The sequence below is a fragment of the Lactuca sativa genome, chromosome 3, assembly GCF_002870075.4.
Source record: "Lactuca sativa cultivar Salinas chromosome 3, Lsat_Salinas_v11, whole genome shotgun sequence".
In the NCBI taxonomy this organism is placed as follows: Eukaryota; Viridiplantae; Streptophyta; class Magnoliopsida; order Asterales; family Asteraceae; genus Lactuca; species Lactuca sativa.
This window is the reverse complement of record NC_056625.2, coordinates 21,615,041-21,685,931: the sequence shown is the minus strand read 5'-3', so window position 1 is coordinate 21,685,931 and position 70,891 is coordinate 21,615,041. Positions and strand designations below refer to the sequence as shown.

At 33.2% G+C, this 70,891-nt stretch overlaps 8 protein-coding genes and 2 long non-coding RNA genes across 15 annotated transcripts in view; 8 read left to right on the top strand and 2 right to left on the bottom strand.

Annotated features, from left to right (window-relative positions):
* Nucleotides 1-45, top strand: part of LOC111907380 (serine/threonine-protein kinase SAPK3) — a 3,367-nt gene extending 3,322 nt beyond the window's left edge. Inside the window, exon 9 of the mRNA XM_023903155.3 lies at nt 1-45. This exon is cut by the window's left edge and continues 405 nt beyond it. The gene's annotated coding sequence lies outside the window, so the exon portion shown is untranslated.
* A 2,977-nt stretch (nt 46-3,022) lies between these two features.
* On the bottom strand, nt 3,023-4,942 carry LOC111907381 (40S ribosomal protein S3a). Its single transcript, XM_023903156.2, has 7 exons — nt 4,794-4,942; nt 4,655-4,702; nt 4,450-4,555; nt 3,968-4,105; nt 3,686-3,871; nt 3,408-3,608; nt 3,023-3,315 (listed from the first exon to the last, which is right to left on the bottom strand). Exons 1-7 carry the CDS (start codon nt 4,802-4,804, stop codon nt 3,223-3,225), a joined length of 783 nt encoding a protein of 260 aa, XP_023758924.1. The 5' UTR covers nt 4,805-4,942; the 3' UTR covers nt 3,023-3,222.
* Nucleotides 4,943-16,618: 11,676 nt separating this feature from the next.
* LOC111907382 (uncharacterized) lies at nt 16,619-19,112 on the top strand. The gene is made up of 3 exons (XR_002855549.3): nt 16,619-17,442; nt 17,810-18,212; nt 18,299-19,112. It is a non-coding gene; the product is annotated as an uncharacterized LOC111907382 (long non-coding RNA).
* Nucleotides 19,113-19,298: 186 nt separating this feature from the next.
* LOC111907383 (uncharacterized) lies at nt 19,299-24,306 on the top strand. Of its 3 annotated transcripts, none has more exons than XR_002855552.3 (4): nt 19,299-19,581; nt 21,912-22,891; nt 23,800-23,819; nt 23,924-24,306. It is a non-coding gene; the product is annotated as an uncharacterized LOC111907383 (long non-coding RNA). The 3 variants fall into 3 exon arrangements; XR_002855551.3 differs by having other exon boundaries at nt 23,800-23,823; XR_002855550.3 differs by lacking the exon at nt 23,800-23,819.
* A 3,176-nt stretch (nt 24,307-27,482) lies between these two features.
* LOC111907386 (uncharacterized) lies at nt 27,483-30,156 on the top strand. Its single transcript, XM_023903161.3, has 5 exons — nt 27,483-28,208; nt 28,651-28,749; nt 29,153-29,197; nt 29,364-29,501; nt 29,747-30,156. The coding sequence occupies exons 1-5, from the start codon at nt 27,831-27,833 to the stop codon at nt 30,086-30,088; spliced, it is 1,002 nt and encodes a 333-aa protein (XP_023758929.1). The 5' UTR covers nt 27,483-27,830; the 3' UTR covers nt 30,089-30,156.
* A 1,332-nt stretch (nt 30,157-31,488) lies between these two features.
* LOC111907385 (DNA repair endonuclease UVH1) lies at nt 31,489-35,941 on the top strand. 3 transcript variants are annotated; one of them, XM_023903158.3, is made up of 10 exons: nt 31,517-32,121; nt 32,344-32,648; nt 32,823-33,043; nt 33,241-33,320; nt 33,541-33,705; nt 33,888-34,635; nt 34,829-34,914; nt 34,997-35,257; nt 35,325-35,548; nt 35,611-35,941. In XM_023903158.3, the coding sequence occupies exons 1-10, from the start codon at nt 31,552-31,554 to the stop codon at nt 35,819-35,821; spliced, it is 2,871 nt and encodes a 956-aa protein (XP_023758926.1). In that variant the 5' UTR covers nt 31,517-31,551; the 3' UTR covers nt 35,822-35,941. The 3 variants fall into 3 exon arrangements, 2 of the variants coding, with proteins under 2 accessions (XP_023758926.1, XP_023758925.1); XM_023903157.3 differs by having other exon boundaries at nt 31,520-32,121; nt 33,888-34,610; nt 34,804-34,914; XR_002855555.3 differs by lacking the exons at nt 34,997-35,257; nt 35,325-35,548; nt 35,611-35,941 and having other exon boundaries at nt 31,489-32,121; nt 33,888-34,735; nt 34,804-34,914.
* Nucleotides 35,942-39,013: 3,072 nt separating this feature from the next.
* On the top strand, nt 39,014-41,912 carry LOC111907387 ((S)-ureidoglycine aminohydrolase). 2 transcript variants are annotated; one of them, XM_023903163.3, is made up of 13 exons: nt 39,014-39,254; nt 39,338-39,466; nt 39,661-39,748; nt 39,827-39,903; nt 39,998-40,037; nt 40,121-40,187; nt 40,415-40,500; nt 40,585-40,666; nt 40,742-40,798; nt 40,904-40,942; nt 41,032-41,102; nt 41,451-41,504; nt 41,601-41,912. In XM_023903163.3, exons 1-13 carry the CDS (start codon nt 39,197-39,199, stop codon nt 41,668-41,670), a joined length of 918 nt encoding a protein of 305 aa, XP_023758931.1. In that variant the 5' UTR covers nt 39,014-39,196; the 3' UTR covers nt 41,671-41,912. The 2 variants fall into 2 exon arrangements, with proteins under 2 accessions (XP_023758931.1, XP_023758930.1); XM_023903162.3 differs by having other exon boundaries at nt 39,332-39,466.
* A 17,721-nt stretch (nt 41,913-59,633) lies between these two features.
* Nucleotides 59,634-61,160, top strand: LOC111912119 (uncharacterized). The gene is made up of 5 exons (XM_052769649.1): nt 59,634-60,250; nt 60,335-60,476; nt 60,568-60,711; nt 60,792-60,978; nt 61,135-61,160. Exons 1-5 carry the CDS (start codon nt 59,667-59,669, stop codon nt 61,158-61,160), a joined length of 1,083 nt encoding a protein of 360 aa, XP_052625609.1. The 5' UTR covers nt 59,634-59,666.
* A 1,054-nt stretch (nt 61,161-62,214) lies between these two features.
* Nucleotides 62,215-63,325, top strand: LOC111912116 (uncharacterized). The gene is made up of 2 exons (XM_023907854.3): nt 62,215-62,388; nt 62,505-63,325. The coding sequence occupies exons 1-2, from the start codon at nt 62,236-62,238 to the stop codon at nt 62,916-62,918; spliced, it is 567 nt and encodes a 188-aa protein (XP_023763622.2). The 5' UTR covers nt 62,215-62,235; the 3' UTR covers nt 62,919-63,325.
* Nucleotides 63,326-69,958: 6,633 nt separating this feature from the next.
* LOC128132992 (uncharacterized) lies at nt 69,959-70,825 on the bottom strand. Its single transcript, XM_052770014.1, has 2 exons — nt 70,361-70,825; nt 69,959-70,285 (listed from the first exon to the last, which is right to left on the bottom strand). The coding sequence occupies exons 1-2, from the start codon at nt 70,574-70,576 to the stop codon at nt 70,076-70,078; spliced, it is 426 nt and encodes a 141-aa protein (XP_052625974.1). The 5' UTR covers nt 70,577-70,825; the 3' UTR covers nt 69,959-70,075.
* Between the last annotated feature and the right edge of the window lie 66 nt (nt 70,826-70,891).

Genomic DNA, 70,891 nt, shown 5'->3' with positions numbered 1-70,891 from the left:
TGAGTTTCAAGAAAGAATCCGAATTGCACTTGTTTTTTGGTCTAATTTTTTGTTTGATTCCTGTTCAAAATTGTGTTTACTTCATAGTTTTTCGAACAAGAGTACACGTGAGAATGAGAAAGAAATTGAAGGACAATTTTTAAATAGTTAGGTATTATGAAGTCTTTTTTTCTTTTTCTGAATGTAAATTAATTCTTTTATTTTTGCATTACGTTAAACAAGATATAATTGATTCGGATGATCTGATTTTGTTTTTGTCAATTTAATTAAGTAATTAAAAAGCTAAGCAACATTTACCTAGGAAGGATTCATTGTTTAATGTTAATATGTCATAGGAGGTTGATAATATTAACCATTATGTATATGTATGTATTACGCAATATTCCTTTTTATATAATGATAGTCATCATTCATCAACCACCTATATATCAAATCGTAGGGTGGTTAATCGTGACTAAAGTTGGCAAGTGGAGAACGAATATAATGAGTTGATCAATAACACTATCATTAGGTTATTACTTATTATTTGACCTGGCAAAACAAATTTGCAAAACATAATTTTAACCAATTTTTAAATGGCTCACATGCAAAAGAGAAGTGTGTAAACTAAGGAGTGCAAACAAGTCGAGTCTCACACTAAACTAGCTTGGGATTGGCTTGTTTAAATTATTTTGGGCGCGAGCTTGAGCGTTATGGACCAGCTCGAGATCAGCTTGTTTAGCATAATACAGGCTCGGGCTCCGTTTGGGCTTCGTTCGTATATTGTACTTAATTCCCTAAATTAGCGTTTTTTAAATATTTATTTATTTTAACATACAAAAAAATATCAAAATTTTATATTATATTATATATATATATATATATATATATATATGTAGGCTCGTTTAGTAACACAGGATCGAGTTCGAGCTCATTTAATAAACAAGCATAATCTTAAGGTCGAGCATAACTCGGGCTCGTTTAAAATTGATTTCGAGTCAAACTTTTGATGAGTTGACTCTGAGTAGCTTACAAGTAGTTTGACTCGTTTGCACCCTAGTATAGTTAATCGATGTCCTTAAATTGTAGCTTAAGATAAAGCAACTACTCAAATTTTCGGATTTTATTATTTTTTAACTCCTTTGAAGTGCAATTACAATAGTTTGAACTGCAATTACAATTGTTTGCTATTTTGATAAAAGTGGATTGTCCACTTTATATAGGAGTCATAGGACTATATGACTAGGATATTCAGGTTTTAGATTGCTTATTTGAAGTGTTTTCTGATTTATTATGGCTTAACACTAGTAATTAGCATTTTAAATGTTTGTTTATGAGAATATTAAAAACACTTAATAAATTAATTAATGAGTTTTTGATAAATTATTTTTTTCTAACGTATTGACTTAAACAAAGAAATTTTGTTAAGTTACTTCCTCGTTATATTATATAAGAATAATTTACTAAACATTAAAAAATAATTTATCAGATTATTACGTTTTAATACCAAATAAAAACAAACTCATAATATTTTTTTTAATTATAGTTTTGACACCCGATAAGCATAAGCTAAAAAACATTTAAAAAAACACAAGTTGTTTAAATTAAACAAATCTCAAAAACCCACTCAATACTTTTGATGGTTTTGTGTCTAAAGTTGTCATGATAAGATCTTACATGTGATTGTTTTTATTTTATAATCTCAAAAAATCCTACCACAAACATAACAAAATTAAAACACCGGGCTATAAGTTTAGAATCAAAACTATAAATCTAGCTATATAATATAAGATGACAAATGATACATCAATATCATTTCATAACATAAAGTAAACTCAATCTAAATATTCAATCAAAATTAGTTAAAAAGAAAAACTCATTGAAAAGATATAAATATCAAATATAATGGTTTTTTATGACATTAGTAATCAATTTAAAATGTTTTTCTAGATTAAATAACATTTTAATAAAAAAAGATAAAGAGTTAAATATAATTCTATTAATGATATTTTGTATTATAAATAATATGGTATTGTTAACGATCATTTTTACAATCTTATATTGATTTTGTCCATAAACCGATCTTATAATCGACGTTTTATATGATATGATCACAAGGTTGTATGATCATATGATCATGATCACAATTTTATCATCGGTTTTAATTAAAATTGAATTAAAATTTTGAATTTCAATTTGGTTTTGGCTGTGAAATCAAAACCGAATTGTACTAAAAAACAAAACAAGTTTTCAAAATTAAATATATTTTTTCTATGTAGAAAGTGAATATATTGAGGAAAAATACATAAACTTAGATATTAAACCCAAATAATTATGTATTTTTGTATGAAAATCAACTTCTTACATCAACATCATGTATTCTAAAACATAATGTATCCTAAAAATTCTCTAATTTCTTTAATCTCATAAAAGAGAGAACAATTAATCAGATTCAAAAATCAATGAAGAAATATTTGCATGATCGAAGAAATTAGAGATTTTTTTAGGATGAGTGATGCTTTAGGTTACATGATTTTGATGAAAAAGTTGATTATCATACAAAACAGCAAAGTTAATGGGTTTAATACCTAAATTTGTGTACTTACTACTTATCAACAATATAAACACTTTTCGCTTTCATTATTTATACTTACAATAAATAAATTATTACTTGTTTGAATATTTAGTGAGTTTTTAAATATCTAACAAGTAAACAAACAAAATAAATAAGAATTTTTTTTTGAAATATAATAACAATTACTCAAAATATGTTCATGCTACCGAATCACCATTTGGTTCAGATCAAATTTCAATTTTGTTCAAACTATTATAATTTCAAATCCATATTTTTAAAATCGAAAATCAATTTGTTTACTCAATCATTTCATGTTGAACACATCAATTCAAAAGAACATCTCTAGCTACAACAAAACTACCTTAGACATACCTTAACAAAATGCATTTAAAACTATATATTTATATGATCATTCAAGTTTCCAAGAGATATACGTAAAACGCTTGGTTTACTCACAAAAAAGCTCTATGGAAAGAAAGAAGTTGAATCAGCATATATAACAGCTTTAAAAGATGCAATAATCCTCTTCCAAAGACATCACTACAAAAATTCAACATCTCAATCTAAATCAAAAACTCAATCAATAATCAAAAACAAAACCAAGATTTCATGTCTGTGAATTAAAACAACTTAAAAGAGAACAATAAAGAAACTATATAACTCCTCATTCAAGCACCAATTACTTCAGTTGCTTCTGGCTCTGCTTCCTCTGCAGGCCTTTCCACTTTAACACCTACATCTTCTGCATAATCACCATGAACCTACACATGAAAAGAATAGTTGCAATTTTATAATTCGTTTTTACTTTTTAATAATGCAACTGTAATTCATGAGGTTGAAGAAAACAGCATACCTCCATCAACTTTCCAAGATCAAACTTTGGTGCTTTCAAGATCTTGACTTTGCGAATGAATACATTCTGTAAAGGGTAGATGCTGGATGTAGCCTTCTCAATCTCTCTTCCAATTGACTCAGGAATGAACTTTTGCACAAGCTCTTTTAGGTCGCAAGATTGTGCCTGATTTACCATTATCTCCCTCATTTTGCGACGAATCTAACACAACCCAATAGAGAAAAGTGTCATTCATCATATAAAAAATAGTCAAAAGTGACAATAGGATAGATTTTCACCTGTTTAATCTGACTAGATTGTGCATAGCATGTCCTTTTCACTTGGTTAGCACGTTTCTTGGTGAAGCCAATGCAGAACATCCTTAGAGTGTAGCTGTCTGTGGTTTTCACATCCACATGGGCTTCAATTAAAGATTGCCACTTTTTCACAAGTGATCTCAATTTGTCTGTTGTGAAGTCCATGCCCTAAAAAGAAATGTAAAGTTATAAAATGAATGTGAATGATTGGATTGTATATAGTTAAAAAATGGAAATAGATATTCGTTGTGTTGTATTGTGTACCCAGAAGTTTGTCAAAACATTCTTTCCTTGAACATCTTCAGCTCTCAAACGGATCTTTCTGTGGGCGTGATCCTCATCGTTTTGGAGATCAGCCAAAGATATATCAAAGACACGGTGTTTCAGACCATCTGAAGCAATCTGATAAAAAAAGAACATTACTTTCAGTTCTTAATACCTAAACGCATATAGCAGACTTAAGAGAGTATACATAAATCTTGGAAATCTTCAAGAACATGAGACTGTATTAGAGTACATAATAATCGTGATTTCGGCTAAAAAAACTCTAGGCAAAAATAACTTCTCAAGCAAATAAACACCGATCAAACTAATCTGATAATGAAGCAAAAAACGAACTGAATTCATATGAATCATGTTTTTAATATCAAACTTGAACTTAAAGATATCAATTTACCAGTAACTTTGAATGATAACAAAAATCAAATGTGAAGTAATAAAAGGGGATGATAACAAAAAAAAAATACCTTTGTACCCTGGGTACGTGAGACGAGGGTTTTGCCAACACTTCTAGTGTTGAACACCGATGGCGCTTTGATATCATACCAATCCTTCTTTGAGAAAGGATCGGCTCTGTTAAATATGCATATTTAAAATATTAGAATCCTGAAGTTATTTACGAAAACAATGGAAAGATGGCCATTAGAAAGTAGAAAAGAAATATAAACTAACGCTTTCTTCTTGCCACCCTTCTTCCCCTTGGAAATACGCTTGTTCTTTCTGCAAAATATTAAAATTTGAGCAAAAGCATTAGCATATGAGCCATCGTAGAATGCGTACATAAAGAAAATGCAAGGAGATGCGATATTACCCAACCGCCATTCTTGGATAGTGAGTGCCGAGCGAATGAAGAGAACGAAGGGGAAGATTTAAGGCTGCGCAGCAGATGAACGCAAACCCTACTGCTTTAATCCTCGCAAAACCCTAAATTTTGGTGAGAGTAATATGTTTTATTTTTTCCCCTTGCGTTTTAAATTTCGTCTTTGAAGGATAGATGTTTTATGTTTACCTTCGGAATATGCACTTACCCCCTTTTACTTTTGTAATTATTTTTAGAGCAGCTTATAAAATTTATTCTTTGTTGTGTTGTACCAAAAATATGCAGGTTCAAGTAGTTTTATTTTTTCTTATCCTAAAGTTTTTTTTTTCTTTTTGATAGTGCTAATTAGGTGTTCACATATATATGCACTTGAAAAATACGAAAATCTAATTCGAATTCTCAGATATTCGGTTTTGGATTTGACACTGATAATATTTTTCTGAATTTCCAGATATTTCAATGTCTAATATCTAAATAAACTAATTTTTTTAATCATTTTTAAATATTTTTTATTTCAAAATATAATAGATTGTAGAGTTAAAGGGACTTTGATGTAGTCAAATAAAAAAGAAAATAATATTGGTTTATGATATATAATGTCTACATAAAGAGAGAGAGGAAGATGATTTTTCTTTAAAGTTTGGATTTTTCGAATACGGATTTTCATATAAGTATCTATTATTCAAAATTTTTGAATATTCAAATATTTTAAACACCCCTAGTGTTAATTGCTTGTAAAAAAATGTCGAAATTAATATTTTTTTTTTCAAAACACAAATTTACGTATTATATTATATCAAGAGATAATTAACCATACAATTTTTTTCCAAATTGATTAATATGAGGTTGTAAGGTCCCAAAATACTAGTAAATATTTCTCATTTTCAAACACCAAAACAATACAATCATTTGTTTCCAAAACCAATCAATGTATAAAGTATTCTCAAACATCATAATGAATCAAATAAATAGTGTGAAATGAACTTCAGGAGATGTTGTGCGATCATGTCGAGCACTTCCCTCTGGAACCAGAAGTACCCGAAACATTTAAACCATAGAACCGTAAGCAAAAAACTTAGTGAGTTCCCCAAAATACCACATAACCATACCCCCCCCCCCCCAACATACATGTAAAAGTCATACAGACAGCTAACATCCTACATAGTATAATGAGAAGACTCACATGACAAACACATTTAATAGATAACATGCTCACACCGTAAAAAACTGGATGATACACACCTCCTAATGGATCATACAAGTTAAACTCTTAGTCTACCTTAGAAAACTAGCAATTTGATTAAAAGTCAACCCAGGTCAAAGAGTAAACAGTCAAAGTCCACTCTAGCTGACTTTTACATTGTACCCAACCAATGGCCACGTCGTGCTCATTCAACTAAATCTCGATCAATCCCTGCTTTCCACGTCGTGGCAATGTCACACCTTACCCGTCCGCTGGTGGAAAATGTCGAGTAGTGACGGTACTAGATTTCCCAAATCATAGAGTGTCAATCATAACTATCTATTTAAATGAAAGCATGTATATCTTCAAGCTGATAACTTTTTTCTTGACTTGATCTTTACTCCATCCTAGGAACACATGCGATTTTTTGCAAACATCAACTTGATGTTAGTGAGTTCACATGTTTTGAGATAAAGGTATAATAAACTATTTTGAAAACTTTTTAGTAGGGGTGTTCGTTTGGATGGATCGGTTTGATCCGATCCAATAAAGTGAATCCGAATAGATTTCGGTTTTCAAAACATTGATCCGAATAGTCCAAACTAAATTTAAATCCGATCCGATCCAACCAAATTACAATTCGGTTGGATGGGTTTTACAATTCGGTTTTCAAGAGGCAATGCATGTTGAAAAATGTATAACTTGAATATTAGCAAAATCTATAAAGAAACTACTTTTTATGATAAATTATAATTTATGAACAAATACTAATAATATATATTATAGTTAATATTTCATTGACAAAAACATTTTGATAAGAAGTAACTCTAATGTATTATATTCGATAAAAATTTATAATAACTAAATATAATAATTTATAAATAGTTAAAGATATATATGAAAAATAGATAATAAGTTGTTATTCGGTTTTTTTGGACTATTTGGTCCTTAGTTTATAAACTAAAACCAATCCAAAATCCAAATTAATAATTCGGTTTTGCTGAAAACCAATCCAAAAATCCGAATATCCGAACCAAATAGTCCGATCCAAATTATCCAATTGGACAATTCGGTTTATCCAAATAGTGAACAGCCCTGCTTTTTAGAAATCTTTATGATTCTTGATCTCCTAGCTTCCTATGTTTTATTATATCACCTCCTACATTATTACCTTTTTAGGACCTTCTGCTAATCGTATCTTATTATCTTCTTATGATATTTATTAATCCTAATTTACTATCTTTGCAAGATATCTAACGATTATATCTTATTATCTTTTTATGATATTTTATTAATCCTCATTTACTATCTTTGCAGAATATCAAACAATCCTATATTGTTATCTTTTTAGGATATTTTATTAATCATAATTCACTATATTTGCAGGATATCTAACCATTCTATTTTATTATCTTTTTATAATAATTTATTAACCATAATTTACTAACTTTGCAGGATATCTAACGATCTTATCTTATTATCTTTTTAGGATATTTTATTAATCTTAATTTACTATCTTTGAAGGATATCTAACGATCTTATCTTATCATCTTTTAGGATATCTAACGATCCTAACATATTTTATCTACCACTCTAAGGTGTCCCTAATAGCAGTCGAATCTCTAAGGTGTTTGTAATCTATTACCATGAGACCCCATAATCGACATTGTTTGACTAATAATTGCCCCGCTACGACGCTTCATCGGACGCCGAATAGTGATATATAAGAAAGTTATCATGTCGGGATTATAGCTAGCAATCGCAGGTGGGGGTGTCAATCCCCATATATATATATATATATATATATATATATATATATATATATATATATATATATATATATATATATATATATATATATATATATATATAATTTTCTAACTCTCGCAAGATTAACGATTATAGGTATCGGGAAAGCCAAATTTAATCACGGCTATTAGATGAATATTAACAACCCACTAACGCGTTAACCTTAGGTGTTTTATCTTTTATATTTCATATAATTATCCTAATATAAACACTTCTAATTTCATATTTGATAATTATATCTTTTGATCTCATAATTTTTTTTGTTGTGTGTGTGTGTGTGTGTGTGTATATATATATATATATATATATATATATATATATATATATATATATATATACACCCTAATTATAGTTAATTTGATAACTGGATATTTAGGCAAAGTAACAATTAGGTACAGTGCATATCCATATACTTGACCAACATAACTTCTACATACTATGTTATCCCATGGATTTGGTCATTATAACAGCTACGTATTATCTCTTCTTAGACTATCGGACATCATAACTATTTGGTATAATATCATAGCTTAAATTTAGGCATAGTATCTATATCAACATTATCCTAAGGATTTAAGCTTTATAAAACGATTGATATTTATAGATACAAATATATTTTTATAAAACCATTTGGTAAGCATGTATTCCTCTGTAAAATATTTAAAAATAGTGAAATTGGGGTCGTGAACTCACCCTAGTAGGCAGCAACGTATTCTGAAGCATCCAAGCCATTGCATCCAAACTTCACGCCATTGAGAGGATCTTCGAAATAGCTTGAGAGGTATAAAAAGAGTGTATGGGGTGAGAAAATCAGAAAGTGAGCACCTGGTCTATTTATATTGGTTGTGTGTGCGGCACACTTCATGTGCGGCATGCACTTTCTTCGTGGTTCCATCCGGAGCTTGTCACGTGTCACACTTTTTATGGTCAACTTCTTCCAAATCTTGATGAATATGGGTGTTAGTGGTGGTTGTCAAGGCCAACAAAATAAATAACCCTAAATATTGTACACTAAAATAGTGTATAGTGGTAAAATGGTCAAATCCACGGAGATTGGTTCAATTTAATAACTTTATGAAAATCTCTTTGCAAAAATACTTGTAAAATGACAATACAAATAAAATGTGGGAGGGGGGTTGAGGCTTTGGTCTTTTGAAACACTTGAAATAAAACTAGAATTAAACTAAGATTTAAGTAGAAAATTCAACAAAAACAAGAGTTTGATGTAAAATCAATAAGAGAAAGATGGTTGACTTAAAGTTTCCTCACTTAAACATTTGGTGAACATATCATTAGAACCCAACGTGTCAGTTGTACGAGATTTTTGGCATATATCTCGGATACGAGGATTGAGGCCTCGACGTATATGGATAGTGTTCCAGTTGTACGAGATTTTTCGGGATGTCTTCCCCGAGGAGTTGCCTGGAGTGCCTTCGGAGAGGCAAGTGTAGTTTCGTATTGATTTGGTGTCGGGTGTCGCTCCGATAGCCAAGGCACCGTATCGGTTAGCTTCGCCCTAGATGCAGGAGCTATCTACGTAGCTTCAGGAGCTGCTAGATCGAGGGTTTATTCATCCAAGCAGTTCCCCATGGGGAACACCGATCATGTTCATGAAAAAGAAGGATGGGTCACACAAGATGTGTATTGATTATCGAGAGTTGAACAAGTTAACGGTGAAAAAACATTATCCGCTTCCGAGGATCGATGATTTGTTCGATCAACTGCAGGGTGCATCTTGGTTTTACAAGATTGATCTTCGGTCGAGATACCATCAGATGAGGATTCAGTATAAGGATATACCAAAGACAACTTTCAGGGATCGGTATGGGCACTATGAGTTTGTGGTGATGCCATTCGGGCTCACAAATTCCCCATTATCGTTCATGGATCTCATGAATGGGGTGTGTACGATGATGTTGCATCGGTCAGTGATTGTGTTTATCGATGATATTTTGGTCTATTCTAAGACCAAGGAGCAACACGAGCAGCATCTGAGGGGGGTATTGGAGACATTGAGGACGGAAAGGCTTTATGCCAAGTTCTCAAAGGGTGATTTCTGGTTGAGAGAGGTGTAGTTTTGGGGGCACATCATCAACCAAGAAAGCATTTTGGTTGATCCAGCCAAGATTGAGGCAGTGATGCGATGGGAGGTGTCGAAGAATGCATCAGAGATACGTAGCTTCTTGGATCTAGCAGAGTACTATCGGAGATTCATTTAGGATTTCTCCAAGATTGATGTGCCTTTTATCCACTTGACCAAGAAGAATGTGACATTTCGATGGGGCCTAGATTAGTAGTTAGCTTTCGAGGCCTTGAGACAGAGGTTATGTGAGGCCCCGATTTTAACATTACCCGATACGTTGGATGATTTGGTGGTGTACTGTGATGCGTCTATCACAGGGTTAGGCGATGTACTGATGCAGAGAGGGCATGTGATCGCATACGCCTCGAGGCAGTTGAAGCCTCACGAGGCGAACTACCCCACTCACGACCTGGAATTGGGGGCAGTGGTGTTCGCCCTCAAGATTTGGAGGCACTACTTGTATGGAGTTCGGTGCACCATCTTCACTAATTACAAAAGTTTGAAGTATTTGATGGATCAGCAGAACTTGAACATACGGAAGAGGAGGTGGTTGGATGTACTGAAAGATTATGACTGCGAGATTTTATACCACCCAAGGAAGGCCAATGTAGTGGTCGATGCTTTGATCCACAAGGCGACAAGTGCTTCGATTAGGGACGTTTATTTGAGGATGACGGTGATCTCTCCATTGTTGGATATGATCAAGAAAGCTCGGGTTGAGGGGGTGAAGAAAGAGAATTGGAAGATAGAGCGAATTCGAGATTAGTATCCCTTGTTTGTTCGGGATAGTCGAGGTCTTCTGACACAATGTGGTCGAGTGTGGGTACCGGTGACGGGGGGAGTGAGACAGAAGATATTGGAGGAGACACATAATTCCAAGTTCTCTATATACATAAGTCCAAGTTCTCTATATACATGGGATCCTGATTGTAAGATCCCACGATCCTACCTATGAAAACCTTGTCGAATCGTAATAGGATCGTTTTATACGTAAGATCGTATACATGATCGTAGGATTATGACCGGGATCTATTCCGATCCTACCACTCAATGAAAATTGCCAAATTTTAATCTATTTTTTATTATCTTGACCCATTTATTGATAAAAAGAACACCCTTATTATTGTCATGTTCTATAAACCGTAAATGACCAACAAAATACAATTCTTTTTCCCCTTTTACATTTTACACTCGATGGTAGAATTGAAGCTCAACAATAAAGTGAGCCTTTTCCATTTTATGTTCTTTTACTGCTTAAGTCCCCTTTTTCTTTGAGAGCTTGAGAAATTACATTTTTAATTGAGTTTCAAATATTGAAATTGTTACTGATTTCTTACTTACATTTGAAACAATTAATGTGTTAAGTATTTAAAGCAAATAATATGAAGGTTGCAAGTTGCTACTATTGTATGATAACTATTACATGAAAATTACATTTTTGAGCTATTTAACCATGATATACGGAAAAAAGTTTTATATATGATCAATTACCTTTTATTTCATTTTTGTGGGATCTTAAGATCCCGATCCCTATCTTACAATCTTGACCTTGCAAACATAAAAACGATACTACGTAAGATTCCGATCTTGACAAGCTTGATTCTAATCAATACGAGAGGGCGAGTTAAGTGGAAAGTGTGTGTAATTTAAGACAATGGATGTTTAAGATGTTTTAAGATAGTGATTAGGTAAGATATTTCTCTTTATAAGGTTTTTCCAGGTAGGTGTCATTTAAGAAGTGTTTAAAATGTTTTGGGTTATAAGAATGATTTATTTAAAAAGATATTTCGTAGGACGTTTATTTTTTAATATACGAGTAAAAGAGGCGATTCCTTGTTAACAGTTCTTGTGTGTTTTACAAAGACATTTTAAAGATGATGATTTCTTAGGAAGTCACAAAGATATTTTAAAGATGATGATTTCTTAGGAAGTCACAAAGATATTTTAAAGATGATGATTTATTAGGAAGTCTTAAAGTGCATATTTTTTTAAAGGTTTAAAATGACATGCCCCCTAATCTAATAAACAAGAGCAATTGTGCCACGTGGCTTTCAATTAGCCCCTTCCAATCAATTTATCCCGCTCAAAATACTAAAGTGAATTTCTCCAGATACCCTTCTCCTTCAACTTTAATAGTCATGCATTTACGTTTGAAGTTTTAATTGATATGGCAAATTATGGGCGTTCTGAATTTAATAGCAAGAAATCAGGAATTCCATAGCAAGAAATCAGTCATATCCAACCTTAATCACCGATGTAGATTCTCTCGTAAACCCTAATCCTCTCCCCTCTCTATCAGTGGTTCGTTGCAAGAAACGACGTTCAAAACGCTACATCCAGGTAATTAGCCTTCGGTTTCGGATTTGAACTAAGCTACAATCGATTTAGGTGTAATTTCTTTTATGTAATTGGTTTTGGAGTCGCGACATGGCATGTCATCCGTCCCCTTCAACTGTTTTTCCCGCCTAATTTTCCAAAGTGAAGTTCTGAAACTCTCCTACTTTTGTCTAGCTACTTTGAACTAATCAAAGCCAAACCCCCACCGTCCTTTCACTTTCTTCAACCTGCTTAAAATCGAAAAGCCAATTTCGTCCTCCATTGCAGTGGAAAGGTTTTTTCCATGGTGATTTTTTAGGTCAAACATTTATATCTTAGGTAAGAAAAGGTAATTCATTTCACTTTGTTGATTATCGTCCCACCATCTTTTTATCGGTATGTTCAACACCATCTTATCATCGTTGGTAACAAAAAGTAAACCTTATATACTACTTTATGATTCAGTTGTTGGATTAGTGTCTAAGTCCATAACTATTTTGGTATGTACTTGACCCGATGGTGCATGGTCCTTTTGTGTTGCCTTCACCAAAGCAACTTGATAGGATGAATTATGGAGAGAGAAAGGATTAATTATGATTTATTAATATATTATGAGAATAATATATTAAAAGGGAAATCATATTGTTTAATTAATATTAGTCAAGAATTAATTTTGTGGCTAAAAGACATTGATTAAATAAAGGGGACTAGAACTATCAATTGTGTGATAGTTAAATATTGGGCTAATGGACCCCATAGAGGATGGAGTGGACGAATTCTATGGGGAAACCCATTAGAAATCGTCCAAGGCCTCTAAGGAGGGAGTCAATGGGTTGCTTAGGGTCTAAGCAGTCAAATTAGGGTTTCCTTGTTAGATAACCCTAATAGCCTCACTATTTAAGGACCCCTAGGGCACCAAAAATGTGGCCAAGATATTCCTTAGGTTTTCTACATGGATTTGGGTGCCTCCTCTCTTATCATTCTTCATCCTCTTGCTCTTGGTGTTTGTGAGCCATTAGAAGAGTGACACTTGTGACTCTAAGCTTTCTAAAGCCATTATAAGGAGGATCTGAGATTGTTATTGCTACATAACAATCAAGGTAAGATCTAAACCCTATTATTACGTTAATATGATTAATTGTATGCTAAATCTAGGGTTTATAGCTTTGGATATTCAATTGCATGTTCATTAGACAAACTAGATCCAAAAGTTATTAGGGTTTGCATGTACACCATAGGAATGATGTTTTGCTCAAAACCCATCATCAATCTATATAACAATCTCCATCAATTAGGACCCACACCCTTGCTAACAGACCAGAGTGTTTGTAAAAGCTTATTTTGTGATTTTTTAAAAGTCTTGGTCCGTGTATGATGATTCTAAAAGACATAGGATCAGATGGATATATTGTTGTTGCGTTTATGAATTTTTCTTTTGAATTAAATGCTTTTGTTTGTGTAAATATGATATTTTCAATATGGAATTGTTCCTTATTTGGTATCACTTATAAACATATAAAGTTATATCTATTGAGTTTGTTTGGTTTCTTGCACATAAGGTGTTTAATGTATTTTCTCACTGAGACATTTGTTTGGTTTTTATTGTTGTAGATTTATATAAGGTCTACTCTCTAGATTTAACTGACTTTCTTGACTGTAGGCATTCAACAAATAGAAAATTGTTTTAAAATTTTAATTTGGATCCTTTATTAATCTGAAACCTTAACACTTGTATGGAAATGCGTTGTTATTCTTTGTGCTAAATGCAAGAAATAACAATATACTTTTATTTATATGTTTTATTTATACCGTCTCACTTTAATTCCTTCTTAATTAGCATGGTATTTTGAAAAATCTTGAAATAGAATGATCCTTTCATTAATTTGATTAAGGTAAGTTGATATCATCCTTTTTAGTGGAAGTAATTTTTTGTAATAAAAAAATGGTGTTGTTAAAGTTGATGGAGGGAATGATGAAGTTACAATGGATGCGGTAGATGATAAAGTTAAAAAATGTACATTTTTTTTGCTTATGTCAACTAAAAAGCAGTATTTTCCATGTTTTCTTGATAAACAATGTAAATATACTTTTTGAAATGAAAGGAAAAAGTAAATGATCACACATTTGTAAAAGTTTGGAACTTAGGTTTTCCATGATTTTCTTTATTAATTACTTCTTTAAGTCAGAAAGAGTAGTTTAATTGGCAAACAATCACCAAAATTTTTATGAAGAAAAGCGTGTGCCAACATTATGGTTAAATGTAATAAAAAAACAATGAAATAGTAGTTAAGATGTACTAATTTTGTTAATTAGGTGCATTTTGTTACATTTTTTTTTGTAAGAAAAAACAGTGTTTAATTTTACAACTTATTTTTTACATCATATTTTAAAGAGAGGTGAAAATACTCTCATATATTTAAAAGATATTAAGTGGTGACACATACATGATCCCCAGTGGTTATAAGCTTGTGTTTAGGCCTTTAAATAGATGCATTTCCAAAGTTTTCTCCATATTATTGCATTTTTATGATGTCAAAGACATGGTTTCACAACTGTAACAAAAACTATATAACACTACAGAATTTAATATTATTTGTTTCTTGAAAATGACATGAATTTTCAATATCGATTTATAAACTGCCTTTTTTATGTTATATTTTTATGGTATTTTTACCAAGTTGATGATAAATGGGTAACATAATCCATTCCAATTTTACATATTTTATATTGTGTCTTTAAGGGTGGTTGGAGCATGGAAAGAAGCAAATGTGGAAGCTAGAACTACTACAATTGATATATTTAAGTGGGGGGTGGGTGGGGGGGGGGGATTGCACTAGCAGTTTAATCATACTCAATTTATTTCAAGAGTATTATGTTAAACTTTTAGGCCTTACACATAAAGTGTTCATTAAATATTTTAGTTTGACATAATTAAAAAGCACATGCATAGCATTGTAAGTGCATGTTATACATGAAGCTTTATTTTCTAACACCTGACTTTAATGAAAATGAAAGTAGTTAGCCATGTAATTTTCTTTTCTTTTCGGGTGTGTGGATATGAATGATAGCAGAAAATTGCAACATACATTACCCGGCCCCTTCAACCAACATAGGTAATATACTTATTTTCTACATATAAAGGCAATGTACTTATATCACTTTACCTATAATAACAACATATTTTTATTACTTTACACATGTTGGAAATGTATTTGCAATTTCTTACCCATATGGCCATATTAATTACATAAATTGTGTTCTTATTTTTTGATAACTAAAGACATCTTGAATACAATATTATAGTAAATTTAGGATAGAAAATTATTTTGTTAGCAACAAATCTATTTTAATATACTTGATGAAGAAAATTTGATGGATACATATGCATATTCATAAATGGACAAAATTAATTAACAATAGAACATGTTTATATTGGTAAATATATGTACCAACCAAAGGTAATCACATATTGATATATACAAGTGAAAACAAATATTTGACTAAATAAGTTTTACCTATCATATTTATGTTTAGTAATAGAATCAACAAGTGATTTTTGTTTGATGTTGTTTTTAAAAACTATATAGTGCAAAAAACCAAAATCTAAATAAGCACCATAAGCTTATAATAAGGTATGTATTAATTTTAACTAATCATTATAAACTTACAATAAAACTTCCAACTTTATAATTTAATAATTTTTTATTTTTTATTATCATTTTAAATTATTAATAGTGTTTTTCTTTTTTACCCATGGTTTCCACGGGTTTTAAACCTAATATTAAAAATATACTCGAGAGGGGTTTGAAGAGTATTTTTTTAACGAAAACTAAACTCTCCAACCGTGTGATTTATATGATTTATAAAGATAAGTTTTAAGAGTATTTTGAGATTGAGTTTTTTTGGTATTACATACTAAATTTACTATTTATATAAAAGCAACAATTTTATATAAATGCTTACTATGTCTAACCCCATTAAATATTTAGTAAGTTTCTTAACGTATTATTTTGATATGCAACTTAGGTGAATATTTTTTATAGTACTTGCCGGGGGAGCATGGGTTAATGAGAGATTTCATGATGTGTTTGTTAAGTACATCAAGGTTGTAAACCAAGTCAATAACACTATATTTCTGTTAAAAAAGAACTTCAAAATGAGATTGAAAAAGAAAATGACATCTTCCAAGTGGTAGTTGAAAATGACAAATTATCTGACAAGACAAATGAGACGTGCCTTAGAGGTGTTGTTAAACACACCCGATTTAAAGATAACTACAACTCTAAAAGTCAATATCATATTGACTTGGGTTAAATAACCCCAATTGATAGGACTTGAGGTAATGATTCGGTATTAACATAATTCTTATATATTATATATACATACTAAGAAGGACCACTTGAACAGTTCTTGCTTTCTATTGGATCAAACTGTTTAATTTTTATTTTTATTTTTATTTTTTCTGTTTAATAATTTATACTCGATGTATACGTGGTGATATATCCCACCTTCGTTCCGGTGATTCTGACACCCATATACACACGTTTGGTTTTCCAGTATTCTTTCGGATATTGCCACCGCCTCGCCTCCTTTCATCTTCTTCCGTCTCACCTTTTTTTTTCTCACTTTGCCTATCGTACTCAACGGCTTCTCTTTGGAGTCGATCACCACCGCTCCACCTTACATCACCATGGCTCCATCAGCACCCGTCATCTCCGACGTCACCCCACCTGCTCCCAAGAGAACCCTCCGACGAGGCCTCTCACGTACATCTTTTTTTTTTTTTTTCCTTCTTATCCTTCGATCTTCAATTGGGGTTTCTGCATTCGATTTGAAGTTCTTGATTCTGTCAGAAGAAGCCACAATCAAGGTTAGTTTTGTTTTCCTTAACATGTATTGATTTTATCAGTTTGGTATATGCGTTAAATATTGTCATTGGCTTTCGTGACTTCTCCCACCGCTCCCTCCGCCAATCCTTTTCTTCCACTAAACATCACCAATACCAACACCGATTGGGAATTTCTGTCGCATCTCCACACCGTCTTCTCCTCCTCATATTTCATCTTCCTTCACTTCTATCCACTTCTCCGCCCAGTTCGATTACACTATGATTTTGATTGTTGATATTACGAGGGCAAGATTGAATATAACAGTCAAGACCCTTACCCCGGAGGCGGCGACAACTTTGAACCATTCAAGAGCAGAAGTTGGCCGTTGATCAGACAAGCTCTAACAGGGTTCAAACGAAGGTCAGTCTGCGTTGTAAAAAGGGAAATTTATTTTCTCACTTCACATTTGGCTCTAGGTATTTCGTTATTCAACAGGAGAGATAATTGAGATATAAATTTTTTTTTTGAGTTTGATTACGGCGAATGTTTGGTTCGATTTGTGTTTCTCTCTTGAATCATGCCCAACCTTTTTTGTATTGAATTCTGGAGGTTCTGTTTGCAATTTGAAAATTCTTTTCGTGAAGAATTCGTATTGAAATTTAGTAGTGTGAAGTTGTTTCCTTCAGGAGATTGATAATTTATATACCTCATCATAAGAGTATTTTTGTCATTTGTTTTGTTCTTCTATCCCAGTTTTAAGTTTGGATTTATGTTTGAATTGAATTAGGAATTTATTTCAAATTACAAATGAAGACATCAACTATTTGTGCCACCAGGTAAGTAATTGTTAACAGCGCTTATTTCTTTTGTTTTAAGCAAGTGGTGGCTTGAATCAACAAAGGACATCCGAAATTTAATATATGTGTCTAGATAAACAATGGCCGTTTTGACAGCAATTCAGGAGACGGGTCTGAATCTGAAAAGGTAAATATTCCAATGTTGTTTTTAATCGATTAAACGGATTAATAGTGTATTGTATGTATACTATTTCTTGGCTATATGACATTAATACATAACTAAACTTCAAGCAATCATATCTGTAAAGGGGTTATTCATGAATGTAAAAAGTGTAGTGGCATGTCTTCTATGGAACATTATAGCTACAGCAACGGCGTGGATTAAAGAAGAATGTATGTAACATATGGTTTCTGTTCTTAACATCTTTTATATTTCATAATTTTGGAAAATTATTTTAATAAAAAATATCTTCTTGTAGATCCAAAGAATTGCTTTCTTGATCTTACTTCATATATGGAGTTCCACTTGGCTACGTGTTGTGGTATCACCGTATTTATCGTGTATTCAGTTAAATTCTTTTTTTCTTCAAATTTTTTCAATTCAAGCAACCATTTCTTAACTATTAGTCAAGTTTGTAATATAATTTTCATTAATTAATGACAAAGAGGGGTATAATTTTTGCTGTAAATTTCAGACTTAAATGTTAGGTTAGGTTCAACTTATTCATATCAGGTCTGAATCCAAGAGCAGGTAAAGTGCTTACATTTTATGTATTCCTGGAACTAATTTGTTTTTCATTTTTCGTAAGGATGATGGATTTGATTTAAATAGTATAATCATAGTCTGATTTGGAACTGATTCTGATGAGATAATATGCCTAAAGAAGAGCCCCAAAGGTTACCAATAATTACTAGACATCTATTTTTCTCCACAAACCTTCCTTATCCTCCTGATATAAATTAAATATAGTGTAATCATAGTCTGATTTGGAACTGATATGGTTTCGACTTTGATTGCAGGGGCATCTTATACTGTGCTTGCTAAATTATTGTTAATTACTACAGAGAAAATGATTAATGTAGCATCTTATATGTAGTACCATACATGGTGATAAGTGTGTTGGAGATAAATATATGAATGGTTGAAATACAAAAGTCGGAAGTGCTGATAAAATAATGGGAGTTGAAGAAGGAAATTCCACTCCTGTATATTAGAGGGTATACCTAATGCATTTGACTTAGCAGACTGTTTTCTTCAAAACCCACTCTTTAAATTGTGACTTATTGTTCCTATTCATGACACTCTATATATATATATATATATATATATATATATATATATATATATATATATATATATATATATATATATATATATATATATATATATATATATATATATATATATATATATATATATATATATATATATATATATATATATATATATATATATATAAAAGCCTTTTTATTCTGGTGCCTCCAATATGAAATTCATAGCGTTCCGGTTCCTCCACGTACCCAATCCCGGAACGATATAACGCGCAGAGACGTCGATTAAATGTTCCTGATCATCCCATCCCGCTAACATACACCTTTTCCAAATCCAATTAATCCTTCACTCTACGCCTTTTCGAATACACGCAACGGTACCTCATCAACAAAAATCCAACCACATCATCCACAAAACGGATTGCACTTATTACGCGACGAACACACAATTCCCCCACATCATCCATTTGCCATCATCATCTTCCCACTGGTATGCTTTCTACACGAACCCTAATTTGATTTCAATTCTTTCCTACTCTTTACCATCAATCTATCGATGTATTTTCCTATCACGTTAAAATCTATTTGACTGGTGTGTTTCCTCCAATATGCAAACTCCATTTTGGTGAAATATCATTGTAATTATGATTAACATTTGCACATGAATAAATTGATTCCAGATAGTTAACATCTTTTCTAATTGTAATTATCATGAACGATTGCACCAGGAGAAAATATTGCGGACAATTTTGTTCCATTGGTTTCTTTTACATTGTATACCCTTGAGATTCAAGTATATAAAAACTCAGAATTATTCCGAGAAATGCATATCATATTGGAATCTTTTTTTCCTTTTTGTTTTCAATCGTGTAAAAGGGAAATTTAAATTCCTTCAAACAAATATATATGACAGATTACATTTTCCTTACACCTTAATATCCATACTAATTTCAAATTTATCTGGATCATTTAAGTACTCCTACATTTCACAGCAATTAAGAAGGAAAATAAGTAATCCTATTGTACAAATTACTGCAATTGCCCCCAACTGCCTGAAAATTTTCCAACACAAAGGAACTTGAATTTAGTAGCAGGTAAATAACTAAATATTACAACATCCAAATATGCTTTTGTAGACATCATCAATTATCATCATTATAGTACTTTTGAACTCATATTGGTGTAAAGACACAATATGAATAAATAGATTTCTAAGGTTTCCATGATTCGATATCAATGACAAAATGCAAAAAGACTAATAAGAATTGCTTATATTTCACAGTTGCATCATCATTCCTATATGTTGGTTATAAGTACAAAGAGCATTACATATATTCTGCTTCTCCTTTTGCTTTTAACAAACCCAAAAAGATGTAATTTTTATTTTTATTTTTACACTTATATATATTTACCAAATACCCTTCATCCATTATTGGTTCAATAATCAATTTTGAAAATATAATTATGAAATGATTACGGTATAATCCCTGATATATTTATAATCCCAGTTGTTTTTTTTTTTTTTAAAATTCTTCTGTATCGTCCCTTTTCCCAATTTCCTTTTTTCTAATCGGATTTATATTCAAGATGTGGATTCAAGATTTGGGATTTGGAGCTCATATTCCTATATGTTGGAAGTTGGATTAGATGTAGAACGATCAAATTTCTGTGAGAGGGATACATCTGCATATTTTATTTATTTGAATAATTAAAAAATATTTACAAAATCATATATTTCGGTGCTCTCCGGACAAATCATTTGTATTTGGCAGTTTAGTCGATCCATGATCTAATTGGTGTATATACCAGTGACGGCTACTTCATCATAATTTGTTTTCATGTTTCTTTTTTCATGTTTAAACTTAACGAAAGTTATTTGATTGTCTGCCATGAAAAAAGCAGTCTAATTGGGCAATTTCTGTGCTAATAATTCATGTGTAGTGTATTTGACTATGTGATTCATATTCAATATCTTAAAATTTTGTATATAACTAGAAAGGAAGATTGGTTTCCTTAGCACGGGCCTCAAAATAACTATTTGAATCGAATGTCGAAGGTTTTAACCTTTCTTTAAAGAAGCTCTATAAATCAATGATTGTAAGCTTTCTTTTTTACCCATAATAACAATGCACTTCTATCTGTTTACCAATAATAGCATTGTTCTTGTGTTTTTTTAATTGATAGAATCAATATGAAACAAGTAGGAATGAAAGTTCATTGCTATTTGTCTTATATAAAATTCAAGAAAGAGCATTTCAATATTTTTTGAGGATTGTTTCTCATTGTGATCTTATGATTATTTCAAGAAATACCTAAAATACCCGTCATGCGCGTGCTTAGCATGGGCCTTAAACATACCTAGTGTATATATATATATATATATATATATATATATATATATATATATATATATATATATATATATATATATATATATATATATATATATATATATATATATATATATATATATATAAACGCCCTATTTTTCTCCTGCCGCTAAAATCAGATTTATTGGGTTTTCTTTCCGCCACGTAATGTACCTCCAAAACGATGCCATGACCATCTAAGTCGATTCAAGAGAGCATGTGTCCGGTTCGTGTAATCTCTGATTTTTTTTTTTTTTTTTTGTTCTTTTGGATCGTCACACATGTTGGGAGACGTTACTTCCAAGCGTTTTTCTCAGCAATCATGGGCGATTTTCATGCACTTGACGAACCAATGCACTTCCCATTTTCTCTTTCTCTTATGCGTCGTCATGTCGCCCCTCTTCCCGATTATGTCTATTCTGATTCAAAAATCTTTGGAAATTGACCACAGATAGTTCTTCTTCTGGCGACGATCAACAACCGCTTTGAAATTATCGCTGAAACAATCTAGGCGGTGAAGACTTCCAATGGCGTCCCTTCTGATGGCACTATGTTTGCTCCTGGTATGTGTATAATTACACGTTCATCATCTACATGAACCCTAATTTGATTTAATTTTAATTTCATGATTTGTGATTGTTGAAACCCTTAAAATTGTGAATACCAAAGCAGAGAAAACTCTTGTTCACGGAATTTACTCTCTTTTCCCCAGGTAATTCGACTTTACAGTTAAACCTTCTCAATTTATATGAATAATTAACTTCTGACCATGTTGACTTTGAATTTCAACCTTCTTGATCTTTAAGTAGGCATAATTGCCTTCATCATTTTTATCAGACTTTTCACTTTCCTTTTCATGTTTCGCTTAATTCTCATTAGTTTCATGAACTTTTTATATTTAATTTTAACAAAATTCTGAACGTGATACAAATCACAGAATGGGCCCTGTAAGACAATAAAGATGCAAATTTATATTCTTGGTCTCCGTCTCTAATTCTCTTCATGTTTCTCTACACATGTCGTTCACTCTGAACATGTTGCATTAATCTAATGAAGTATTTGACGAAGAATGGTAAGAGGCGGTGTTAAAATCTAGAAGTTTTATTCAAAAAATTGTATCAGTTTTGTACAATGAAGCTTTCTGATCATTTGGTAATTGAAGAAAATCGTAAAAGGTCATTATGCAATTGTATTGAGAAATTTTGGAAACTACTTAATTTGATTCTTAAAATGTGTTTGGGTAAGATACTCAGGGAAATCACCGTCAAAGAACCTTAATTATCTCAAGATGGTTGCATTAGAGGTGTCTGATTTAAAGCTGTGGTTATCAAGAAACACAATGAGAGTCTTAAAATGGGGTACTAAATTATAAAAGCTGCAAGGATGAATGTAATAATCTTCAGGTGAAGGGATCCAAAAGTCTACAAACATGTAAGTACATGTCCTTGCTATCTTGTGCTTTTTGAGATGTATTAGTTTAGATATAGGGGTACTTTTTTGTTGAATCTTTTTATATTAAATTTAGGCTTAATTAGTAGTTGGTTGATTCATGCTCCCAATTTTCTTCTAATACCATGGGAAATTAAAGAAGATAATCATCGACAGAAACCCTTGCAAACTCATTGTTCATTGTTTTTAGGAGGTAATTCTTACATGGCTTACCAAATTTGGTTTTCACATCATTTTTATGTGTTGGAAAATTATTTAGGGAGGTGTTCTTTTCGTTTTTGCATCCTTTGTTTTTTTGCTATGTTTTACACTATTTTGTTTCCACAGGAGAAATAGAGGATTGGATTTTTGTAATTATTATTTTAATTGTTTCTTCTTCATTCTAATTATAGGCTGTTTCCAAGTAAAAAAACATTTCTTTAAATAAGTCGTTAAAGAGTATGTTACCGGTATATAATAAAATAAGAGACATGTTACCTAAAGTGTAGCTCTACTTATTGGTGATTATAGGCTTATACTACTATAAGCTCTTAAATATTGATTTTGAATGCGTGTTTATTAAAATAGAAACTACAAAAAATGTAATTTGTCTCTTTTAAAGGACTTTAACTTACAACGTAAGAGGTATAAAGACTGTATTGGTATCATATGAACAAAGTTTCACTCATTAGTCCTTATTTTAAGCCATGCATTAGGTAGCTGAAACACCCTATGTGTACAAATTAACAGTCAAGTCCGTTGCTATTTTTCGGTTTCATGTTCCAGATTTTCTGTATCAGTGAAATAACATGATAAACATTATGCAACACTAGGTCAAGTTATTTGTTAATTAAAATGCATTCAATTTTGACTATCTTTTTTTTGTGTGTGTGTTTTCGAAACATCAACAGCTGACTACAATGCCTAAAATGTCTGTAAGCATTTATAGGTGTAATTAGTTAAAAATACATATTTATTTTTTGAATTTTGACTTCTAAACAATCACATTAACACAAATATTCTATCTTCTGGCAGGAGTTTGCAACATTTTTTTGACTGAACTTGGTCAACCCCTTGATAGTAATACTTAGAAGGTAACGGTAATTCCAACTCATTTCTGGGAAATACACATTATACATAACTGGCTAAAACTATTCCATGGTTAAAATCCTCATGCTTCAAGACTCAAAAAGAAAAGACAAGAAAAAAGTTTGTAATACTAGATGATGATGGTGAGGGTAGATTATGCATAGTTTTGGTGGTAGCAAAAAATGTTCTTTTTTCACATCTTAAGAAGTTTTTTGTTCTATAAATTTCAACTTTAAATAGTTAAAAGGTACATTATGTATAATGTCTCGAGGAGGTGGTGTAAATGATTGTCTTTGTTAATGAAGAAGCGATAGTAAAAATGAATCACATTAAGGTATTGTACTTTGAAAAAACCTACCCATTAGCACTATACTTTCATTTTTTTTTTTCTCTTATTAAGGTATCGTAATTACCGAGGATAACTGTTATTTTGCCAAACATTTTTGTTGGTGTACGGTATTTATATCATGCAAAACAGGTAGATCTAACTACTTACCTATAGATTTTCTAAAATGACCCTTACACCTTGGACAAAACCTGATGATTCTTGGTTATTTTTTTAAATGACAATTTTTGTCCTTCTAGGTTATAAAAACAGGCCTTATGTGTGATTAGAAGGGGGGATTTCAATTTATTTACAATTTGGTGTCCTTCACTTTTCAGTAATGATCAATTGTGGAAACTATTTGTATTTATGTTTCCACAGTTCTACAAAACTACTCATTTTTGCAAATTATATAATTTCCACTTTTTTAGGCATATGAATCTGGCCATTCATTTTGTATCTTAATCTTGTAGTGTTTCAGGTTATGTCGAATCACATGATTATTGACTTATTATTGTTTCACTATTTATATCACCTAATTTACATGAGGTGTTTAGTAAAGAGGGTCATGTTAATTCAAACAATCACAAAGCATATTTGTGTTATGCAACGAAAGGAATGGTTGGTAATTGCTTTTCTATAACAAAATGCATACCAAGTTTACGATGAATAAAATTTGTACTTGTATAATTCTAAATCAAACAATACATTTTCTAATTTATTGTTTACTTGATCTTTTTCTTATGGTTCTTGACACGCGAAGACTCTTGTTAACAAACTCATAGTTCATCTTTGCTCCTTTGATGGCTGGTGTGTAGATGATTCAAGCAAGATACTAGAACATTATAATTTTTTTTGTTTATTAGTACAATATACTTTAGACAACTGTAAAAAAAAATATCCAAATTACTTTTCATGGAAGCACGGGCCTCAAACTTTTCTAGTATATATATATATATATATATATATATATATATATATATATATATATATATATATATATATATATATATATATATGGCTTTATTAAGGAAACCATAATGCGCATTCATGACAATTTTCGCAGTCAAGCCAATTCCGATCATTAACGTTTTCCACAACCAATTATGATCAAGGATTTCACTTATCTACGTATTTGATATATCTTTTATTACTGTATTTCGTAAGGTATGATATCAGAAAACGGAGTGAATAACACAACAAACTCACTTGCCCATACAAAAATTGGAATACACCGACCCATGCTTCATGAATAATTTCGAATGTTTAATTATGAAAATTACCATTCAGGACAATTAACAAGCTCATGCAAGTTAAATTGTAGCAGTGTTTGGTTTAATTACGAAAGTTACCATTCAGGATTGTCAATTCATTGCATTTTGTTGTTTTTTTAAGTATTTTATCTGAGTAGAATGGGTTTGTTTGGTCTTTAGATCTTTTATCAACCATGAAATTCTGTAAATTTTCTTTTTTGCCCATTTGCAAACCAAATTAATGTCTTTGCAGAAACTTAAATTGACATTTTGACCCTTGGCAGATTTTTCTGGCAGATCCAACCCTGCAAAGCGGGACTCTTCCTAGTTTTTTTTATTTAGGAATGGTATTTAACGGAAACAATCATTTTATCAAATACTCCTTATTAAATACCTTTTACATCATTATCCCTTCTAGTTATAACTTATTTTCAATTTATATCCTTTTTTTATTTTGAAAAATTACTTTCAACCCTTGTTATTCAATTATATATATATATATATATATATATATATATAGAGAGAGAGAGAGAGAGAGAGAGAGAGAGAACTGCAAAAAATGGTCCATGTGGTTTCTTATTTTATGTGGTTACGGTCCAAAAGTTTGAAAAGTTGCAGATATAGTCATTTTCAACAATTTTTGTTGTACTTTTGGTCCCTCATCCGTTAGTTTGTTGTTAACTTCCTTAAAATGACAATTTTACCTCCAAGGACCATTTTCGCAATTTTGTCTTTTACCATACTATAAGGACCATTTTTGCATACATTCTTTTTTATTTTATTGAAGTATTATATATTAATAGATATTATTTTTAATATATACTATTATATATTAATATATATTCTTTTATTGTATTATTAATTTATTTTAGTTGATTTCGTTTATTTTTTTTGTTGGAATAATTAATTTTTTTTGAATTATTATATATCACTACATATAGTTTTTAATAAATAATATTTATATCATAATAAATATTATATTATTGAATTATTAATTTTTTTAGTTAATTTTTGTAACTCCAAATGCAAAGGTGTAAAATGTTTTATTTTAGTTGTTTGAATTTTGTTGACTTAATTGTTTTTGCTGACTCAAAATTTAAATTGTCACAGGAACTTATTAAGTTTTATGTTTACCCGTAGTTTACAAATGTTTTTCAGGTTGTTCTAGTGATCAAGACAAGAGCTGGATGTGAATATACACTCGTATCAATGGGTTTTGAAATATATTTAAGATTATCAGTTTAAACTTATCCTATATAAATTTTAAGATTAGCGACATATATTTTTATTTATATATTCAAATAAATAATCAAGTTGTTGGATTTAGAAATGAAAATAAAAAATAAGAGGGTGTGTTTTAAAACTTATATATAAGTTAAAGGAGTTTAAAAAAAATAAAAAGGTGTAGGAAGTATTGAAATTGTATGCAACGCCTAAACCGATTGTTAGGATACCAAATCAATTTTTTAATAATTGTTTATATATTCGACATAGGTGGTTTCGACTTACTTAAATGGTTTTCTCTATGGTGCAATTAAAATCCCCCGTACCTTAGCATTTGATGTTTTAGTATACGATCGGAGTAGAAACACTATTGGTGCTTAAAATTACCATTTATGTTTGTTTTTTAATATTAAGGTTGGACTCATTTGTGATAAAACATTACGTTACAAATTGAATGTGTTAATCTTGATGTTAACATTACATGATTATCGAAGAACTAATAAATAGTTTTCCTGAATTAGGTGCCAATATACAAACGTCCATTCAATCAACTTATAATCAGATCTTTCAAAACTAACAAATGAAAGAATCCGTGCAAAACAACCTTTTTCAAAGCATGGGATGATTTTCAACACCTCCATATATAGACGATGTAAGCACATGGGCAATCTGTCAAATAGCTATAAATAGATCATTGATGATCAAATTGTTTTCTTGTAGCAAACATGTCACTAGCAACTCAAAAAGCTTCATTGACCAATTCGTGTTAGGTTCTTGCGATTCCTTTTTCCCATTAATTTACACCTTAATTTAATCAGGATCAGACAACATCGTGCCTCAATTTCTGACTAAATTAATTAATTTGGCATCAGAATCCTCCATATCTCTGCATATACTCTCCAATGTACAAGAATTTTATGAAACAGAGTCGTTTTCCCCTTTTTTGGTCAAAGTTTTTTCGTCCTCCGCCAAATTGACTCCAAACCCACAATATAAACCCAAAATCAATTGAAATCTTTGCTGGGTTTTGTTTCTCACTGATCAAACCCTAATGGGTCGGAGGCAGATCGATTCTGAACCAACGCGTTGGGTCTCACTGATCCTCCTCGTAATGGGTCTTTTCTCTTGCTCTCTTGTGTATATGTTCATGTCTTCGATTTTAAGACCCAATGAAGACGCCAAATTTTCATTAATTCCAGAAGTTGAATCTATGGAAGTGGAAGAAAACGATGGTGGCTGTTGCAGAGGAATTGCTAACTTTGAGTTGTGGGGTGCTGCTGTGAAGTGGGGTTCGGATCACAAGTTCAATTCGTCAATTGAGTGCTGTAATGCTTGTAAGGCGATGTGTAATGTCAATGATGGGCCTTGTCTGTGTGATTCTTGGGTGTTCTGCGGCAACCCTGATGCTTGCGGGTCAAAATTCGGCGAGGTAGGTTGCAATTTTGACTTTTCGATCATTGACTTTTGAGAATTGAGATTATTATTCAATTAAACTGTGATTCTGTTAGTGTCTTAAAAAACTAGCAAGTTAGAATTTCTTAACCCCATTTAGGAAAAGGCTGAATTTGGTCTTTGTTTTAGCATTAACGTTTGTGTTGATTCATACTTTAAAGTTCAAGATTTGATCTTTAGGTTTCTATAAATCAAACAATAGTATTGTGAGAATGGACATTGCTTAGTTTGATAGGTATGATAACTCAATCCATTTGAAAATTTTGATCCAAAATAGGAATCTTGCGTATTTGAAATGTTAAAAGGCCTTATCGAATAGAATCCTGTTGGGATTTGGCAAATAACATTTGAAAAAATCTGTTTTATCACTTTTGTGATCTTTGAAACTAATTAATACACTTGGTTTGTACATAATATAGTGTTGGTTGAAGAAACAGAAGGATCCTATGGCTCCTGATAGGCAAGAAGCAGGAGAAAACACCATCTGGACTTCTGGCCTTATTTTTGGAAAAGGCGAGGTAATGTAACACATTGCCACATTGGTAATCTAATCTCTTACTGTAGAATAACTGGCTAATGTATAGATTGTGTTCCCAAAAGGGTAAATCTGTCAATTGCCTAAGCATTGATTTCCATGATCCTTTTGATACAAAATGAGAATGCTGGATTTTTGACTTTTGACTTTTGAGGTCTAATCTATGAGTTTTCAGATCCAAAATTGTTTATAAGATTTCTTGATATCAAAATATATCACTACTAAAGTTGAAAACTGCATTGCTTTACTGGATGCCCTATATATTTTCAAATTTTGATTTGAAATTACACAACCAAAGTTTTATTCCTTGTGAATCTTTTTAGAATCGGCTTCCTATGATTAATGAAATGTGCTGACTTTACTTTTCTTTATTTTCTTCATTGCAGGGCATTGTGAAAATGGAAACAAAATATGGTGTTCTTCGCATAAAAGTAAGTGGAGACTGTAAAAAACCTTTCAAATTTTGCATCTCATGATGCCACTTATTAGCAACATTGACTTTTGAGGTCAAACTCGGTATGTTTGACCTCAAAAGTCAAAATACATCTTTTTTATTTTTTTGCGTGATTCTAAAATAAAATACATGGTTTGATGCAGCTTCTCCCCGAATGTGCTCCACGTTCAGTTATGTACATTCTTGAGTTGCTGACAATGCGTCATTGTGTCGGTTGCCAATTTTATCGAGCTGAAGGTCGTGGCCAATCTTGGAATTCAAAAGGACATCACTTGAAATCGGTAACATTTCTCTATACTTTTCGATTTCAATATATATTTTTTTCTTATTAAGACATTGTATTTTGAAAACTCTACCCAATTATAACACTCTACTTTTTTCTCTTTTCATATTAAGTCAATCCCATAATCTCCTGGGTTATAGGATGACATTGCTATAATTGGGTAGATTTTTCAATACTGTAGTAAGAAGAAACATTCGCAGGATGCTATAATAAACAAATAAATCTAATCATCCTCTTTCTCAGGCTTCATTCGGACCTCCATTTGCATTGATTCAAGGATCACTTGAAGCCGAAGGAGTTATTTTCAACAAAATACCAACCGAAGAATGTCCCATTATCCAAAGGGGTTCGGTTGCATGGATCGGTTCGGGTCCCGATTTTTTTATAAGTTTAGCGAATCATGAAGAATGGAAAAAGTCGTACACGGTTTTCGGACAAGTTCTTCCGGAAGATATGGAAATTGCAGAGAAAATTGCGACACTTCCCACAATCCCAGATGTTTGGAACAACATTAACGTATCCGTCTTAGAAAAACCCGTGTCCTTTTCGGTTCGAAAGTTTAACAAGGTTTCGATCAAGGCCTAACAATTTCTATAATTTTGACTTATATTTTATTCCTTTCTTTATTATATATTTGCTTCATTAGTTTACAAGAGTTGAGGTTTTATCTATTTGTTCAACAAAGAGATCGACGCACATGTTAACTTTATAATCGTACAAAAAGATGATAATTAGTGAGAGTTCGATAAACATTTTAATTTTCAAAGGTATATCAATAGTTTCCTTTCGACACAAATAAAAACTATACTTTGTCGGCAGCTAGAAAAAGTTAGGATTGACTTTGCTACTAACGGAAAGTAGCCCACGTTAAAGCATAAGGGCTACCTTTGCTACTAACAAGATACTTAAAGGGTTACTTTTGTTACCAGCAAGATATTTAAAGGGTTACTTTTGTTACCAACAAGATACCTAAAGCACTCGTGTTGAAACCAGCTTATTTAAAACTTCCCATGGAAGCCTCGTGGTTGATTCCTTAGCTATATAAACCACTCTTCACATTACATCTGTATAATTTATAAAGAAGTTAAATACGTCTTTTTAGACCACTGTGAGGGGAATTTATTTTTCTACTGCTGATTTCACTAGGGGAGCAAAAAAGATGGGTTTTTGTATCTGCTTCATATACATTCTAGCACATCTAATAAATATTTTCCTTCCTTTCAGATTCAACGAGAATGAAGTCAATCTCTTTTTTGTATCTATTATTGCTGTCGTGACATTGTTCTTCTTCATAGTATCGCAATTGCTTTCACTACTAACATCTTTAGCAGCAGTAGCAACGATAACAGTTGACAATGTCTCTAGTTTCGAGTCGAGGGTTTTCTATGTTCTTGGCTATATCACATCCTATAAATGTTAGTAGGGATTTTGTAACACCCAATTTAATCCAATATATCCGATTTTGTTTAGTTCTATACGGTTGTATTTTTTTGTATTTGAAGGTGTAGAACTCTAGATATCGATATTTAAATGTATTTTTTATATTAAAAACTCTCAGGATGTTATTATTCCAATTTTGGGATTCTAGTTTAACATATCATTACTCATTTGACTAGTTATATAAACACAATATTATTCTACATTATAGTTTTGATATATAGTCACAATGCGACTTGTACAGAATCAAGCAAATAATATTTATGTAAAATGTTAATAACATAATCTTATTAAAGGAAGAAATAAAAGCTATTCATTAAAATGGTCATGTTTTTATTTTTATTTTTATACTATGCTTGATTTATAATAGTAACCAACTAACCACACAAAAGGTGGACCGAATTGTCATATTTATTCTATATAAATAAATCTTCAATTCGAGTAACATTATATGTTTTTACTTTTAGACCTCCTTGTAATTTTTTTAACATATTCACGAAAAATAGTAAACCACAGGTACCAAATTTGCAGTTTACGAAATCTATGTATCACTTTTTCCTCCGTATAAATTAACCTGCGTTTCAACTTTCACCGGCAAACGAAAGAAGAAAATGGTCCAGTTTCACGAACACATAATCGCCGATCTCCTTGAAGAACCCACCGCCGGCGGCGGCCTAGTCGTTATCTCTTCCGGGCTTGCTCTCCACAAACTTATTGCCGGTTTTCTCCACCTGCACGACACTTCCGAAGGCACTCTTCTCATCCTCTCTGCATCCCCTTCCCAGAAGCATTCAATCCTCACCTCCCTAAACCCTAACCCTAACAACGAAATCACCAATTCTCCGTCCGAGATCACTTCTGACCTCCCCTCACATCATCGCCTTTCTCTCTACTCCTCCGGCAACGCCTTCTTCATCACTTCTCGTATCCTCATCGTTGACCTCCTCACTCGCCGCCTTCCTACATCTGCCGTGGCTGGGATCATCCTCCTCAATGCACATTCTTTATCAGAAACTTGTACTGAGGCTTTCATTGTCAGAATTCTTAGGTCGTCGAATAAGAATCTTTATGTTCGTGCGTTTTCGGATAAGCCCCACGCTATGGTCTCTGGATTTGCCAAGGCCGAGAGAACACTCAAATGCTTGTTTCTCAGGAAACTCCATCTGTGGCCCAGGTTTCAGGTATGGAAGTAGTTGAGTTTGTGATGTTTGGAATTTCTGATTAGCCATTGTGTTTTCAACTGATAGTCGCTCGTTTTTGTTGTCAAAACCATTTTGTTTTTCCATATTTCAAACTACAAAAATATACTTTTGGAGTTTTGGTTTAAGCTTTCAATATACAAAAAAAAAACATTTATCCCAATTGTCATTAGTTCAATTGTAATCTCTGATGTACTCTCTCAGGTATATGTATCAGAAGAACTAGAGAGGGATCCACCAGAAGTAGTGGACATCAGGGTCCCCATGTCTGCTTACATGGTGGGTATTCAGAAAGCTGTGATTGAGGTCATGGATGCTTGTTTGAAGGAGATGAGGAAGACTAACAAGGTTGACGTGGAGGATTTGACTGTGGAGAATGGCTTGTTCAAGTCATTTGATGAGATTGTAAGGCGGCAACTAGATCCAATCTGGCATACATTGGGGAAGAAGACTAAGCAGCTTGTCTCAGATTTGAAAACCTTGCGGAAGTTGCTTGATTATCTTGTTAGGTATTACTCAAAACATATACATGTTTGGCTTTTATTGGTTTCAATGTGTACTGTAGCATCTGTCTTATGAATAATAGAGACTGATAATCAGTAAGTTCTCAGTGCATTTAGCCATTTACAATGATAAGTTATGTTGTTAAAATCTGACTTTCTGATGTTTCTATTTTGATTCAGGTATGATGCAGTGACTTATTTAAAGTATTTAGATTCATTGAGAGCATCAGAGAGTTTTCGTTCTGTATGGATCTTTGCAGAATCCAGTTATAAGATCTTTGAATATGCGAAAAGACGGGTTTATCACTTTAGTAGGTCAAAGGGTGAAGATTTGACCACCTCAGCCAAGAATGTGAAGTCCAAAAAGAGGAAGTTGGATGATAGCAGCAATGATAAAGAAGGTGACAATCTTGCATGTGAACTTTCCAATCACTTTCCGATGTTTCCTGTAACTTGAAATGTTTATGTGTGATAATGTTTTCTAATTTGAAGCCTTACCACTCCAGAATTGGCCACAATTCTGTTAATTCTTTTTAAACATTCATGTCACTTACTACTTTCTAGCCTATATGACCTATTTCTTTGTGTGAATTTATAGATTCTCCGGTGACAAATGGCAGTAGTAGTGTAGTTTTGGAGGAAGTCTTGGAGGAGGCACCAAAGTGGAAGGTGTTGCGTGTGAGTGAGTGAGTTCAACTTTTTGTTGTGAATAATATTTTGCAGACATCAATTTAAACTTGTGCAATAAATATATATAATTCAAGTTTTGAGGTCTCTACATGTGGATTTATTAGTTATTAGTTATTACTAAGAACAATTTCCCCTTGAACTTGTACTTTTTTTCTCCCATTGTGATAGTTCTAATTGCTTAATCTCATTTTCACCTTTTTTCTTGCAGGAGATTCTTGAAGAAATAGAAGCCGAAAGGGAAAAGCAAGCCACATCAAATGATGAATGTGTTGTTGAAATTAATCAAGATAATAATGGCATGGTTTTGGTTGCATGTAAAGACGAACACTCGTGTGTGCAACTTGAGGAGTGTATCACAAGCAACCCTAATAAGGTTTTCCTCTTTTCACCATCTTTCTCTGTTAAGTCGTTCTTTCTGTATTAAATTAAAAAGAAACACTCAAACATAGCTTACCGGATCAAGAAAACAACACCAAAGTGTCCTCATCATTGAATTAAGTGTTTTTAATATTTAATTTGAGATTAAGCAACTCTTCTCACTTGTTTCTTATAAAGGTCATGCGTGGAGAGTGGGAGAAGTATTTGGTTAGTAAAGTACAATTGCAAGCCTTACCAAAGCGCAATAAGAAGAAACCCCAAAACCCTAAAGGTTTTGGAGTACTTGATGGAGCAGTTCCTTTGACACCCACAAAGGGAGTAGAAAGCAGTAGCATAGCAACACAAGAACAAAATGCCCTTTTAGCAGCAGCAACCGAAATAAGTAAAAGAGTCCAAAAAGTTATTGACGTAGTAGATGATCCTCAAAGTAATGTGGTCCATAAAGGGCGAGGCAAAGGGAACTCAAAAGGCAAGAAAAAACAGCCCTCAAAAAATGTTCCCTTAAAGAAAGATGATAAAAGTAAACTTGAGACATCATCAGTTAAAGAATGTGAGCCCTCAATCCCAGTTTTGAAGAAGCATGTTGAAGGGGTTGATGTTGAGAAACCAGACAATCTAAAAAAGATTCCTTCTGTTCACTTTTATGCGTATGAAAGTGGTCAGCAAGTTCTTGACATTTTGAAGCCTTCTGCTATTGTTGTTTATCATCCTGACATTGCTTTTGTGCGAGAAATTGAAATATATAAAGCCGAAAATCCATTAAAGAAGGTGAAAGTTTATTTTTTATTTTATGAAGATTCTACAGAAGTGCAGAAGTTTGAGGCCAGTATACGCCGTGAAAATGGAGCATTTGAATCCCTGATTAGACAGAAATCCATGATGATGTTGCCAGTTGATCAGGTTCAATCTTTCATAATTTTTGATCTTTGTTCTCATACTTATGTTAGGGGTTAAATGCAAGAAACAGCAACATAATGTACCCAAATGTCATCCAAAATTCCAAATACAAAACAATTTTCAATATTGTAAGTTACAATGCTATTTATTGATAGGCAATAAAAAAAGTTTGCTGACTTGTGAAATGTATGATCAGGTGGCTCATGGACTTGGTCAGAATACCACCACGGAGACAGAATCTCCATCAAAACAAAATATGGTAACTAGGAAGGCAGGTGGACAGAAGGAAGCTGTGAAAGAGATGCAAGTATGCAATCTTGTTACACCATTTTTAAGTTTGGAAAAGTGAAATGTTGGTTATGGCCTTACATTGTCATTGTCCATTACAGGTGATAGTGGATATGAGGGAGTTCATGAGCAGCCTTCCAAATGTACTTCATCAGAAAGGCATGCATATAATACCAGTGACTCTAGAAGTTGGAGATTACATTTTATCACCATTGATTTGTGTCGAGAGAAAAAGCATTCAAGATCTTTTCGGTAGTTTTGCATCGGGTCGCCTTTACCACCAAGTTGAAATGATGGTCCGTTATTACCAAATCCCCGTTCTTTTAATCGAGTTTTCACAAGACAAAAGCTTCTCATTTCAGGTAAATTCACTTATGAAAATTATACATTTTTTTTAATATAATAAAATGATAAAAATGTTGGTTGCAGTCAACAAGTGAGATTACGGATGATGTGACGCCTCATAACATAATATCAAAGCTATCTTTACTTGTTCTACATTTTCCTCGTTTGCGGATTGTGTGGTCTCGTAGCTTGCATGCAACTGCAGAAATTTTTGCTTCTCTTAAGGCAAATCAAGATGAACCCGATGAAGCCAAGGCAACTAGAGTCGGTGTACCTTCAGAAGAAGGTGTTGTGGAAGATGACATTCGGTATGCGCTTATTTTTCACACAGTACACAGTACGCAGTAATAATGCTAGTTTTGGGTTGCAGGGCTGAGAATTACAATACATCCGCGGTTGAGTTTCTAAGGCGGCTACCAGGGGTGACGGATGCTAACTACAGGACAATAATGGACGGGTGCAGCAGCTTGGCGGATCTGGCACTCCTTCCAATGGAGAGACTTGCTGAATTAATGGGAGGCCAGAAATCTGCCAAGATTCTTAGGGACTTCCTTGATGCCAAGTATCCCACCTTGTTATAATAATTTATAATATAATGTCATCTCTATACACCACTGCATTTGTTGTACTCTCTACAATTAAAGGAATTTCATGTATCATTTATCTCATGTTTTTGGATTGAATGACGCATATATTTACCATCTTTGTAGCTTTGTCGACTTACTTCCTCGTTCATCCATCTTAAATATTTACAATCTTTCCTCTTGCACAGTTGAAAGTGAAAAAAAATGAACAATTACATTTCCTACTTAGGTATATTTTAGCACAAACCTTGAGATTAGGACATCACACAAACCTTCTATCAGGTTCAAGGAATTTTAGGACATAAATAAATGAGCTTCCACGTTAGTCATCACAGTGACAATTTTAGATCTCACCATTTCACATCAACCTCTTCTTTCTATAGATTATCTATCATAAAGCCATTAAGACGGTTAATGGCCGATTAAGTAAAATTATAATTCACCATAAATTTATCCAGGGGTCAGACACACAGTATTATTGACACCATTTTTTTTTTCCGATAAGATATAATGACACAAACAAATTTAAAAGTACGAGTGCATTAAAATAATAAACTAGTAGTTCTAGAACTTACGTTTAAATTTGACATCTAAGCGTACATATTTTTTTGAAATTGATGCATTATATCTTCGATCTTAACTTTCACAAGGGCTTCTTTCTCAAGTCCATCATATATGTTGTTACGCAAGTCTATCTTCAAAAGCTTTATTCCAAAAAAATATCTTTTGGCTGTTGTAGTCATGATGGGTAAAACCAAAACTAACTTTAACAACCTATAAACCATATGATAAGAAGGATGTTTCCCCATTTCCACCATCAAACAAGAAATGTTGAAATTCCCTTCAAACTAGTGAAGCAATCATCTTTATGTAAAGAGGGATAATATATATCAAGTTTACCATCAAGTTGCATCCTCTTTGGATCATCAATTTTTCTTGTACAACTCACTCAACTTCAACAACTTTGTTTTGTCAAATTTAGGAAATGAATCACACAAACTTAAAGCCCCCATGCAATCTAGTAATTGAGTGCTTATTTCACTAAATCGATCCCCAAATTTTATAATTTGCATATTTACAACCGTGTTGAAATTTCAACTTCAAAATGAAATTGATTAGTAAATTTGGTCCTACGATCTCTCGGAATGACATAATTTTTGATCATATCCACAATATTAATATTATGTATTTGACAAGAATACAATGCCTTCGACAAAGTTTTATCAAACCCCATGTCACTTAAAGATTTCAGTGCACATATTGTCTCTCTAACCCAAGAAGCCGCTTCTAAAATGTTTTGATCTTTTTTTGAAGGTGCTTTAACAATACACCCATGGGGTGTAAAACTTCATACATCAAATGTAAATAAAACACAAAATCGAGTGTCTTGAAATATCTTAAGATATTGTATGCTTGATTTCAGTTATTTAAAATGAATCCCCCTCTTCAACATAAGCAAGAACCTAAAAAACCTATCAAATAAGTTCATCAAACTTGTAATTGTTTTGTAATGTGAACCCCATCTAATGTCTCCCGCTCGAATAAGAGAACTCTCTTTTGATTGAACCCTCTTTTGATTTCAAGTTCACCATTGCCAATTGCTTTTTGCACCATTTCTCTATAGCTCTCCCATAACATGTCTTTTCTTTTAACTCTCCCATAGCATGTATTTTCTTTTACATGAACCACCTATCACTTTAACCACCAAAGAAATTTGCTTAAAGAAGTCTCCAACATCATCATGTTTTTTTTACTACACCCACAATAACTAACTGAAATTGGTGTGCAAAACAATGTACATAATTCACTAAATCATTATTGTGTAATATCAAAGCTATTAGATCGTTGAATGCACCTTGCATATTGCTTGCCCCATCGTAACCTTGTCATTTTACTTATTAAAAAAAAGTATATAACATAAAGCGAATAATATTCGGTTAAAATACATAGTAAGCAAAAGTTTCAATTATTTGAATCATACTCAACTTATTACAGGTAACAACTTCATTTTAGGCTTCTTTAAGAGATCAAAGGGGATGTATCCTTCATATGCACAATTCCAATGACTTATTCTTTCACAATTCCAAGGCTATCGACATATCTCAAAATCGTGGCCATTTGTTCATTTTTCGATACATCATTAGATTCATTAACCAATAAAGCAACCACATCTTTACCAATTTCATTGCATTTGAATGTAAAAAATATTGCATTGAAAAAAGGTTGCATTCTTATGATAAATCTTTCGTAAAAAGTTACATATTCTAATGCAACTTCGCCTAACGCAACTATTGGTAAAATGTAGCTTTAGACAAAACGCAACATTTTCACATGTTAATGCAATTTTTAATTGGGGTTGCATTGACTTTATTTGGTTGTAGGCATGGGCGGTCCTACAATGGGGGCAATTGCCCCCACAACAAAAAAAATTCATTAAAAAATAGGGTTTTTTTTTTCAAAAAAAATATATTTTAACCCTTCAAAATTATATATTTTGACTCATCAAAAACATTTGCCCCCCATAAAAAAGTTATAAATTTTTTTTGCCCCCTCTTCGGAAAATTCTTGGGTCCGTCCCTGGTTGTATGGATACTATATCTACACAATATATGTTTTTGTAAACACATTTACTAACGTTCCAATTCGATTTTTGTTTTGGTTTTACCATATCTAAAAACCGAAACCAAAACCCAAATCATTGGTTTTATGTTCGGTTTCGATGTTATCACCTTTTTTTTTTTTTTTTTTTGCTTTTTAGTTTTTTCTTTTTTTGCTCACCTATATATTAATGGGTTAAAGGTTTTTTTTAATGGTATTTTATTGATAGTAAATAAATACAAAAAAGATAAAACTATCATTTCACCACGTTTTACACCCCAAAACAAATGGTTAACAAAACACTCAAATAAAAACCATTTACAACTTAAATTTTTTGGACCTCACTAAAAAAATACAAATCACAAGAGCCATATTTCCAGTTTTCTAAACTATTTTTGAAGTTTGAAACTATTCCCACAAAAAATTACAAACCGAAGGACCATTTTTGATGTTGTCTCTTTTAACTATCTAAGGTCCGAAAATGACATTCACCAAAGCTTGTGGGGGAAAATGATGGAACGTAAGAAAATGGGGTTAAAATCGTCATCATGTACAAATATTTTTTGGAAAAGATCCAGTTACCGGTTCTCAGTTCTCACTCTGATAGCTGACTCATCTCCCACAAAAGGCCAATAGGCAAACACAGGGTCTCTCTCTTTCTCTGACCACAAACCATAAAATATTGGTACCTGCGTTCTTCTTTTGCCAAGAAGAAGGTGAAAGCGCACAACCCAGAAGCAAAGTTTTTCAGAAGTGCACTAAAATCCTTGAAAAATGCAGTCTTTTTCAGCATTTTTCGCCAAGTCTTTCTTGCTTCTATCAACTATTTTTGGTAAATCCATGACAGAAAGGCATCTATTTTTTCCCCCTTAACTTGATTAAAACTGATGTCCTATAATGTCTCATAAGTCACAGGTTTTCTCAGTATCGCTGTTACCGAACAAGGGTTTTGCATAGCTCCATCCATAATCGAATCCAATTCAAACGCCCAAACTCTTTATTCGAAAGTCACCAACCCCACTCTCTCGCCGACTCATCTACAAGGTCAGTGCGCTGTTTGATTTCAGAGGAATCGACTAAAGAGTAAAGACTGTCAAAATATTGTTCTGTTTACTCTGTTCGTGTGTGTATGTGTATTTCTGCTTATACTTGATGAATTGCAAACTTGTGGGTTACTCGATCCTAATGAATATGGTGTTTATGCGAATGATGATTTGTGGGTATTTGTTGTTTGTCAGATTTACCAGGGTTTACTCGAAGCGTGTATAAGAGTGATCATGCTTTAATCACTCCTGAAAGTCATGTTTTTAGCCCTTTGCCTGAGTGGTATATTGAATTTCAAGAATCCATGTTTGTTATTCTTTTTTCTAAATAGGTTAATTGTAAGCTTCTCTAATTTGACAGGAGCAACACATTAGGGGCTTATTTAGTCTCGCCAGCAATGGGAGCTCATTTTGTTATGTATATTGCAAAGATGCAAGGTGCATTTATATTTTTCTTTGTGATTAGTAATTCTGTAAAGCCTAATGATGAACGAGTTCCTTATGATCAAAATAATTGGTTTCATTTATGCAGAAAGTTCAAAATCAGGGCTACCTCCTAAACATGTTGAGAGGTATTAATGATCCCCTCAATTTATAATCAAATCAAGTTTCTTTTGAATCATTGTGTGTGTTTTAATTTATGTTTATCATTTAGGTTTGTATTTGTGGTTCAAGGTTTGGTGACACTCACTAATGTTTCAGGAATTTGCCAAACACTGATGGTAAACGACCCATTTTGATCTTGAATTTTCTTTTCTGTAGTAAGATTTATATGAACATTATCCTTAATAGTTTTATGTGATTATGATTTCATATTAAAGTTACACATTTTGTGCCAAATTTTGAAGTTGAATAGCATTCCTGAAAGTCATTGTTATAAAGAAGAGGGAAAAATGCTTCAATTAAGTAAATGTTTTACTCAATAGTTAGATTTGTCATTGAATTGTAGGTAGACTCGTTTGCTTACCTACCTCCTAACTCAAAGCATCACTTTGAAAGTTATGAATCTTCTACACTTGTTGTATTTGAAAGAAGGTATGTTATTCCTTTTCTCTATAAGCTACATGTTTATCAATTATAAACCACAAGGGCTAAAAAAGTAATTTAACTTTTGTTTAGGTATGCTTACCTGGAAGATCATATACCCGAGCCGATTGTTGGCTCCACCAATCAGCAGCCACTTCTTGACACCCCTGGAGAGGCATGTACTTTTTTTAACAAGAGTCCACTTTTTTACTATTATTTTACCTTTTTTTTTTTACTGTTTTCATTTTAGGTATTCCAACTGAGGAAGCTTCTTCCTACATCTCTGCCTTACGACTTCAACATTCATGTAAGCAATAGTTTATCTTTTAAATTTTTTTTACTTTATATGTGTTTGACTAATAATCAAATGTGTTTTATTTAACTCAACAATCTGAAATTTGTAATCATGCAGATCATGGACTTCCAACCTGGTGAATTTCTTAATGTAAAAGTACGTCATTAGTCATCACTTATTAAAATGTGTTTTATTTAACTCAACAGTCTTGAAAAAACAAAAACTATTTTTTTTTTTGTTGGCAGGAAGTCCATTATAATCAGCATGGTTTGTTACTTCTAGAAGGACAAGGCATTTATCGTCTGGGTGATAGCTGGTAAGTTTCATGGTGAAAGTAACAATTTTTTTCACTTTTGATAAATGCAAGAAATGACAATGTACTTTCTTTGATTTGTTTATTATAGCATCATAATTTCATTTCTTCCTATTATATCATTGTACTTTGAAATACTTACCCAATTATAGCAATATCATAAAAATACAAAGCAATTTTTACTGCTATAATAGGGTAAATTTCTTCAAAGTAGAATGTTTTGATAAGAAAAAAAATTGAAAGTACAATGTTATAATTGAAAGAAATGAAAGTACGATGCTATTATAACACACATGTTCATGAAATTACATTGCTATTTCTTACCTTATTATTTGAGTTTGTGTTACATAGGTATCCAGTTGAGGCTGGAGATGCCATTTGGATGGCTCCATTTGTGCCTCAATGGTAAGAGACTTGATGAACATATTGAATTAGATCAGATCTTTTGAGTGCATCAAACAAATTGCATTATATTTTTTGAATCTTTTTTTTTTTATTCAGGTATGCTGCACTTGGTAAAATTCCCACACGCTATTTGCTCTACAAAGATGTGAACAGGAATCCGTTATAATCATGTGTGGAAGACAATGTAGATGGAGTTTAATTACTTTAGAATCTGATGGGTTATTGGAGTTGAAAGCTTCGGGTATCCAAATGAAATTGTACACAGATTTGGTTGTATCAATCAACTATTATGTAAGTCGATTTGTATCTTGTTTCATATGTGCTAATTAGATCATGGGTTGATGTGACTCCAAAGGGCCCCATATTCAATATAATTAAAAGAAGGGATAACGACTTAAAAGGCTAACATATTCTTGGGTTTGTACACATTTAGTCTCTGACTTTTTTTTTTGTCCACATTTTCCCCTTGAACTTGTTTTTGTGTGTAAATTAAATCCTTGTTACCGGTTGATGCCGGTTAAGCCGATCATTTTGTGTTTTACGGGATTTTAAGAAAAATGAAATTAGTTACGTGGCCATTATGTGGAATTACCCTCTTCCATCCTCATTTAGGAAGAAACCTCATTTACAAAGAACAAAAATTAGGGTCCCATTCTCACCCTATGTTCTCAATCAGTACCTTATTACTCACCCTTCCCTTCTCTCAAAACACCACTTTGATTCAATGGATGAAAATCAAGTTTTTCCAAAAGTCGATGTACACTATAATGGTACTTTTGTGCCTAATCCATTAGTGTATTTTGCTCTAGAAGTACTACAACTTAATGAAGATGCAAACGAGTTTGTTTTCTTCGATTTCATCAAATATGTTGAGAAGCTTATCGATTTTCGGTGCAAGCATGTGTATTTCTATATACCTGAAGCGAGATTGAGTGAGAGGCTTCAAACACTACAAAATAAATGTGACTACTCTGAGTTTCTTGAGGTTGCAAATGCTTACAGACACGTGGATGTGTATATTGACCACGATAATGAACCTATATTTGAGTGGATTCAGAAAGAACAACCAAACAATGAATAACTCGTGTATTTAGAAAAAGATGTCGACTCTGTTTTGGAAGATGATGAGAACTGTGAACATGAAGAGGATGACTCTATTATATCAAGCAAAAGAATCTTCAAAAGAACTACAATGATAAGTTTTTGATCAAGTTATGTCCAATAGTTGTTGCAGATGAAGATGAAGACAACAATGAACTTCCAGCTGTCTACCCTAGGCATGATACTACTCATGAATGGAGGAAGATGAAGCCTGAACTAGGTATGGGATTCTCTTCTCCTGCTGAACTTAAGTCTTCTCTCAGTAACTATGCAATAGCACATGGATATGACTTGTATTATGAGAAGAATGAAAAGGATTGGTTGCTTGTAAAGTGTTGTAAAGGAAAAACACCATAATGCCCTTTTAGACTCCGGGCTTCCTGGATGAAAGATGAGCAAGCATTTCAAGTAAAGTCCCTTAGAGTAGACCATAGCTGCTTAAGGGCATTCAAACTTGGGTCAATTGTTACCTACAAGTGGATGGGGAAACAATTTGTCACTGATATATTGGAGTCCCCTCAAATGAGTTTGAGGAAGATTAAAGCCATGGTATCCAAGTTATTCAACATAAATGTTAGTGTTGGACAATGTAGGAATGCAAAAAGATTTGCATTGTGTGAAATTGAGGGTGATTTAAAGGATCATTATTCCTAGGTGTGGTAATATGGAGTTAACATTAAAAGGGCCAACCTAGAATCTCATGTTGAAGTGTATGTGCAGCCCCAAAGTAATTCTACTATGGTGTTTGAAAGGTTTTATGTGAGTTTTAAAGGAGTGGTTGATGGCTGGTTACATGGGTGTAGGAAGGTTATTAGGATAGATGAAAGCTTCTTGAAGGGCATATGTAAAGGGGAAAGGATTGGGCTGAAATTTGACAATTTGTCCAACTATCAGAAAGAAGCTTGGTGAGCTAAAAAAGTTGAGAAGGTTAGTGACCTATATGTTTTACTTACTTTTCGTACATGCAAGTGCTAACTAACTTTTTGTAACGGCAGATTCTGGGCTCTATATGTTAGTGGATACAAACAGTTTGAAGTTGTGCAAGGTAATGAAAGGTATGGTGTTGACCTGGAGAAGAGAGAATATTGATGTAGAGGTTGGTAATTGACAAGAATTCCATGTTGCCATATGTGCCATATCTCTTTGAATCCTGATTCAGAGGAATATGTTGCAGAGTGGTTTACTAAATCTGCATTTCTTCGGGCCTATGAGTACACCATACATCTCTTGAATGATAGTACATTGTGGCCCCACATGCCTAATGTTCACCAGATACTACCTCCTGTTAGGAGGAAGTTACCTGGTAGGCCATATGTGAAAAGAAAAAGAGACCAAACAAAAAATGAAATTAGTGGGAATACAAGAAATACTATAAGCAGGGCAGGTGTTCAACACAGATGTACAATTTGTAATGAAACTGGACATAACAAAGCTACATGTCTAATGAGGGGTCCTTCAGAAGCAGGTCCAAGTAAACCAAGAAAAAAGAGTAATGCAAAAAAGATGTCCTTTACAAGTAGGTCTAAGCACTCCAACTCCAAGTCTCCAAGTACTACATGTGAATCAAGATCCTATGACTCAAGAGAATGTCAATCAAGAGCCTGTGATTCAAGAGAATGTCCCTGTGAATCAAGATCCTTTGAATGAAGTACCTGTCAACCAAGATCCTATGAATCCAATACCTGTTAATCAAGTGCTTACGAATCTTGATGTTAGAGTGCCTAAGAGCTTTGGTGTTAGAGTAAGGAAGTCTTCAGAGAGAATCAACAAGATACAAATCAGGAAGCATGTTTTTCGAAAGGATGACAAAGGAATGACTGATGACAACCCAATTACTTTAGAATAATTAGGGTTACTTGTTTTCTTTTGCTTTGGAAGTATATAATAGTACACTATGTATGGTGACTTTCTTTTGAGAATTGGAACAACTTTTGATGTAATTAACAATGCTACCATTGCTTGTAACCTAACAACAATACTACCATTGCTTGTAACTTAACAACTTTTGATGGCCTTTTAGTAATGGAATTGGATATGGTATCCTATGTCAATTGTGTTTTGTCTTTTTCAATCTTTATGTAAAATATTATAGGGTTTGTGGTGGGGATCTGGATACCAACTTGGATCGTGAGAACACTTTCCGAACTAATATTTCTACCCTATGCCTGGGTTGCAAGAAATTCAGCCTAGGATAATCCAAGTGGACACTTACGATTCTAGGCATAGAAATCGTAAGCCAATTTGCTAGAAAGATTTTGTGAGAGTTTTAAGAAAACGAGAGCTGATTTTTGGATATCACTTCACAACAGGAAGAGTCATTTATATAATAAACGAAATTAGAGTTTCATTAGGGTTGGGCCGTCATTAGTTGCTTTGGAAGCAAGTCAGGGTAATCTGGATTAATGAACATTTAGGGTTACCAAAACTAACGAGTTTCGTTAGTTTTACTATAATCACCCTTAAGAATCTAAATTTTCCACTGTGTTCCCATATGTAAAATTCGGTGAGCCAGGGGCTCTGCCCCTTGGACCCCACTAGGGGCGCTGCCCCTAGACCCCGCCAAAGGGGTGCCTCCCCTTTGGAAACCCCAAACCCCCGAATTGACGTCGAACCGACTTTTAATTTGATCTTGTACATGCGTGCACTCCACACCAACCCGTACATATATTAGAGTACAAATTAAGAAGCCCTTTAGCTCACATGTTAGTTCCAGTTATATAAAATGACATGGTGACACTAAAATCACCAACACTTTATTGGTACCGATGCATTAGTTTATTAAGAATCTTGTTATAATAGGAATCATATGTTAATTATCTAATGGGAATCATATTTCTTTCTATTAATGTCCTTGTTGTTTGGTTGTTGAAATTGCAGCCAAATTCGATGTAAATTACATTCAAATGTGTACCATGTACCATTTCATTCAATACCAACCCAACATTCAATATCAACCATTCAATACATTCAAACTACTGAAATTCATACATCATACCAAACTCCATTCAACTGTTTTCAGATAATATTACAATTGATTTCAACCCTATAACTATGTGTTTTATTCTTCAGCTCTTGAACTTCTTTTTTCGAATATGCAACATCCTCTTTAACTGCTTCAAGTTCTTGTTCTAAATTCGGATTCCCAGTCACAGGTTCATCAATCCATTCCCAATACTTACTGTGACATCTCCATTTTCACGGCCAGAAAAGATCGATTTTGTTTATGCTTTATAAAATTCAGAGGACCTCTTTTAATAAAACTGTTGCGGAATTTGTTCCCAGTAAAAGATGATAAATACGTTATCAAAGTATTTATTCATTTTAAAACATTTGGGATGTCATCGTCAATACAGAAACATAAGCATAAACAGAACTTACATTCATTATCACTAGTGATTTACATCTCCTTAATCTCTCAGTGTAATGTGACATCATAACAACACCTGTGACATAAATAAACAGAGTGGGTCAGGTTGGGAAACCTGGTGAGTACATAGGGTTTTCAACCCACAATAATATAATTATTATGTTTAAACAATCAAGCAATCAACCTAATTACCCATCCCCATTATCTTCTTTATTCTTAAGGATCTACCCTAAGAGTCATCTATCATGCATTCATTTATTCCGAGATCCCTTGCTTCCAGGGTTATAGGACTGGCACTAAATCCATAGCCGCCAATGCTCGTTCGTAAAGCACTAATTCCATAGCTGCTATAGTTTATTCATCGGGTACTAAATCCATAACTACCAATATTTATCTAATAGGTACTAAGTCCATAGCTACCAAATCCTAACAGGTACTAAGTCCATAGCTACCAGTGTTTGTCCAATAGGCACTAAGTCCATAGCTGCCGATGTTATTTATTAGGCACTAAGTCTATAGCTGCCAATGTTTACTCACATCATCTTTTATCTCTCATCATTCATCTACCCATGTCATACCCAACATATTTGTATATATAAAATACGTATACCGTTTAAATCATTTAAAACATGTATAAAAATCTTTCACCAGCATAGACAAGAAGTATTCAGACAATATGCACACATAGCGCGTAATTTATATTAAAATACTTCATATCTATGTGTAAGATGAAAGAGACTATGCACTCACCCGGTAAGGTGGTGACTCGGTACTCGGACATCACTTTGTTACTCTTAAAACAATTTCCTTCGACAAAACCTAGTATTATTACCACTAGGGTTTAGTTTAATATTCACCGAGACTAATTAATAGTCTAGCTATTATTACTATTATATAAGCGTTAAAAATACTTATATAACCCATAATAATAGCCCAAGTACTTATTATAAGGTCCTAATAACATTATTATATTGAAACATAAGCTATACTAAAGATAGGTTAGGCGTAGCTCATTTACAACGGTTTTTTCGAAAACCGGGCTTTGCTGGAGCAGCGTTCCTGAGCCGAAAGGCTCTTTTCTCGGGACTCCGGGAGCCTTGTGGCTTCCTTCGGGTGCTAGGGAGGTTCCCTAGGCTTTTTGGGGGGTTTGGGGGGGGGGGGGGGGGGGTTAGAGAGAGAGTTTAGAGAGAGAAAGAAGAGGGGCGAGGAGTGAAGAAGTTGGAATGCCCGACACCTCTATTTATAGGGAGTCTGACAGCTCTACTCGTCGAGTCCACGCATGTGGCACTCTTCTGGTGGTGCCACGTGTCCTCTTTCTAGTGGTGCCACGTCACCCCTTTTGCAACAGCAACCCTGCCGACTTCTAAACCCCGTAACTTTCGCATACGAGCTCCGTTTTCGACATTCGTTTTTTCAACACGTAGGTAAAAACAAGATCTACAAATTTCATTTAGACCCTGTCGGCTAATTCTTGACAAATCTTAAAATTAACAGTAGGAGGAGATTAGACTGTTAAATGACCACGAAGAATTCGTAACTCCTTCATACGAACTCCATTTTCGTCTATCTTTTTACCGTTGAGTTCTTATTAATGATATCTTCAACTCTCATTTAGGTCGTGTAAGCCAAAAACCGCTCAAACTAACATTCGAGTTTCAGGCTGTATACTGCTAAGCCGAAACTTTGAAAAATCATAACTTCCTAATACGAAGTTAAATTTGGGTGTTTTTTTTTTCTTGTATGTTATCGGTTTAACGTATACTACAACTTTTGTTTAGATCACTAAGGCTAAAAAGTCCTCTATCTTAAATTCACTATTTACGTCTCCCGGTGCCGTGCCGGTTTTGCCGAAAACTTCGACGAACCATAACTTTTTCGTTATAACTCGGATTTCGGCGTTCTTTATATGTACGGAACCCTTGAGACATATTCTACAACTTGGTTAAGATTATTTATTCCAAATAATCTTTTGTCGAAAAGTCATTTTCGACCCCTATTATCTCTAAATTGACTAGCCCGGATCTACGGGCGTTACACTTACACTTCTTACCTGGTTTCTTCAAAATCGAATATAAAGATGATAAGAAGCTCAATATCTTTATTTATTAGAAGGAAAATGAAATGTACAGAGGGAAATCAAGATCAACGTACCAGAGAATTGGAGCAAACTTTGAATTTTTTGTTAGGGTTGTCTTTAGTCTTGGATGCGCATATTTGAACTGAGAGTCGACAATTACAAAGCTTCTCTTTCTTTGCGATGGAACTAGATGAACCTTGAGACATCTTCTTCTCCGATTTTGGGTATGGGTTAGAAAGTTTTTTTGATTGAATTTAGGGCTAGGTATCGTATTATAATCGATGGAACTCAGAGGTGATCCACATAGGAATATTTTCTTTTAATGATTGTCCACATTTATAGCCGTGTCAGCAAATATGACATAAACCGGTAATAAGGATTTAATTTACACATAAAAACAAGTTTAAGGGAAAATATGAACAAAAAAAGTCAGTGACTAAGTGACTAAATATGTACAACCCTAATAATATCTTACCCATTTAAGTCATTATCTCTTAAAAAAATCTATTCTATTTTGTTACAACAATGAAAGCCAAAATTGAATTGATGAAGAAAATTAAGATGAAACTTGAATTAAGATGGGTTAATGAAATGATCTTTGTTAACAATCTTCTAATCGCACAAAGAAGAAACATAAACGTAGGACATGAACTAAAACTGAAAAATGGAGAAGTGGAAGTAAAAAATGAACTACCAATCATTTTGATAACTTTAGGCCACCACATTTACACATCTGCCCTTTGGACTTTGTTTTGGAGTCGACACATTTGGGCTACAAACTCCACCTTTACTCCAAAGTTAAGTGCAGAGCCGGTCCAAACATATATGAGGTTTGGGATGAAAAGAAAAAAGAGCCCTTTAAAAACAAATATAATAAAAATATCATTTATTTTTTACTATAAACACGTTCAATTAGCAATAACTAACAAGCAAAATTGTTTATCTTTTGAGATAGTTTGAGTTTGAACCAACTTTAGACCCTAAAAATCATTTAGGTAAGAAGTTTTTGATATATTTACACTACATAGTGCAGAAATTTTGGGCCCCTGAGATGTGGGCCCTGGGCCGTCGCCCGAATTGCCCACCATCTGGACCGACCCTGGTTAAGTGGAACCACACTTCCAAACGCAAATAAATATATAAATAGGAGAAAACAACTTCTAGCAAGTAACTAGAATCAGCAATAAAAGTTTACAAACAACAGAATCGTTAAGTATAACCTTAAGGGTTAAGCTACTCATAATTAACCAAAAGTTAATAACTTATCGTTGTGGGGATTGGCTGATTTTGAAATATAAAAAATTGGATTAATTTTAGTCATTGTTTTAAAAACCGGTTTGAACCGGCCGGTTGAATCGGTTGAACCAGGAACCGGAGGAGGGAACGGTTCAACTATCACCGATTTTATGTCGATTTCCGAACCGGATTGAACCGGCCAGTTTTTTGAAAAACCCAGTTGAACCTCAAAATAAACCGGTTAAACCGAATAAAATAATGGAAAAGAACCATTCGCATAATAAACTTTAGTAATTTTTTTCAAATCTATTTAGTTTTCTCTAAATAAAAACATATGGTAAATGTTATAAAGTTTTTTGATGTATTTGTATTCATCTAAAATTATATTTTATTTTGGTATCATACTTTATTTTCTTTTTGATATATATATGTATTGATATAAAACTTATGGTTATGTGTTATTTTAATACATTTGGATTGATCTACAATTTATTTTTATATGTATTTTTAATGTTTGAACTTATAAACGTCAAATTTATTATTTATATATGTATGTATGTGTAGATAAATAATAAAAATGATGAAAATTATAGAAACCGGTTAACCCGATGGTCGAACCGGTCAAACCGGAAACTGATCACCATACCGGTTCAAGTAAATAACCGGTTTTTAAAACATTGGTAATAGTAACGAGAGTGCATCTTATTGATTATTCTATATTGGAATTTGTGCAACGTAGATATTGACGTATAACGGAAGCAAGAATAAAGAGTTGTTAAAGAAACTTAAAGGGGGTAATCTTTTAATTTCAAGATGCTTCGAGAAAAGGCGTACATAATCTCTTATATAAAGAGAGCTAAAATTTGACAGATATTGCGAAATTTCTGAAAGTTAAAGTTGACATTGAATTCTTCTAATTAAGATCCTAAATAAACATGGAAATAACTAAAACTCGAGGAAGACAAAGTTCAAATCTTTTAATTAAGATCCTACTTGCCCTTTTCTTCTTTATCCATAAAGGCTTATGTCATGTTTTTTGTGTGCTCCGCATCATATATGTATATGTAGAGTCGAATAATCAATTAAGGATAGTGAACCATACACGATCAAAGTTGATACATATGTAATAATGTAAATCAATTTATTTCCAATTGGAGGCTAAACATATGTAGTGACCAAATGAAACTCATTGATTTGGAATTGAGTTGAGGGAAAGATATTCTTGTGCAATATGCATACTAAGCTTGTTTGATGCGCTTTACAACACGACTATTATATATTAACTAATGTGTCAGCATACATGCATGAAATGTTTACACTTTGTTAATTAATTTGTAATTATCAAATAAAGTATGGGCCATTGAGCAACAGAGAGGCATATCGGTATGTCTACCAGTCCAAAAGAATAATAATATAATTAAGCCTAATGTTGATGTTAATTGGATCATCGTAGAATATATAGGAAAAAGCAAGTGGCATGGATATAAATAGATGTGGCCCCGTGGAAAGATATAAGCCTCTAATTTCAACTTTTCATGCATCCCCACCCATGAATATAGGCTTTTGCGTGTATTAAAATATAAACATGTAAATGAATGATCAGCATTCAAGTCTTTCGTTTTACAGAAATCTAATTAGTAGTCAAAACTTTCCACAGAATATTTACAATATGACGGGACTCTTGTTTGTGAAAGTATTGATGTTGTTAGCTCTGACCTATCTTATTCTTTGGTTTGAGGTCATTATTATAGGTTAGACTTGATTATCTACGCTCTTTGCCTCTGTTAGCATAATAAAACATTCGGCTATTTTGTATTGGACTTTTAATTAACCCTTTTGATGATAAATAACTCTTGATTTCTCAATGATCGTGTATGTTCATTTGATCGTATATGTTCATTTTTCCGTATTGATATTCTCATCCATATGCATGGGTTAACAAGAAATTCAGTTTAGGATAACGGTGATGATGCTTAATGTTTTCTCAAGAGTATATGGATTATTTATTTTTCGTAAGAAATTACTAAAATTGGCGAAATATGAATACATATGAATCCGGAAATTAAATAAAGTTGACGGAAATAACGAAATCAATAGTTGAAAAATTGTTTCTAACTGTCATAACAACTTGAGAGCAAGTTGCCATAAGTAATTTGGCTGTCCACAACTTAGTTTGTCAGATAGTTTGCGTTGCCTTCTAGCAAACCCAAGTTATGTCTTCGAACTGCCATAGGCTTTGTCCCTAGGACCCCATATGGGGGTCCGACCAACCTTGACCCCATATTTCGTCTTGTCTTGGATCAAAATTGCCTTATATAGTTATATTTCATAACTTGCATTAGATCAAAATTTAAATCCCTATTTGACACTCATGTTAGTTCCATTTATATTAAATGAACACCTACATGTTGTTAGACTAATAATATTTTGGGCTTTATTTTGTATTGAGTTTTATGATTGAGCCTTTTCGCTAGGAAACCCTAATTAGCTTGTCTATATATTATGTCTTTCCTTTTCATTGTATTTGTACTTCTCTTTGATAATAATATGAAACCCTAGCTGTTATATGTATTTCATTTGTTAGTTTACATGGTATCAGAGCTCGGTTGATACTGTTCATCGGTGTTACTATTCACCCGACGATTATTGTTCATCACGGCTACTGTTCAGCGCACTATTCATCGGTACTGTTCACGTGCATTGTTCATTGTCACAATTTGCAATTTTGGGGTATGCTTTTTTTGCTCGTTTCTGTATTTGGTTTGGTTTGATTTGTTCGTTTGTCGGTTTTGAGGGTTTCGTTTTCATCTAGCTTTGTTGATTTCGAGATCTTGATCGTTTTTTGCTGCTACTCGTATTTACTATTTGACTGATATTGAAATATGGCCCCAAGAGATGATTCTCTTTAGTCCATTAGTATTCAACTTGATGGCAAAAACTATGCCTATTGGAGTTATGTTATGAAAAATTTCTTGCGGGGCAAGACTATGTGGGGGATTGTTACAGGTGACAAGAAGAAACCAACAGACGAGAAGGCCGCTAATTATGAAACCTTACTGGATTCATGGGAGACTGATAACTCCAAGATCATTACTTGGATTAATAATTTTGTCATCTAGTCTATTGGTACTCAGTTGGCGAAGTATGACACGGAAAAGGAGGTTTGGGATCACTTGGCTAGGTTGTATACTCAGTCTAACTTTGCAAAGCAGTATCAGTTAGAGTTTGATATTCGAGCCCTCCAACAGAACAATCTCAGTGTTAAGGAATTTTATGCAGCTATGTCGGATTTGTGGGATCAGTTAGCTCTTACAAAACCTGATGTATTGAAGGCTTTTAAGCCTTATATTGATAGAAAGGAAGAGCAACGTTTGATTCAGTTCTTGATGGCATTACGTTCAGATTTTGAAGGTCTGTGTGGATCAATCTTGCATCGTACACCTCTTCCCACTGTTGATTCGGTTGTTCACAAGTTGATTGCTGAAGAAACTCGTATCAAGTCCCATGCTGACAAAGCTCCCAAGACAGCCACTCCTACTGTCTTTGCTGTTTCACAACGACCCCAATCTTCAAAACAAAATCGTCCCAGAGTTGCATTTGATGAGTGTGCTTTCTGTAAGAAGAAAAACCATTGGAAGGCAAATTGTCCTTTACTGGCAAGCAAGGGAAATCAGCAGCAACAACAAACAAGATCACCAACACACTCTCAGTCTTCACAGCAGAACAAGTCTTATGGACAGTCACGCCCCTCTTTTTCATCTTTTAGGCCAGCACAGTACGCTGGTGCTACACCTTCAGTTGAGAATGAAACAAATTTCACACCACCATCATCCTTGGATCCACAGATTGTTGAGCAGTTCATACAGTTCTTAGCTGCCAATCCAACTGCCATGTCAGCTTCCATGTCTCATTCAGGTCTGTCTTCATCCAACACGTCAGGTATTCCTTCATCCTTGTGGATATTGGATTCTGGTGCATCTCATCACATGTCACCACATTTTTCATCTTTTGCTTCATTATCTTCTCGTACACTTGTCTCTGTTATGTCTGCTAGTGCTACACCCATGTCAATAGAGGGTGTTGGTTCTATTGTCACTCATTATATATCTTTAACAGATGTGTATTACATTCCTACACTTGCTTTGAATCTTGCATCGGTCAGTCAGTTGTGTAAATCTGGTTGTTGGGTCTTCTTTCTGATTCATTCTGCTGTGTACATGACATTCGGTCTCGGAGGGTGATCGGGATAGGCCGTAGACTTGGGGAGCTTTATGTCTTGGAGCATCTACATGTTGCTGATGTTGCTGCATTTAGTGTCGATTTGTCGTCTTTTCGTTTAAACCCTTCATCGTCTCCTTTTTATCTTTGGCATTCTCGTTTGGGACATGTTTCAGCGTCTCGTTTACAAATTTTGGTTTCCACTGGTGTGTTAGGCTCTTTGAAATTTGATGATATTTCTGATTATTGTGGTTGTGAACTGGGAAAATTTTCTGCTTTACCGTTTAATAAAAGTGTCACTCGTTCTGTTGCTCCCTTTGATATTGTATATTCTGATGTGTGGGGTCCCTCTCCGATAACCTCCAAGTCAGGAGCTAACTATTATGTTTCATTCATTGATGATTACATTCGTTATACGTGGGTTTATTTTATGAAGCGCGGGTTGGACTTTTTCACCATATATAGTGAATTCAGAGCTATTGTCAAGACTCAACACTCTGCTATCATAAAATGTTTTCGGTGTGATTTGGGAGGAGAATTTACCTCCAATGATTTTAAACAATTATTGGCATTTGATGGAACTATACATTAATCATCTTGTACAGACACTCCTCAGCAGAATGGTGTTGCAGAAAGAAAACATCGACATCTCCTAGAAATTGCTAGATCCTTACTACTCTCTGCTCAAGTTCCCAATATGTTTTGGGGAGAAGCTGTTCATACTGCTACTTATGTTATTAATCGCATTCCTACTGCGTACACTTCGGGGAAGTCTCCTTATGAAATGTTGTTTGGACAACTCCCATATTATTCTTCATTACGAGTGTTTGGGTGTACATGTTTTGTCTTGAAGCCTCATGTAGAGAGAGATAAGTTGTCTTCAAAATCAGCTCTTTGTGTTTTTCTGGGATATGGTATTGGTCAGAAAAGTTATCGGTAGGGGTGTTTGTTTGGATGGATCGGTTTGATCCGATCCAATCAAGTGAATCCAAATTGATTTTGGTTTTCAAAACATGGATCCGAATAGTCCAAACTAAATTTAAATCCGATCCGATCCGATCGAATTACAATTCGGTTGGATCGGTTTTTATAATTCGGTTTTCAAAAACCAAAACATTTTAAAACGACATATAATTATAATATTACCCAATTTTACACAAGAAGTGAAAAAAATTATTTAGTTGTGATTTGAAATTTATAAACAACTACTAAGCAAATATATTATAGTCAAACATTTTATAGATATAAAAACTTTTGAGAGATAATACATTTTGATGTTTTTTTATTGGGTGAAATGTTTTGAACCTATATAAAAAAATAAATTACAAAAGTAATAGATAACTGTAGATATATATATTATAAATAAATAAATAATAAATGTTTATTCGGTTTTTTTGGACTATTCAGTTCTTATTTTATTAACCAAAACCAATCAGAAATCCAAAATAATAATTCGGTTTTGTTGAAAACCAATCCAAAAATCCGAATATCCGAACCAAATAGTCTAATCCAAATTATCCAATTGGACAATTCGGTTTTATCCAAATAATGAAAAACCCTAGTTATCGGTGCTATGATCCTTCAAATCAGAAACTGTATGTATCTCGGGATGTCACCTTTTTGGAGCGTATTCCATTCTATAGCATTCCTGTTCAGTCACATGATGCAACCCGAGAGGAGCTCCGTACTATTGATTCGTTTAGCATTGACATTGATGATCCACCACTTGCTGCTGATCCACCACATGTGGCTGATCCAGCACCTATCGTTAATCCTCTGCCTGCAAATCATCAAGAGCCCCTCCATCGAGACCTTATCGTAATAAGAAGTCCACAAAGCTTCCTGAATTTGTCTATTCCTCTTACTCACCGATTTTTGCCTCTTTTATTGCTAATGTACATCGTCTCTCTGAGTCAACATCCTATAAAGAGGCCATTTCAGATCCCCTTTGGCAGACCGTTATGGCTGAGGAACTTGCAGCTCTTTATCAGACTCATACATGGGATCTGGTTCCGCTTCCACCTGGAAAACACACGATTGGTTGTCGTTGGGTTTATAAAATCAAAACAAAGTTTGATGGATCCGTTGAGCGTTATAAAGCCAGACTTGTTGCGAAAAGGGTACGCGCAAAAGTAGGGTATGAATTATGAGGAGACGTTTGCTCCTGTTGCAAAAATGACGACTGTTCGCACCTTGATTGCAGTTTCTTCCATTCGCCAATGGAAGATTTATCAAATGGATGTCAAGAATGCTTTCTTGAATGGTGATCTTCATGAAGAAGTATACTTGTCTCATCCCCCTGGTATTGCTCACCGACCATGTGAAGTTTGTCGACTTCGGAAGGCTCTATATGGCCTCAAACAAGCCCCTCGTGCTTGGTTTGAGAAATTTTCTATGGTGATTACTTCTCTTGGTTTTCAACCAAGTAACCATGATTCAACTCTATTTATTCGATGTACGAATGCAGGTCAGATTATTCTTTCCTTATATGTCGATGACATGATTATTACTGGTGATGATCATGATGGTATAGAGTCTTTAAAGCGTGATTTGGCTCACCGTTTTGCTATGAAAGACTTGGGATTACTTCGTTATTTCTTGGGGATTGAAGTTGCTCAATCTCCAAAGGGTTATCTTTTATCTCAAACGAAGTATATTTCAGATTTGTTTGAACGTGCACGACTCACGGATAATCAAACAGTTGATACGCCTATAGAGAGTAATGCAAAGTACTCTCCAACTGATGGTGTCCCATTATCATATCCAAGTCTTTATCATACCATTGTTGGGAGTTTGGTTTACCTGACTGTCACTAGATCGGATATTGCTCATGCAGTTCATGTGGTTAGCCAGTTTGTCACTGCTCCTACTACTGTTCATTGGGGAGTTGTTCTTCGTATTTTGAGATATTTACATGGTACTCAGTTCCGCACTCTTATGTTTCCTTCTTCATCCTCTCTTGAGTTGCGTGCCTATAGTGATGCAAATTGGGATAGTGATATTTATGATCGTAAGTCCACTACTGGGTATTGTGTTTTTCTTGGAGATTCATTGATATCATGGAAAAGCAAGAAACAAGATGTTGTTTCTCGATCTTCTACATAATCTGAGTATCGAGCCATGGCTATCGCCACTTATGAGATTGTTTGGTTGAGATGGCTTCTTGCAGATATGGGCGTTCACATCTCTCAGCCTACCCCTTTGTATTGTGATAACGAGAGTGCGATAATGATTGCCAAGAATTCAGTGTTTCATGAGCACACAAAACACATTGAGATTGACTGTCATTTCACACATCATCATCTCCAGAAGGGCACTATCTCCCTTCCTTATGTTCCTTCCTCTTTGCAGATTGCTGATATTCTTACGAAGCCTTTGGCTGCTCCTCGATTCCATTTTCTGTCTGACAAACTCTCAATGCTTATTGCTGTTGCATTGTGAGTTTGAAGGGGGATGTTAGCCTAATAATATTTTGGGTTTTATTTTGTATTGGGTTTTATGATTGGGTCTTTTCGCTAGGAAACCCTAATTAGCTTGTCTATATATTATGTCTTTCCTTTTCATTGTATTTGTACTTCTTTTTGATAATAATATGAAACCTTAGCCGTTATATGTATTTCATTTGTTAGTTTACACATGTAATATTGTTTTAGGGTATTTCCTTCCTTTGATAATTGTTCCCTCTATTCATATCAAGATGGGTAGAAAATTATCTTATAGGTATCTTTTTTTGGAACAACTCCCACACATTCTACATCTTAAATTATCTTATAGATATCTAATAGTTAAAGGCGTACCATTTATTATTAGAGAAAATGACTTACCATGGTAATTATTTTTTTCATTTTGTTCATATTTAGGTAATTTTTTTGTATATATTTGACTATTTAACTTGTTAAATGTGTTTATATATTACCATTTTCATTGGCTATCTCAGGTAACAATAGTAACATATGAACATATTTAATAAGTTATACGGTCAAATGTGTACAAAAAAACAAAAATTGCCTAAATATGAACAAAACAAAAAGTTAATTACCATGATAACTCATTTTCCCAACTTTTAATAGCTATTTTATTTTTCATATTTGTTTGAACAAAACAAAAGTTAATTACCATGATAACTGATTTTCCCAACTTTTAATAGAGATTTTATTTTTCATATTTGTTTGTATTATTTTGCCAAACTTTATTCTTAAGGTATCCGTAGTGGTTGATTATTTATCCCATTTATAGTCTTTTGATTTGACAAATCAATTTTCTACTAATTTATTTTTAGCAAAAACTTATTACTATAAATGTAAATTTAATATTGATCACTTCAAAAATTTACTTTTTAATTAATAAATATGTTTTTTTTTGTGAAATATTTTATATAGCCTTTTATATTTTATTTCTTTTGATACTAAGCATATGTAATATTTTAAAATTAAATAAAATAAATAGTATCTAACAATAAAATTCAATAAATTAAATATGTAACAAAAATTATGGATGGTCATTTAAAAAATAAAAAGAAACTATTATGTAGCACATAAAAAAACAAAAAAAAATCTATATAATGTAAATGTTTTAAAACTATTACAACTTTTTGATACTTTTTAATTAGAAGTTTATAAATGTTTTAATTTTTTAATACAACGTTTTAAACTCATATTTAACGACAATATTTAAAATGTTATAAAAATTATAAAATTGTTATACAAAATCTATGAAATGCTTTAATTATATTGTTAAAGAAAGTTTAGAAATAATTATATGAAAGTTATGAAAAATATGAAAATATAAAAATTAAAAATTAAAAACTTATAAGAAAAATTTTAAACATTTAAAAGATATTTGGTTTAAAAAGACTTATATGAAAATTATATAAAAGTTCAAAAAAGTTTAAAAAAATGATAAACAAAGTTTAAAAATTGTATCAGAAAACTTATAGGAAAAAATATCATAAAAATATTGTAAGAAATTATAAAAAATCATAAGAAATTTATAAAAAAAATGTTTATATTTAAATAATTTATTATTTTTTTTCTTTATATATCTTATCATTATCATCTGAGATAATAGTTGACAATAATAATATTTAAACATATTTATGAAGTTAAAAATGATCAAATGTGTATTAAAAAAGTTGTCCAAGCCTAAACAAGAAAAAAAAGAGAAAATGACAAAAATAGCCACTTACACTAATTGCATTACAAAAATAGCCAAAAAAAAATCGAGATTACAAAAATAGCCACCCATTTCGCAGATGAGAAGGTCCCATCTGCGAAATGGGTGATTTTTAGGTATAAAAACGTTTTTTTTTTTTTTTTTTTTTTTTTTTTTTTTTTTCATTTTTCACCATTCTCTACACAAAAACTCTCTCTAACTTTGGGCTTCTCTCGGAATTTTGGCTAGTTTTTGAAGAAAATGGAGGATTATGTCAACATTTTTTTTTTTTTTTTTATCAATTGTTGCATTATTTAGTGTTAAAAAAAGGGTAATTTTGTTGTGTTTGATAGTTTTAGTATATTTTTAGTATACTTGAAGTTTAAATGCAAGTAGAGACAAGTAGAGACTGCGTAGATAATGTTTACAATTTGTTATTTTTGTAGTTTTTTTAGTTGTTGTATAACCTGAAATCTTGTAAATTTTTATCCTATAATTGTTTATATAAACTGCAAAATAGTCGTTTGTATATATATTTGTCGTATAAGTATAACATTTGTATAAGTTGAAAATTTGTCGTATATATATTGTTAGAAATTGTTTTTATTTGTCGTATAAGTTGAAAAATTTGTATAAAGTAGTCGTATAACTTGCAAAATTGTTAGTTTGGTTGTCGTTTTATTTTTAAATTTTTTTGTTTATATGGTTATATAATGTTAGTTTTAATTAGAAAGATAAAAATTGTTTATATATTTGTCGTTTAAGTTGAAAATTTGTTTAAGTTGAAAATATTTATATAATTATGTATGATATTGTTTTCTATCGTAAATATATTTGTTGTATAACTTGGAAAATTGTTTATATATGTGTATGTTATTGTTTTTTTATCGGAAATATATATATTAGTAATTAAGAAAGTATTTGCAGTTCGTAATCATATATTTAAAAAAAAATATATTTTTTAGTTATCTAATTTGTTTTTGTGTTTTTTTTGCAGCATGATTTTAGTTTAATGAATACGAAAGCCTTTGCGAACCTAAAAGGCTCTGGCGGTAACATATGGGAAGTCTTTGAAGTTTTAGATGATGCCCGACGTGCTATTTTCAGAAATACCGTCTTTGGCTATTTTATTGATGTCCCTCGTTTACAAGGGGACGCTTTATTGTTTCATAAAATGTTCCTTCATCAGATCCGGCCGGACCCTGTTTTATCTCCAGATGGAATAAAACGTTTATATTTTCGAGTAGGCAATACCAAAATGGTTTATGGGCCGGAAGAGTTTTGTTTGATTACCGGCTTCAATTTTGGGGAGTATCCAAAAAACATTTGGAGAAAAGGGTCGGAAAAATTAATAAGCAGTAAAAAAAGATGTTTACTGCGTGAACGGCTATTTCCGGACCATACTAATAGTTCGGTGAAAATCGGCGACCTGAAAAGTTTAATTTTAAATCAAACATTCCTAGCACTTGACGACCTTGATGCAGTTAGAGTATGTTTGATATACATTTTGTGTGAAGGTTTTTTGGGCAAAGAAGTTAACGATCGGGTGCCACAAGATTGGTTTTATTTGGCTGAGAATTTGGATCTCTGGAATAGGTATATTTTCTTTACGTTAAAAGTTCTATTTTATTAAAGTTATAATTTATATAATAATCAATTTTGTTTTTTTTGTTTTGTTAGCTTCGCTTGGGGTAGCTATCTATGGGATTTTACTTATGTTGACCTTGAGGATACGTGGAATAAGATACATCATTATTTATCACTTCCTAAGCGTGGTCAAACTTTAAAGTATTCCGTCTCAGGATTTACGGCTCCAATTAGGGTATAAAAATTTTCTTATATTTAAATTGTTTTATTGTTATATTTTTTATTTTAATTTTAACTTTTATTACTGTAATTGTACAAAATTGTAGATATGGATATATGAGATGATTCCGGCTGTTCGTGCATGTGGATTTGCATTGAGAAAAAATAAAGACTTGCCTCGGATGAAAAGATGGAGCGGAACAAAAAAATTGAAATGGGTTGACGTGAACAAGATTTGGTCAAAGATGCAGGTTTAAAAATATTTCGTTTATTATTAATAAAGTTGATTATTACAGTTTTATATGCATTTTTAATATGTTTAATTTTTTAGGAGGGGCTACCACCAAGACAAAACATGTTACCGGGTGATGGTGAGATGACATCTTTTTATTATATGTCATTTCAAGAGTATGTATATGGTGAAGGGAAAGCAGTTCCATCCCCAGTACGGGACCATTTTAGGAGACAAGACGAATCTTCGTCTAGTATGTCGTCCAGTGGTCGCTCTCATGGTAGAGGTCGGGACAGTGGGAAACACAAGCTAGACGAGGTGTTGAAACGGCTACATGCACTGGAGCAGCATGTGTTTATGAACCGACAACCTACAGAGGTTTTTGTTGAAGAAGTGAATAATGAACAATTTTGGAACGACATTATTTTTGATGAATCGACAGTGTCACAAATAAATTATGATGAATAGGCTAGTTACACGCTACATTATTTATTAAATTTTATTAACATATATGAATAGCTGTGTTCATATTTTATATTTGAAAATATAGGTTGTGCAAGATGAAGTGATGAATAAAAACAATACAACTCAAAATGTTTTTGGTGATACTCAAGACGACAAGGTTGTTATAGATGTTACCTTTACGATTTTAATAATTACTTTTTAATAAAGTGTATTTTGTTATTAAGTAAAAAGTTATATTTTTAATGTAGGTGTTGGAGGAGAGTACTCAGTATGCGGGGAACAAATTTGATGATGATGTGTGTGATGTAAACGATTATAGTGAAGTTAAAGAGGTTATTATATAGTTACATTAATATTAATATTTTGTTTATTTAGATATTATTGCTTATTAAATTATGTGTATTTCATTATTAAGTATAAAGTATTATCTTTAATGTAGGAGTGGGAGGAGAGGAATGACAATGCAGGGAACAAATTTGATGATGATGTGCCGGATGAAGACGAACTAATAATAATGGGAAATGTAGATTATTTTCATGATGATGATGATGACAAAGAAGTTACACCCGATAAACCTAGGAGTCGAAAACCATCACAATTTTTATGCACTCCTTACACCGAGGTATTCGTTTTATTTATAAACTGATGATTTTATGTTTATGTGAATTATCTGAAAGATATACATTTAAACATTTGAATATTGTTTTTAGTTGCACACGACACCGAAACAAAAAAGAAGAACAAAAAAGAAGGTTGGTATGAAATAAACAAGCCCCGTTCCTCCTCCAGTTTTTGGTGTTGCTCATGACTTCTCCATGTTGCGCCTGCAACCTTACGTAGCAGGCGGTGAGGATGTCATCCAAAATTATGTATTGCATTCATACGATGTGCATCATCGTTTGTTTAATTTCGTGTTAGATAGAGATTTTTGGAGCTCATTGTTTGGGCATACACACGACGGATGGTTGGAGTCAACGGTAAATAAATTGTTAATTAATTCTTTTAAAAGTTAATTGTTTTTTAGTCAATAACAAAAGTATCATGTGTGCAGCATATAACCATTTGGTACCGACTTTTGATGGAGAGACGGTTTGAGAGCGACCGACATACAATAATGCCTCCAAATTTTTTTGTTTCTCATGCTTTGGAAGAAGGACAGGACTGGAGGGCGTTTATGGCTGGTATTGCTACATACCCCAACTTCATGGTTGCTTGGTGGGATGTTGATACGGTAAACTTAATAGTTTATATTGAAAATAATATCGTTTTTTTGTTATGTTTTTGTATTGTGATGTTTTTGTATTGTGATGTAAATAAACATAATTTTATTTTCTGATCCTTATACAGGTCTTATTGCCGATTCATTCATCCCCTAATCATTGGCTATTTGGGGAACTACGATTAGCGTCAATGGAAGTGCATATTTATGACAGTCTTGGTAGAGGTGCTTATGAAAAATTCCAATCCGAAGGAATCTTTTCCAAATTTGAACGTCGGGTGGCAAATTATTTGGACAAGATTAAGTATTGGGCGCAGAGGAACATCCCAAGGATTCCATTGAATATGCAATTCATTTATGAAGAAAACGTTCCCCAACAAAGTAGTCATTTGGGAGATTGCGGTGTTTTTCTTTGTATGTTTATGGAGCAATTGGTTTCAGGTCAACCAATACGTGTTCTTATTGACCCAAAGAACGCAGCTTTAGAGTTCCGTCTTCGGATGACAAAAATTATTTGGGGGTCTAGTCTTGCTCCTCTGTAGTTGGATTATATAAATGTATATACAAATTAATGTTGGATTTCATTATTAGTTTATCTTTAGAGTTTACTCAACGGATGACAAAAAATATAACGTTACGACAATTACAACAATTTAATGACCTACTAATTACTTATCAATAAATTCAACATAAGAACGACCACAACATTTGTTTTAACGTTACAAATACAACAATTTATTGACCTAACAACTTCAAAACCATAAAAACAATATTGAAAAGCTTACAACTTGTAAACAAGAACTGCCAAGAACAACACCCAACTACAAACCAACGCTATCTTTAACTTCTTATTTTCTGATTGAAAGAGCTTATTAGAGTTAGCTACTTTAGCTATTACCATAGAAGATTGGTCCTTCTCTTCATCAACCCAACTGATAAACCCGCATTTTGGTCCCTGTTAAATTTAATATCCACAGTAAGAAAATAAATTTGTGTGATGTAAACACGAGGGTTTAAATTTGAATGACGGTAAGAACATGATACCAAATACGGGCAAGCGTAGAACAATCTTCCTGGGTTTTTAGCTGTACCCGAAATCCTAACGATACGTTCTCCTCCACAATTGCAGTATGCCATTAGCCTTCTTATTCTTTTAAATCGGAGTTACTTTCTCAGTTAAATTTTTTCATAATGAGTGACACCCATTTATAGAATAAATCATATTACGGACAATTCTTTTTGACTATGAAATAAACTGGTTTGACTATGAATTCAAAAAGTTCAACTATGGAATGCAGACCAGTACATTCTGTAGTATTGTCATGTCGGTCAGTGAAATTTGACTATGAAATGAACTGGTTTGACTATGAATTCAAAAAGGTCAACTATGAAATGCAGACAAGTACATTCTGTAGTATTGTCATGTCGGTCAGTGAAATTTGACTATGAAATGAACTGGTTTGACTATGAATTCAAAAAGGTCAACTATGAAATGTAGACAAGTACATTCTGTAGTATTGTCATGTCGGTCAGTGAAATTTGACTATGAAATGAACTGGTTTGACTATGAATTCAAAAAGGTCAACTATGAAATGCAGACAAGTACATTCTGTAGTATTGTCATGTCGGTCAGTGAAATTTGACTATGAAATGAACTGGTTTGACTATGAATTCAAAAAGGTCAACTATGAAATGCAGACAAGTACATTCTGTAGTATTGTCATGTCGGTCAGTGAAATTTGACTATGAAATGAACTGGTTTGACTATGAATTCAAAATGGTCAACTACGAATTTAAAAGGTTAAACTATGAATTTTGATCAGTAGAGATACAATATCTTCTATTTATAATTCCATTTGTGTGATCATTGTAGAGCACAATTATCGGTATTGAAAATGAGTAGTCACAGCCAAAGAACCTTTTCTCAACTACCAATTTTCTTGCATAACCTTCAAAGAACAAATCCTAATACCTTCACAGCCATTAAGAAAACCGATAGCAACCGCTTTCAATTCTGTTTTGTGGCTTTAGGTTGCGTGGTATAACATACTTCTTTTATTGAGTTATACAATATTTCATGGTAATGTATGTCGATTAGTTCTTACATAACACTAATATGTGTTCGTTTTTATGTAGATTCGTACCTTCCTTAGGTGCATGATACCGCTGATATATGTGGGTTATTTACCCCTTCTTGGGAGCTTTCTGACAACAATGTACTTCGCAGTGGCTTTAGATGGAAATCATGAGCCACTACTCTTAGCACTTGGTTTGGGAACCTTACAGTGTGAAGAATCATGGAGATGGTTCATGATGAGGTTAAGAGATTGTTTAGGTGAGGACACAGAGGTTGGTTTCATAAGCAACATGTGTGATAACATAGACTTTGGTGTTGACAGTGCCTACCCGAATTCCTATCATGGATATTGTCCTAAAGATATAGCTCGAAAGATACGTGAGTCTATCGGACATAACAATACGGAAGTCGAATCGTTGTTTTGGAAGTCATGCAATGCATATAGCGTTGATGATTTTTACTTGTGTTTCGAAAGGTTGCAAAGTACATGTAGGCAACCACCTTTCTGCACCTTGCTTATGAGTCCAATTTACTGGCTTGACGATATACCAATTTCAAAATGGACAAGAGCATTTTTCCCAAAAATACGTTACAATGTTAAATCGATTGACGTCCCTGAAATTTTGCAAATTATATCCTCACGTGAGTTTCCTATAACAACGATAATTGAGTTAACCACCACGTCGATAAAATCAAAGTATGCTGAACGGGCCGAACTGGCTGGTAAGGGAGATTGTTATATTTTGTTTTTTTTTATTGTGCTGCTATTTTTATTAAAATATCAAATTTTACAGGGAGGTTGTCTGGTGGGTTGACCCCTTACGTTGAGAGTAAGGTTCAAAAAAGTCTCAACAAGTCTTACAATTGTAATGCAAAACGTTTGTATGGGGATACATTTGAAGTCCATGACACTTTTGCCACCAGCAACGTACAACTTGAACGAAGGGTATGTAGTTGTGGTAAATGGCAAAAAAGCGGTATACCATGTGGCCACGCTATAGCATGTCTAAGAACCCGTACATCTGATTCCATTCAGAGAATGGTTGAATACAAGTTCACTAATTATGTGTATCGAGTTGCATATGGATCTGAGTTGGTGAATGGTATACCATCATATGAGCATTGGGAAATACCAAATGAAACGGTGGTCCTGTTACCTCCCTCAATGCAGTAGTTATTCATGTAGCACATTTATGTTTTATGTAGTATTATGTATTAGTTTTTTATGTACTCCGTTTTTATTTTACTGCTGTGTTACGTATTAGTTATCCATGTACCCAGTTTATTTTTTATGTCGTATTATGTGTTAGTTATTTATGTACCCCGGTTTTATTTTATTGCTTTCTAAATATTGGATATTGAGGGAGCAACATACATTAAAAGAAATGGACGTTTATTAAATAGTAACGACTAGACACATACAAAAACAAGCAACTTAAATAACGAAAAACAATTAACTTAACCAACATGCATATTAAAAATAAGGGACATTCTTTAAAACATTCCATGCATCTAAGTGGGTAAACTCGCTACCATCGTATTGAAAGCGATATAGTTCCAAAGCCACCTGCCGTAGAATGTCTTCATCCGTATTTGCATGTTCGTTATCCAACTCGTTATAAATACGTTGAAATTGTTTCACCTTCATTTTCATATCCAGAAACTTCGCTTTGACATCTCTTCTTCTTCGATATTGAGTGCGGTTCATTAAATGGTGAAACAAATGACAGACACGAGACCAAAATGATCCAGCACGAACTTGTGGGGGACCCGGTGGAAAATCCACCTCTACAGTTGTAATCCAAGCTTGAACCAAAGCGACCTCCTCTGCGTTCCTCCATATACGTGGTGAGTCCATAATTGCAAGGAGGGAAGTAATAGAATACAATTACAACGGATATTGAAATCTATTTATAACGACTCCTTACTTTCCTGGTGCAATGAGTTGTCAACTCAAACAGCAATGTATTGTGTTGTCATTCAACCGGGGATGAATTGTCAACTCGAACAGTGATCTGTTGTGTTATAAGTATAGTACACTGCATTCGTCAATTAATTTTGACTATGAATTGCAGACATATTAGAAGTTTGGACTGCGACTTTGTGTAGAAACTACTATAAATTGACCCTAAGTTACATGCAAAACGTTATTAAATTAACCAATATAGTTGTTCAAATATTGTTTTTTAGATTCTACCCTCTTTGTTTCAATCCAAATGACTTCTATATCATGGAGCAATGAAGAGTTCTTGGTTCTTACACATGCTTATATTCATGTGTACGAGACAAGCAAGTTGAATGATCCAATGTTTTGGAGCCGTCTAACAAATATTTTCAATGCTGAAAACCGAATGGCTACAAGAAACGATCGTGACGAACTAGACATCTTAGCAAGATGGTATGAAATGAAAACCGAAGTTCTATTATTCAACGATCTTTATACCAAAATTGACGACACCCGTTTAAATGCTACTGAGGATGTCATCTTGGAAGCTGCTAAGGAGGAATACAAGTCATTAAGTAACGGGTTGGAATTCCAGTTTGAAGCCCCTTGGAATATTTTGAAATATATCCCGTTTGTTTAAAATCTATTTTAGTTTATTATTTGAGTACTAGGTTATTTTCATGTACTAGGTTATTTTCATGTATTTCTTATGTATTTCGTATGTATTTCATTTGTTTAAAATCTATTTTAGTTTATTATGTGAGTACTAGGTTATTTTCATGTATTTCGTATGTAATTCGTATGTATTTCATATGTTTAAAATATATTTTAGTTTAGTATGTGAGAAACTCGTATGATTAAGTTGAGTTAATATATTTTAGTTTATTATGTGAGAAACTCGTATGATTAACTTGAGTTAATAAATGGCCATTGCATTAGTTATCAAAATATATTAGAATACATTAGTAACAAGATTCCATGAACCATTAAAACATCACAACAATTACATGAAAAAAACGACATAATACGAACAAAGCATTAACGTAAAACACAAGTCCATGGCTTATTCTTAACACAAATTAGAGCGGTCTACTTGAAATACTGTTTATCTCTAACAACCTTCCAAACTTCCTCATATTCGAAGTCTCTGCCTTCATGCTCAAAGATGTAAAACTCTGTAACAACTTCCAAGAACTCTTCTTCGTCACGACAACGAACATTGTTACGTTTCGCATAACTACATGCTCGATTGAACCATGTCACTTCCTCCTTTACATCCGTCCACTTAGTAACAACATCTGATTTTTCTCTTTTTTGCCCTTCTCCCATCTCATGGTTAAACAAAGATGTGATGCGACTCCATTCATCACCAATTAGGCAATGCGGGGGAGCAAGTAACGGTTCACCATCCTTAACACTTAGCCAGCACCGTGTTAGAACTAACACCTCGTTTGTCGTCCATGGCCTTTCAGAATTGGAACCAGGTACTTCATTCGAAGAACTTGCTGCATTCGACGACATTTCTAATAATGGGAATTCGTTTCGTTTAGGTGATTTGGGTGTTTGGTTTATAGATCTTAAACATCTATTTATATAAATAAATAGACTATGAAATAATACTTTGACTACGAAATGGTTATATTTGGACTACGAATTTCAGCTTTATGTAGTGTTTTGTCATGTCAAACTGTCATTTATCTCTTGTCACTTAAGGGACCCACTGGGATGTGCAGGTTACTACAGTGACTTGTCATTACTGTCTAGTCATTTCAAAGTTGGACTTCTCATTACTGTCTAGTATGTATAAATACAACTTATTGCTCCAGTTTAATACAACATCGATTTTATTATGAGTTCCTCACACAAATTCGAAATTTGCTCATGCAACGAAGTAGATTGTTACTACTGTGATTCGGTAGACCCTTTTTTTACACCCTCTTCAGCCGGGTCATATATGTCACATGAAAATTTTGAAGAATTAAAGAAGGCTGAAGCACAACAAGAAGAGGACAAAGAGTCATCCCGACTTCTCACTCAACATGCTAATGATATAGGTTCGGAATGCAAACAAGCTGAAGAATGGATTGACCTCAATAAAAACAAAATCAAAGAGCATAAAGATTGGATAAAAAAGAGTAAGAAGGCAATCAAAACGACTGAAAAACGGCTTGCTGAGAAGGATGAGCAGTTGATACACATTATGGTAAAAAAGGATCGTTTCGAAGACAAAATGAAAATTAGGGATGACTATATAACAATGGAGACAGAGAAGTACCCGTTGCAGTTCCCTGAGTTTAAAAATTAGTTATAAAGTTGTTGTAATATTATCATGAAACAGATTAGGTTGCCAAAGGATCGTTTGTTGTTTTTTTAAATAACATGTTATAACTGTTAAAATAAATCTGCAAACTATATTTTATAATATAAAGGCTTCATTCATTGTTATAATCAACAAACTTAACTAAAATATGAAAGCATAGCAATGTCTTGTAAGAGTTAATAAAAATATTACAATACATAATAAGCTAACAACTCGTAATTACTCTTAATTTCAAGGTTGTTTTATATCAAAATCAGCGTTATGGGTTTGTGAGCAACCCGCTGAACCACCAATATTATATGCCATTTCTGCAGTAGAAATTATGTGACCTGCTCTGCTACCAGACGCCCTTCCAGTACAATTATTTCTCGTGTGTCCTAGTTGACCACATGTAGAACACTCTTTTATAATTGGACCCTCGCCTTGGGATGGAATGCGGTCTGTGTTTCTTGGCCTGCCTGGCTGACGTTTATCCATTATAGGTGGCTTAACAATCATCAAATCATCGGGGATCTCCCATTCGGATGGCTTCGGCAGAGGGTTTATTGATTCCTCATATGTTTTCCTCAGTGTTTCGGTAAAGTAAGCATTTAATGCAAACCTCGAGCAGTCTTGGTAATTGTTCACTGTTAAACATCTTATGACATGACCACAAGGTATCCCATCAAGTTGCCAATGCCAACATGTACATGTCATATGTTGAAAATCAACAATCACATTTTGTGCCCCCTTTTTGACCTCGCATTTCGTATTTGAGATCATGCGAACATCCCATTTGGTAAAAATTTTCTTGTTTTCTTTTACAACTTCATCCGCCCAAGGGGTAAGTGTTGTTGTTGCTTCCGCAAAAAAACAGCCAAAATGAAGAAGTTAAAATCAATAACATCGAAACTAATAAAACATTAATATTACAAATTTACGTAATACCTGCAAAGTTACGTCTTTGAAACCACCATTGTTGCATTGTAGCACGAAAAAAATCAATCAACATAAGTATTGGCACCTTACGTGCGTGTCTAGATAATGCATTTATAGACTCCGCACTGTTGGACGACATAAGATTGTATCGGTTCCCTTTAAAATGTGCCCTTGACCAGGTTTCTGGATTTATACTTTTTAATTACTCCCATACTGGTTCTTTTGTCTTTTTCATAACATTCATGGCAGCATCAAAAGCATCAACTGTGTACGCCCTACACGCCTCCCAAAAAATTCCTTTAACCGTCTTACTCTTGCCGAATCTAGATACTATGTTGAAATACAAATGGACACCACATATTCCATGATGAGCGTGAGGAAAAATGTTGGCAACGGATGTTGCTATAGATGGAGACCTATCAGATATAATTGTAAGCTCCTACATATTTCCTATGCAATCACGTAGTTTTTGAAAAAACCATGTCCAAGAATCAGTACACTCATTTTTGCATATACCATATGCAACCGGTAATATTTGATTTTGTCCGTCCTTAGTAACTGCAAGTAGCATGGTACCTTTGAACTCGCCCTTTAGGTGAGCTCCATCTACTACTAGGGTCGGCTTACAAAAATTGACAAAAGCTCGTACCTACAATACATTGTATATCTATTCAAATACACCAAAATAAATATTAAAAAAAAATTAGGACATGATAATACTAACCGAGCAACCGAGTGCGACGTACAAAAACTCAAACCGATCATCAGCATCTGTTTTAATATGTGTGACAGTACCCGGATTATGTTTGGCCAAGTTGTGACAATACGCCGGAAGTTTGGTAAAAGAATCCTCTTTCGTACCCCTTAACGACAACAATGCATATTGCTTCGCACGCCATGCCTGATGGTATGAGATATTGATATTCAATTGAGCATTCATATCATTAACAATTTCTTTTCCCCGATAAACTCTACTATAGTCTTCAGCCAAAACATCAGCAACATATTCACCCAAAACATATTTGTTTGCTTGTCGATGATTAGGTTGCAACAATGTTGAAGAACATGTGTGTACATCAACAAATTTATTCACTTGGAAAAGTCCATCAGTATTTTTAATTGCTTTTGCTCTTAGTAACCAAGAACAATTTTTCGAAACACACACAACTTCATACCTTGATCTGGTGGATCTACTTGTCCTCGTCTGGAAACCTTCTCGAAGACATTTTTTACCAATACACCGCTTTAAAAGTTC

Coding starts and splice junctions, on each gene's coding strand:
- LOC111907381 (XM_023903156.2), bottom strand. Junction 4,556..4,654: donor AAGGGTGGCAAGAAGAAAGC/GTTAGTTTATAT, acceptor CATATTTAACAG/AGCCGATCCTTTCTCAAAGA. Junction 3,316..3,407: donor ATCTTGGAAAGTTGATGGAG/GTATGCTGTTTT, acceptor TTTCATGTGTAG/GTTCATGGTGATTATGCAGA.
- LOC111907386 (XM_023903161.3), top strand. CDS start 27,831: ATGGGTCGGAGGCAGATCGATTCTGAACCAACGCGTTGGGTCTCACTG. Junction 28,209..28,650: donor GCGGGTCAAAATTCGGCGAG/GTAGGTTGCAAT, acceptor TACATAATATAG/TGTTGGTTGAAGAAACAGAA. Junction 28,750..29,152: donor TTATTTTTGGAAAAGGCGAG/GTAATGTAACAC, acceptor TCTTCATTGCAG/GGCATTGTGAAAATGGAAAC.
- LOC111907385 (XM_023903158.3), top strand. CDS start 31,552: ATGGTCCAGTTTCACGAACACATAATCGCCGATCTCCTTGAAGAACCC. Junction 32,122..32,343: donor ATCTGTGGCCCAGGTTTCAG/GTATGGAAGTAG, acceptor GTACTCTCTCAG/GTATATGTATCAGAAGAACT. Junction 34,915..34,996: donor AAGCTGTGAAAGAGATGCAA/GTATGCAATCTT, acceptor TGTCCATTACAG/GTGATAGTGGATATGAGGGA.
- LOC111907387 (XM_023903162.3), top strand. CDS start 39,197: ATGCAGTCTTTTTCAGCATTTTTCGCCAAGTCTTTCTTGCTTCTATCA. Junction 40,501..40,584: donor CTTGTTGTATTTGAAAGAAG/GTATGTTATTCC, acceptor ACTTTTGTTTAG/GTATGCTTACCTGGAAGATC. Junction 41,505..41,600: donor GCTCCATTTGTGCCTCAATG/GTAAGAGACTTG, acceptor TTTTTTATTCAG/GTATGCTGCACTTGGTAAAA.
- LOC111912119 (XM_052769649.1), top strand. CDS start 59,667: ATGAATACGAAAGCCTTTGCGAACCTAAAAGGCTCTGGCGGTAACATA. Junction 60,477..60,567: donor GATTTACGGCTCCAATTAGG/GTATAAAAATTT, acceptor ACAAAATTGTAG/ATATGGATATATGAGATGAT. Junction 60,712..60,791: donor AGATTTGGTCAAAGATGCAG/GTTTAAAAATAT, acceptor TTAATTTTTTAG/GAGGGGCTACCACCAAGACA.
- LOC111912116 (XM_023907854.3), top strand. CDS start 62,236: ATGGAGAGACGGTTTGAGAGCGACCGACATACAATAATGCCTCCAAAT. Junction 62,389..62,504: donor CTTGGTGGGATGTTGATACG/GTAAACTTAATA, acceptor ATCCTTATACAG/GTCTTATTGCCGATTCATTC.
- LOC128132992 (XM_052770014.1), bottom strand. CDS start 70,576: ATGAATGCTCAATTGAATATCAATATCTCATACCATCAGGCATGGCGT. Junction 70,286..70,360: donor ACGTCGCACTCGGTTGCTCG/GTTAGTATTATC, acceptor AATGTATTGTAG/GTACGAGCTTTTGTCAATTT.